Consider the following 72089-nt stretch of genomic DNA (forward strand, 5'->3'; position numbering starts at 1 on the left):
AAATTAAAAATTAAAGGTAACAGAAAATTATTTGATTAAGTGAATGGATGAATGGTAGCCTTACTGGATATCCTAGTAGATGGTGGACGAAACAGGTACATAGGACCCCCTACTGTGAACGTTGCCTCATATTGGACGATGTATTGAGAATTTATATTTTGGTTCTCATACCGGATAGAGTATGGGGACGGCTCGTTTCACTCTCATACTGGATGGGGTATTGAGGGATGGTATCTTTTAGCACTCATACCGGACAGGGTATGGAGACGACCCGTTAGTTGAAAATATTAAAAAATATTCATGCGTAGTAGGGACATCTTTATAGACCCCCCATGGATACCAACAGGCTGATAAAGAAGAAAGTTGTTGTTCCGACTGACTGAATATGAGATTATGATATTACTTATGTTATTGCCTCTATAGGTCAATTTTGAAAATCTCGCTGCGGTAAATGATTTTATTCATGATAAATGAATTTACTTAAATTAAGAGCTCCATTAGTTATTTTTATACTTTTTATTAACATTCATTTCTGTGTCGGTGAATAGTGTGATATTCTTACTGGAGTAGTGTTGCTCACTCTTTCATTAACCATTTCAGATCAAGAAGACCAAGATCCAGAACCCGATCTACAAGAGGGTTGCGAATAGGATGGCCAGTTATTTACTTTCCAATTATTTCTTTGATTTTTCGTTATTTCTTTTAAAATAGTCATTCACGCAGCCCTATTGGGTAATCTAAATTATTGTGTAAGGAATGTAAATTCTAATGCTATTATTTTGTTTTCGCACTTAATTTATAATTTATTTTCTTTCAAGTTCCGGGCCGTTATAGTTGGTATCAGGGCCGCGTTCCTCGGAACCATTCCTTACACAAAAACCTTAGGAAACCCCAAAGAATGAATTATTACTCAACCATTCCTTATGAAATGCATGTACAGATAGATGAGGAGATGAAGACACCCACTAAACCGAGTAGTCCGGGAGGGTTCACTTCGAGAGGATGTTGACTGATTGTTTGAAATACTGGAGAGACTCATCACTGCCCAGCGGGTCCGGGAAGAAATGAGGGAGCTATCTGACCCTCCCACGCTGCCACAGGTCGAGCCACCCCGTGCAATGGGAGGATCCTGAGCTACCCTGGTACCATCCAGCACCTCCACAGTACCATCCAGCACCTTCACAGTATGATCTGGTGCCCCAGTCACAGTACCACCCAGCACCACAATAGTATAGTCCAGTGCTCCAACCATATCATCCGGCACCCCCATAGTACAATTCGATGCCTCTATTGTATCATCTAATACCACCACAGGGCCATCCAGTCTATCCCCACCACAATTCAGTCCTTCTCTCACAGGACCCAGCTCCTCCCATGATAGGCCCAAGCTACATTGAGATGTATAAAATACTAAACTCATCTACTTTTGTGGAGAGAATTTCCTTTGAAGAGACCGAGTACTGGTTATCTGAGACAGGGAAGGCCTTCACGACTCTTGGGGTGATTCCCGAACAGAGAGTCATACTTGTCACCTACATATTGGTGGGAGAGGCAGGTCGTTGGTGGCAACTTAAGTAGGCCATCCTGCCCGTTCCAGTCACTTGGGAACAATTCTTGATGGCCTTTAATGCAGAGTAGCTTCAAAGCATCTCCGATATCTTAAAAAAATGGAGTTTGCACAACTGGTCCAAGGTGACATGATTGTATCATAATATACCTGAACATCCTAGAGTTGGGTCGGTATCCCCCTTAGAGTATGATGGATGAAGGCAGAAATGTAAGAAGGTTCGAGTGAGGCCTCTGTCCTGAGATCAGACAGCAGTTGTATAGATTCAAGCTCAGTACTTACTCGGTTGTTATGGCCAAAGCACAGTAGGTAGAGAAGAACATTCGCATTTTTCCTCCAATAGTAGGGAACTTCAGGCCCCTGATTTCACACCGCAGACTAGCACTTACTGCACCTACTCAGCAGAATAAGAGACCCAGGCCAATGACTAAGGCTCCTCCTCAAATTTGAACAACGGGACGCAGCAGGACTTATCAACATTTTGGCAAGAATCATGGGGACTAACCCTATTATCGCCTCAACAATACCTGCCACATATGTGGGAGTGCCCAGCATTATGCGAGGGAGTGCCCGAGGAATCAGAATCAGAATCAGACCAGACCTCCTATCTAGAACAGAGCTTATAACCTCACTCAGCAGGATACAGAGGCCAACCCAAACGTGATACAGGACAAACCCAAGCAAAAAATTTGTATTCAAGAGATTCTAGTAGTCTGAGACTTCTCCTATGTGTTCTTGGATGAACTACTCGGACTACTAGTGGATAGAGAAGTTGAATTCACCATAGACCTTCAACCAGGCACCCAGCCTATTTTAGTTGCCCCTTACTGCATGAGTCGTGTTGAGATAGAGGAGTTGAGAAAACAGATCACTGAATTGCAGGATAGTGGATTCATCAGACATAGTATGTCCCATTGGGGTGCCGGAGTCACATTTGTAAGGAATGAGGATGGGACGTTAAGATTATGTATTGATTATAAAGGAGTGAACATGGTAACGATCAAGAACAAATACCCCCTTCCCAAGATCGATGACCTTTTTGATCAGTTACAGGGTGTCAAAATTTTCTCCAAAATAGACTTGCGTTCATATCACCATCAGGTAAAGATCAAGGCAGAAGACATTTCCAAAACAGTCTTTCGAACCAGGTACGGACACTATGAATTCTTAGTCATGTCATTTTGACTAACCAACACACCAGCCATCTTCATAGATCTGATGAACAGGATTTTCAGATAATTCTTATATCAGTTCATCCTTGTATTTATCGATGATATCTTGATCTATTCAAAAAGTAGAAATGAGCATGCTCACCATCAGATTCAGGTTTTGCAAGTCCTTAAAAAAAATAAGTTGTATGCAAAGCTGAGCAAGTGTGGGTTCTGCCTCGAGCAAACTACATTCCTAAGGCACATCATATCAAGTTATGGAGTGTCAGTGAACCCCAAAAAGGTTGAGGCAGTGCTTGGTTGGGAGAAATTAACCTTGATCAAAGAGATTCGTAGTTTTCTGGGAATGACAAGTTATTATCATAAATTTGTAGAATGGTTTTCTAGTCTAGCTGCTCTTTTGACCTGGCTCATAAAGAAGAACTTTAAGTTCGAGTGGAACGAGCACTGTGAAATGAGTTTTTCAGAATTAAAGAAACGGTTGACTACCACATCTATGTTAGCCTTGCCAAGCGGGACATGTAGATATACAGTTTATAGTGATGGCTCCTACATGGGGTTGGGTTGTGTTCTGATGCAGCATGGAAAGGTCATAGCCTATGGGTCTAGATAGTTGAAGATTCATGAGAAAAACTACCCCACTCATGACTTAGAACTTGTCGCGATTATCCACGCCTTGAAGACTTGGCACCATTACTTGTATGGGGAGACCTTTCAGATCTATATCGACCATAAAAGCTTGAAACACAAATTCATTCAAAGGATCTCAACATGCATCAAATAAGATGGATATAATTACTCAAGGATTACGATTGCAACATCTTGTATCACCTGGGTAAGGGTAATGTGGTAGCCGATGCACTCAGTAGAAAAAGTGTAGATATATTAGCTCACTTAATGATTTCAAAATGCAGGGTAATAGGGGCCACACAACAGGTACAACTTCAGGACCTGAAGAAAGTCACATGTTTGGCCTATTTAACTATTCAACCTGAGTTGATTTAGAGAATAAAGGAAGCCCAATCCGCCAATTCTACTCTAGCAGCCCTCAAGAAGGATGCAGAACAGGGAGTTAATTCAGAATTTTGAGTCTCTACTGATAGGTTGCTTAGATTTCAGGACAGAGTGTATGTTTTATGTGACAGTGAGCTGAAAAGAGACATTATGACAGAGGCTCATAGCTCAAAGTTTGTCATGTATACCAAAAGCACTAAGATGTATCAAAGTATGCGATCCCAATTTTGGTAGAACGGGATAAAAAGAGATGTGGCCGACTTTGTTTCTAAGTTTTTTATATGTTAGCAAGTCAAGGTAGAGCATCAACACTCAGGCAGGTTACTTCAGTCATTACCAATTTCGGAGTGGAAGTGGGAACATATTACAATAGATTTTGTGACATGACTGCCTAGGGCACGCTAGAAACATGATATCATTTAGGTAATTGTTGACCAGCTCACCAAGTCTTCCTATTTCTTGGCCATCAGAATGACCGACCCCTCGGACAAGCTAGAAATAATGTATATCCGGGAGATAATTAAGTTACATAGAGTGCTAGTGACAGTAGTATCCGATAGTGACCCCAGGTTTACTTCTCGGTTTTGGTCTAGTTTTCAGCAAGTCATGGGAACAAAACTGTTCCTTAGTAGCATTCCACCCTCAGACCAATGGATAATCAGAAATGACAATCTGCACACTTGAGGATATGCTTCAATTTTATGTTCTTGAGGGCCATTGGGATTATCATTTACCCCTAATAGAGTTTGTCTACAATAACAGTTATCAAGCAAGTATTGGCATGACTCCGTACGAGGCGTTGTATGGCTGCCCATGCAGATCGTCAATCTGTTGAGAAGAGGTGGGTGATAGAAGATTGTTTGGTCTAGATCTTGTGGAGGAGACTACAGTCAAAATAGTTAAGATCAGAAAGAACATTCAAATGGCTCAGAGCAGACAAAAGAGTTATGCGGATATCTAGAGGAGGAATTTAGAATTTCAGAAAGTTGATCGGGTGTTCTTTAAGGTCACTTTACTAAAGGGAATCAGTAGGTTTGGCAAGAGAGAGAAACTAAATCCCCGGTTTATTGGGCCATTTGAGATCTTAGACAGAATTGGCACCGCCGCCTACAGATTGACATTGCCTTCAGAACTTTCCAAGTTCCATAATGTGTTTCATGTATCCATGCTACACAAATATAACCCCGACCCCTCTCACGTCTTGGTCCACGAGCCTCTTTCACTTTAGGAGGATCTGTCATACAAGGAGATACCGGTCAGTATTGTGGACCGAAATAGTAGAGTACTCTGCAACTGAAAAATTTCCTTCATTAACGTTCTATGGTAGAATCACACACAGGGAGAGACCACATGGGAGCTAGAATCAGATTTCAGGGCCCAGTATCCCCAACTGTTTGAGTGAGAGAGAGACAAATTTGAGGGACAAAATTTCTTTTAGGGAGGAGAGTTGTAATACCCTTAATTAATTTTAAAAAAATTTAAAATTAATGTATGAAAATATATTTTTTAATTTATGAATTTTTATTTGATGTAAAAATTAGAAAAAAATAGGTGGAAAATGAATTAACAACAATTTTGAAAAAAAATGGTGAAAATTTGGAGTCTGATGGTGTTTCTGAAAGAAAAATCAGAAATTGGGGGTCAAAACATAATTTAAAAAAATATGACACGTAGGACACCCAGTCAGTAGTCTCGACGAACCAGAGCGTGCCACGTGGCGAGGCACGCTGGTGCGATGCCACGGGGAAGGTCACTCTGGCAATCAGCGTGACAGCGATTGGACGGTCCGAATTTGTTCCCGTGAGTGTGGACGGTCTGGATCCGGTCTCCCTTTAAAACGCGATCGTACGATTCATATCAAATCACGATAAACTATCAAGATTCACTTCCCATTTAAACACGATTAGACAGTCCAGATCAAATCGTGATGAATGACCCATATTCACTTTCTATTTAAACGCAATCGGATGATACAGATCAAACGCGATGGACGGACCAAATTAAAAGGAGACAGATATAAATACCCTACTTCACACCAAACCCTAACCCTAACCGTCAGAGCCCCCTGCCAGAGAAGAAGAACCAGTCGCTAGGAAGGGAGCCGACCACCTCCCGACGCCGTGCCTAAGGCACCTTCGATCGCCAAAAGAGGTAAAAAAAAATTCTTTGGCTCGAAATTCGATTTTGAACACTCTAATAGCCAAATCGGACCAAAAAGACTGGCGGATGAGGCGAAAACTATGGGTAAAGCCTGACGGCGCCGCTGCAAAAAAAATCAAAAACTGCCTTCGATGAGGCCCTTTTCGATTTCTGTTTCGTGCAATTTTTTCATCATTATAATCATCATTCCTTTTTCTACAAGTTGATCGAAGCAAAACACCCAACTGTGAATGTGAGCTAGTGGAGCTGCCGCACTAGAAACCCCGCTGCTGGTAAGCCTTTGTTTTTTGATTTTTTTGGCCAACCGATGTCTCTTAACGTGTTTTCTCGCAGGGATGAGTACAAAACCAGCCAATATTGGCTGAAACTGGCCAAAAACGGTTAGCCCGAGGCAAACCGCTGCCGTAAGTGGCGATGCCGTTGCCGGAGCACAGCGGTGCCGCCGTGCCGGAATCTCGAAATGGCCAAAAAAGGTTTCGAACACCGATTTTAGATTTTTTTGATATTTTTAGGTATTTGGAGCGTGTTTTAATCCCTAAAGGAAAATTCATGGAACTAGGGGACCGCTAGCAGGCGCAATTAAAAGCTTAGCGTTTCGGATATCAATTAAAGTGAGAATCTCTCACCCTATTCCTTGTTATGGAATTGAAGTCTAATTATAAATAATACAGTATTTTGCGTGATCTAGAAATATCGATAACTAAAGGTTACTAATGGAGTCTAAACCGGTTATTTATTATTTTTTGTTATGTTTTAATAAATTGATTGATTTTATAGTTTCAAATGCATGATAATGCACTGGAATTGGTATGAAAACTCGATTGTGTTTCCTTGATGCATGTATTGCTTGTTTTACGTAATTTATAGTTAATTGAAAAACTGAAAATTAAAAATAAACAAAAAATTATTTGATTAAGTGAATGGATGAATCGTAGCCTTACTAGATATCTTAAGAGATGGTGGACGGACCGGGTATATAGGGAACCATATCGTGAATGTTGCCTCATACCGGACGGAGTATGGGGACGGCCCGTTAGTTGAAAATATTGAAAAAAAATTCACACGTAGTAGGAACATCCATATGAACCCTCATTGATACCAATAGGTTGATAAAGGAGAAAGTTGTTGTTCCAACTGATTGAATATAAGATTATGATATTGTTTATGTTATTGCCTCTGTATGTCGGTTTTGAAAATCTCATTACGGTAAATATGTGGTAAATAATTTTATTCATGATAAACGAATTTACTTAAATTAAGAGCTCCATTAGTTGTTTTTATGATTTTTATCAACCTTTATTTTTGTGTCGGTGAGTAGTGTGACATTTTTACTGGGGTAGTGCAGTTCACTCTTTCATTAATCATTTCAGACCAAGATCCAGAGACTGATCCACAAGAGAGTTGCGAATATGATGTCCAGTTGTTTACTTTCCAGTTTTTTTTTAAAATGGTCATTCTCGTAACCCTTTTCGGTAATCTGAATTATTGTGTAAGGAATGTAAACTATAACACTATTATTTCTCTTCTACACTTAATTTATAATTTACTTCCTTTCAAGTTCCGGGCCGTTACACACATAGTGCTGAGAATTTCACATCATAAGATACAAAAATTGTAAAAAATAAAAAATAACAAACTTATGTAATAAAAATGTGACTCATATTAATTCAATAGTTATATTAGCAAAAGTTTTATATTATCCTTCAATAGAATTTATCACCATTACAAGCTATTATTGGCTATCTAAGAAATCAATAAAGGACCTAGATTAGAAGAACTTTAATGTCTTTTCCATAATTAGAATAACCATTTATACCATCATCAATAAAAAATTTAGATGCAAATAATCATTATTGGAGAAAAATAAGCCCTTCATGAGTGGAATATTTGAAGTAGCGAAGAACATACTTTAAAATTTCTAATATGAATATCAATAGGAGAGTTTCTATACTGGTTAGAGCTTGTTGATAACAAAGACAATTTTTTGATGTGTTAAGTGTTTAATATTACAATATACTAATAAGTTATTATATTGCTATCAAAATTCTTCCTAAGAAGTGGAAAGGAAGATAGACTTGACACAAAATTTACAATATGCTTTAAAAAGATATTAGCATTATACGTTTGGTTAGTTGCATGGGGCATCCAAGAAGATACTTGCCCATTTGAGTTTACAAGGTAGGCGGTTGCCGTCTAGAGTGTTCCATGTCTTATGCAACTGAAATTTTATATTTAATATGATATAAATTAAATTATTAAATTTAATATATCTTAATTGATAATGTTATGTTGTTATATTAGATAATTACTTGGGGAAAGAGTCGAAAATTGTCCTTATTTTACAGTTAAGGCTATGTTTTTTTTTTTGGTGAATTTATTTATAAAATTCACAATTACTTCTTACAAAACCATGAAAATTCTCCCTCAAATTATATAAAATAATTTTCATATATAATTGATGTAAATGATGCATTTTAAATTTTGTCAAAAATAGTTTACATTTAATGTAATTTGCACCTCCTAGGACACGGATAGATTTAAATATATTTTGAATTTGCTTCCAATATAACCTAATATTTAATAAGATTTTGAGTTATTTAATATCTATATTTGCATGAGATTTAATTTTAAAACAAGGTGTGGTTTATAATAAATGAATTATTCAACTAAATATTTTTTGTTTTTTTGTTTCACGAGTATAACATTAATATTATTATATATAATTAAATATGTGTAAGGCATAAAATAGTGATAAATTTAAGACTATATAATTAAATTAATAAAATTAAAATATTATTATATAATAATTCAATATCACATTAAACAGATGTAATTATTAAGATTAAAGATTCAAACAAATCATTATCAAGAAATTAAATTTAAATTTTGTGGGTGTTAATAGTTAAAACTGTAAAATCAATACTTATTTAATGAAAGTGAAAGTGAAAGTGAAAGTGGAGGGAGGGTGTTTTCTGATATTTCAAAGCTTTCACATTTTCCTTTCCTTACATAAGATTTGTGTCAATGATTTGGAGCTCAAGACCTTATCAAAAGAAACGTATATTATTTTTTTTTTTTTAAGTATATAATTAAAATAAGTTGTTAAATCAAGGAGGTGGAGAGATGATTAGTCTCATCAAACTTGGAAGATTAAGAAATTAAAACCCTAATTTAAGGGATGGGGACCCTTTAAGATTCGGAATTGCCATTACAAAAGAGTGGCAATCATTGAAGATTAATGCTTTAGTATTCAATTAAACCATTCATATACATATTATTTATTTAATTTGATAGTGGAGGAGGCCATCCATCTCAAAATACTGGTATTAGTCAAATGGAGTTTGCTATGTAAACACCAAAATAATCATAATTTAGACACAAAATCCAAGAATTGATACGATTATATATGTATGCAACTCTTGACTAACTTTTCTTTTTTCTTCACAATCAGACACGGGGCCTAGTGACTAAGCATGCAATTAATTAATCAATTTTATTTTATTAGGAATTCAGACAAATTAAATTTAAATATTCAACCATTAGAGTCTATAGAATTTACTGCCAGTCCCTTATCTATATAATTAGTAATGGGTCTACATTACCTTAAACCAGACATCACTTGTAAATAATGTACGGACAATACAATATTTTCTGATGGTCAAAGTAAAAAGTCAAATATAATTTTAAACTGACATGGTAATTAATATGGTAAAAGTTTTTCTTCTTTCAAGGTAGAGATGCCAAAGACCAAGAAATATTTTTATTAGTATTATTATGGAGCAAACAAAGATTATTAGTCAATACAACTTTAAACATATATATATATATATACATACACATACATATAGTAACGTAGAACAAGAAGTCTAAAGTAACAAAATAGAACAGTAAAAAAGAGACACAGTTATTATATATATATATATATATTAAATTAAAAACAAACTAACCGAAGCTTTAGTTAATATATAAGTACTATTACTATTTATTATAATAATGTTGAACTGAAATTTGGCAGGGTTAGGATCTGAGCTCCATGTACTGCATCGAGTTTCTGCCTGGCAGAATCTACGGTTATATATACATATGTGTATATATATATAGTCAATAACTTAGTTTTTTTTTTTTTGTTCGAGAAGAATACCTTGCTTCTTTGCCATGTGCTGTCAAACAAATTTTAATTACGCCACAAAAAAGGCTCCTTAATTAATTAAGGTATATGCCTTATCTTTGACCAATCCAACACATACACATTTTAAATTTAACCTAAAGTTTTTGTAATTATTATTAATCTTCCTATACATCGTCTAATTAAGTTTACATTAATATTATAATATATGTATCATCAACTATTTGAATAAATGTTTTCACCGAGTTATATATTTTCAGAAATTGTTGATAAATGTGCAACACAAAGTCGTCTACTTAACTAAATTAGTAACTAATTTTAAGATATAACAAAAACGTATATAATTTTATATTCGGAAATTACTATTTAATACGTACAGATATATATATATATATATATATTAATATGCCTTGATTAATAATAAAAAAAATGAAAAACCTCTAAAAAATAAAAATGTATATATAATAATTATGTATTATATATTATATATTTATGTATGAACATTAGATTATCACAATTTTACCATATCATATCATATTTAATTCAGTTGTTATTTAGATTAAAGAGTTTGAATTTTATTTTTATATTTATAAAACTATAATGTAAATGTATATTAATAATATTCTGATATATAATCTAATTAAGCTTATACATATATATATATATATATATATATTAATAGCAAATGCAGTGTCGTCAATTATCTCCCCCCTCCCCCCCCATCATAATAGCTGTAAACTCGATAAGGGAAGGCCTACAATTTGAATTGGCCATTTCGTTCACTAATCATTAAATTCATCTGCCCCACTTTTTTCTTTTTAACTTTTTTCTTTTGTGGACTTGAATATTTTGCTATCATTCTCTTTAACAAAATAATTATTAAAAATAAAAAAATAAAAAAATCCTATTTTTCAATATTATCTCTCTTACTATTAACTTTTTTTTTTTATTCTCCTTTAAACATATAAAAATAATCATGCATGGTTATTCTTAATTCATATATACATATATATATATATATTGCTCTGTAAATATTGATATGTGAAAAAAAGAATTCAAGTGAATATGATGTCACGTACGATAGATATATAGATAGATAGGTCCGCCTTCCTTAATGGGGCACGGGGCATACACAAGTGCTCCAAAAAGCTGATTTTCGTGACTTTCTTTTGCTTTAATTATACATATATAATATAATATATACATATATGTACTTTTTATTTTATTTTATTTTTAATTTTTTAAAGGTTTAAGTTTATAAAGTTCCTGCCCACCTTTCCCTCGAACTAATTAAGACAGATTACAGCAATAAACGTGCCTTAACACATCACATACTCTCTCTCCCTAACTAACTAATTAACTTTAAGCTTTATATATAATACGCTGATTAGTGATTGGTAACCTAAAATGTAAAATGATCCTGCACTAAATCATGTGATTAATCACTGAATCCATGATTGGAAAGTGACATCAATGTTTATTAACCAGTAAATATATGCACTCTTGTTAGTCGGGGATAGTCAATTAATATTTCTGAGTTTAAATTGTATTCTATATTATTATTAAGATATTATTTTATAATTAGTGTATTTTTCTTTTAAGTATATAATTTTAAATCAATATATGCATTAATAAGAAATGTAATATTAATGTTCGTAAATAACACCTGACATTTGGTTCTCCACCTCTACAAAATTGGAGGTTGGAGATTCAAAAATAACATGTATATATATATATATATATACATAGTATTATACTCAAACAATATAATAATAAATATATATATCATCTTAAATACTAATTTACTCCCTATTCCATCTTAAAATATTCAAATTAGTCTATCCACCTTCTTTGTTAGTTTAATACTTGTACTTTCAAAAAAAATTTATTTTAATCTCAGACCGTTAATAATGTTAATGAAGGCATCACGTGGACCCAAGTTAGACACATAACACATTCAAGTTGGGTTGTCGTCCACATTAGATTTTTCACGTGTCCAATGATGTGGCCTTTTAATTCTTGCAACATAAATTGGTCCAGTAAAAAAAATCAAATAAGGTCCACCAATAAAAAATCTAAATCCCCAAATTTCTAAATTTTTAAATTTACGTCGTGATTGTTCCTCCTTGCACTCTTAATGGACTCTTGTTCATGATCTTACTCACTAGTGCTTCTCCCTCATCACGCTCTCGCGCGTTACTTTTTGTCCCTCGTCTCGCTCTTATTAACTAGTGGTTGTTTTTCCTCTCACTCACTTTGGTATCTTTTTCTCAAGCGAACTATAATAAGCAAATAAACAAATTTTCATAGGAGTATGGGAAGAATTTTGGTGGGCTCTATTAAGGTTTTTTTGAAAGGGATTTTGGTCGGTGTTCCCTATCTCTTTATGGTAGTTATCGTTTCCTTTCTAGAAAAAGACAAAAGAAAGGCATGCATCTCATTTGTTATCAAAAAAATAACCAGTGTCCTAGAAGGACAACCATTTGCGATCATGGCAAAGCTTGAATCGTACAAGAAGATAACGATGGAGCACATGAATAGAAAGAAATTATTGCTAAATAGACAATTAATGTTGTGGTTTGAGATTTTGGAGAGGAAGAAGACAAGGAAGAGAAAGAAAATGGAGAGAGAAGGTCAATCAGTCTTATTTGTTCCAATCATACCATTCAGATTGGTTTATCTAAGGGTTTCTTTTCTTTTCCACATCATTCACTACGTGGAAAACCAACTAACGATTGAATTGTGCACATGTGTCAACTTAATTTCATGTGTGAAACACAATGCATTGTTTGAAGAAAACTAATAGAGAAAGACTAATGTGAATAGTTTTTAGAAGTAGAGAGACAAAAATAACACAAGAAAGTACATAACCTAATTTGAATATTTTGAAATGTCAAATGGTAAAATTAGTATTTTGGCCTTTTAATATATATAATAGATAGATAATAGACAATATATAATATATAACTAATAAGTTATCATTATTAATTTATTATTGTTGTCAATATCTTATATGATTACTGTTATTAATATTGTTAAATATTAATATTGATATAACAAGCATATGATTTAGTCTCTAAAGTTTGGTCAATAATACAATCTAGTTCCAAATAAAATTTTTATTACAAATTAGTTCTTGAACTTTTTGCAACATTTTAAATCGCCAACACAATCGGTCTCCAACAAAAAGATAAAGACCTATTTAAGGCTTTTTTGAGGGGAAAAAACTTAAGATTGATTTGAAAATTAGGGGAAAAAAGCAATCTTGATCTTTATTATCATCACAAAAGCAATCTCAACACGATAATTGTCTTCGACCTCTAAATCTTGCGCTGTTGACTTGGAAATGGATTGCAAGACTGTGATAAATGTCGTTATTTTCAAGTTTAAGAAAGTTATTACTCTTCTTTAATTAACCCAAAATAGCAGCACGTATTTCAAATGAGTGTTTATAACATCTACAAATATTAACACCATTATCTATAACATAGCTAGTAGAATTAAGCTCTTGAAACCAAAGTATATTAACTAATGCCAATTAACGTGAGTCAAATATGAATATTATTACCCGAGAATCGGAAATGAATTAGAAAAAGAGTGGTGGTAAATAAGGAATGTGTAGATGATGCAGGAGGAAATGGGAATGATCATTTTGACTCCTGAAATCTCAACCAACGTATGCAATTAGAAGACTTAACCACGTCATTTTTCCTTCATACTTGAATCTACCCCCATCCATATGACATGCAAAAAAAGGATAAAAGAAAAAAAAATAAAAGAAGAAGGAAAGATGTCACAGTTTACTCAATATGTCGATCCTCACTCCTTGACTCAATAAAATTTCTGAAAGCTCCTTATCTTTGAAGAATTTGAAGAACATTCAAGAAAATTAGCCAAGCTAATTTTGAGAAAGCAAAAATTTTAACTTTATTGAATAAACTAAATTGTAATTTACAAGTTAAAGTGAAGCTTTTTATAGAATTTCACTAGATAAATTTTACTTAGTTGTAAACACTTATATTTAATTAAAATTCTAATAAAAATCTATCCTTAAGATATAAGACTTTAATAAAATAATAACTCATCTTAATCTTAATCCTAAGATAATAATTAATTAATCATGTGCACAAAACTTAACATTAAAATATTAATAAAAATATTGATAAAATAATACTAGATAAATCTTCTCTTTATCTCCATATTTTTCATGTGATTTAATCTACATGTAGACTTCAAGTTAACAAAGAATTCCTCTTAAATTTTTTTTTTATAAAATTTAAATGTGAAAGTAGGATTAAGGAAGTCTCTCTTTCGGATTAAACTTGCTTTAGATTTGAGTAGAAATCTTTACGGGAATCAGATTAGAAATAGAAGAATAAGTGTAAGTGAAAGTTCAAGTTGGGCTCAAAAGCATATTGTCCAACCAAGCAAGTAGGCTTGTTGTTGCGTGCGTGTGGCACGTGTTAAAGGCCTCCTCACATACACACAACTTGTGCACCTATGCGGCAACAGTTGTCTACATATACACATCCCTGTGTGCAGGAGCTGTTTCCTTGCACGCCCTACGTGCAACACGTTCCCGCATGTGCGGGTCTTCCCAAGGCACAACATGGGATGGCCTTCTTCTTTTAGGCACAATCTCCTTGGGTTATGGCCCACTTTGATCATATGGCCCTAAAGCCATCTCGGGTTGGGCCAAAATTAGGTCTTTCTTCTTACCTTCTAATTTCTCTAAGCCCATTAAGTATCACTTGGGCCTTAAGCCTTCTTGTTTGAACAAACTTTGCCCATTCCTTGGAATATTTCCATTTTAAAAAGTAGTCAAAGATATAGTTACTTTCCTATTTAAGATATTTCAATTTGGAAAACTATAATTTACTTTCTCATTTGAATCGATCCAATTTAGGAAATAAAGGGATTTTGGACTTGCTTGCCTGTTTGGGATGGGACCTATAGAAATTATGCATTTGCTCACTATCCACTATTTGGATGCAAACTCGCGAGTAATCATCCTGCAGGAATCCTGATTAACCCGGGATTTCTCATTGAAACAAGATTGCATCTTTGAAACTAAGTTTGAGCCTCTAGGGCACATCAGTAGATAATGTGGTTGACATGAGCGTTAAAAAAGAAAAATCATGTGGTCATACAAATGTTAAGCCAAATCTTTTTATTTATATTCGTATAAGTTGAAGAAAGCACAATTGGCGAAGATGAGGTTGGGGCCATCAAGAGTTAGGTAAAGATATGGGCCTTTATGATGTTTAGATTGAAGATAGAGATTATTTATCTGTGCCTTGATTAGTGTTTGTGGTCAAGTAAGAAACCATACATATAAATCGAGGGGGTGGTGATTTTCTTGTTTGTTTATATTGAGAGCAGAGATAAATGAATTCTTGTACAAATGAGAAACACAAGGTGGGAAAGACAATTTTTTTACCCTAATTTTCAAATTAGTCTTAAGTGTTCTTTTCCTTCAAGAAGCCTTAAAGCCTATCTTTGATTCTTTTTTTGTTTAAAAAATAAACAATATTAATGATTAAAACAATATAAAATGTTCGATGACTAATTTATAAAAAAACAAATTCATTTTAGACTAAGTTATAATATTAACCAAAATTTTAAGTGCTAAACTATTAGTACTTTTTTATATTAATTTACTACTAATATAACTATTAGTATTAAAATTATTATTACTAAAACTTTATTTTATTGAACATTTGAGGCAAAAATCTAAAAGAAAAATGGTATAAATAGATATGATTTTTAATGTATAAGAGAGAGAGAGAGAGAGAGAGAGAGAGAGAGAAATAATCAAGAGAAAGTTTTGCACAATAAGTTTCAACACGAGAGATAAAAATGAAAATGACACTTTAACAAAGAGAAAGAAACATAATCTTAATTTTCTCTAACATAAATAAAATGAAATTGTAGCTATTTGTTACAGTGTAGTAAAAAAGTTGAGATTGTTGAAATTCTTATCAATAACACTTTCAAATATGTATTATTTTATGGGTTTTAGAGACTTACTTGTTTTGTCTTTTTAAAAAATTACATTAAAATTTTTGGGGATAAAAACAAAATAGCCATTATTATTACTATATGAAACTTTTTTTTTCTTTTGCTTTTGGTCCAAAAGCCTCTTATTTGTTACGGGAAAACATACATATGGTCGATGAATCATGTTTTCATTACTTTAGTACCAAAAATTAGGCTACCAAAAGTTATCGCAAATTTTCAACATATTAGTTTGTGTAGTATTGTAATTATGATACTTATTATTAAATGTATTATTAGGCATCATAAACCTCTTTTTATGATATTATCCACCATTATAAATTCCATTTAAGAGATGCTAGTCGTACACAATCTTGTTATTGCCTTAAAACTTTTTTATCAACTTAAAAACCACTTTGATTTTAGGCAATAGTTTTTCTAGTACAAAATTAGATATTAGAAAGGCTTATTATAGGGTGGGATAATGCTTTCATGAGAACTATGATTGTAGATATAGTTTACATATATATTATGTGTCTTTAATAATTAAAAGTGTTCATTGGTTCGAACCTTAATTGGACTTACTCAAATTGAGCACTGATTAAGGGTAAAAGTCAAGATTGAACACTTTATCTATACAAATATTTATGATATGGTTTGTCAAACATAAATTAATTGGAATTTTTAAATTTTCTAATTAGAAATTATTAAAATAAAAATTATTTTTTATTTTTTATATTTTCGGTCTAAATAAGTTCATTTTGGTCAATACAGAGATTTAATTGAAATAAACTAATTTTTTTTGTTCCTTGGTGTCCGGACCGAGGACTAGGCAAAATATTATTTATTTTAATCTAGTTCTTATCATTTATTTGGTGTGAACTGGAATTTGAATTTTCCTATTACAAATTTTGTGTCATTTTAAGTGCATATACTACTTTGATAAATGAGGAGCTTTTTCAAAAATTTGTCCCCAATAAAAGTATTCATAGGGAGACCCTCTATTGCTTTATTTATTTATTTATATGTGGAGAATTTTTCAACTATACTAAGAATTAAATAATATGATTGCAGAACCATGGTATAAAACCTTGTCGTATTGCAGTAGTGTTTTCTTATTTACTTTATAAAAATGATAGTATCATTTTTAGAAAAATAAGGATTGAAGAGGTGATTTCTATATGATTTAATTTCGTGAAGTATGAGGAATCTTTGGGATAGTCAATAAATCTTCAAAAACAACTAGTGAATTTTTAACTAGTATGGCTATTGAGGGTAAGTTTGGTATATACTCATGAAAAACACTTAAGTATTTTTGGTATTGATTGGGGATGTGCAAAAATAACTTTTAATATTTTGGCAGATAGAGTGGCAAAAGTAGTACAAAGGTAGAAATTAATGAGAATTGCAAAAGCAACGAAGGAGTTATTAGTGAATTTTATTGCCCAACCAATCGCTCATATATTATCAATATCTTCTTGTCCTCATAATTTTGTACTTAAATTAAAAGGTTGATTTAAAGTACTAATTGAGGGAAAAACATAAAGAATTTGGAATTTACTAGTTAGTTTAATCTAAATATTTCCAAGTTAAAGACAGAAAATTTTTGTATTTAAAGATACTCATAGCTTTATCTTCCTTATTAATACTTAGAATGGCTTGGAGGTCACATAATATTCTAATTTCTTTCCTTTTCATTCTTTTTAGACTGAGTATTTTCAAAATAGAGATTTTTTATTAGCTTAAATAAGGCGTAAACTAATTTACTAAATTGAAGGAGTATTTTTTCGATAGAGATCTTATTTACTATGGTCTTAAATGGAGACTATGTGATGGCCAATGCCATCCTCATTTGAAACAATAACTGGTAGCCCTCTTAATTGATTTTGGTTTTTAAAATCTCTAATTATTTATTCAAACTTAGTATTGGATTCAATTTTTTCAGTCCTCTTACTTGGAATTAGTAGTTAATAAATAAATTTTTCATTCATTTTGAGGCACACAAAAATTGACTATTTCTTTAAAGAAATAATTATTTCTTCACAGACTAGTGTAAGCTTATACTCGAGATGGTGAGGTTACTTTAGGTTTATTTTCTTGTTTGGCTTAGTAGGAGTATAGGGATCATGAGTTCATAATCTTCCTATTTCACCATTTTAATGATTTCAATTTTTGTTCTTTCATGATTAGTTTGGGTTCTAGTTTTTTAAAAGGTATGGGTTATGAAGATTTTTCGGAGAATTTGGTGGCAATAAATTACAATTTTGATAATATGCATATAAATAAGATTTGAGAATTTTAGTTAATAAAAAATTATTATCTTATTTGTGCCCCCTAGTGGTGGGAGTTTATAATTAATCATATATATATATACATATATGTAAATCTTGGTTTGGTTGATGTCTAGAAATGATTGTCATGCCAAGATAATGTGAAGCAAGTTCCACCATCTATAAGAATGGAGTTAGAAGGATTTATGACATTGATTCACATTATTATGGAGGGAGATTGTCAACTAGTATTTAAATTTAGTTTTTTGGCTTCGAATTTTTCAATAAAAATCATGTTAAATTTTTTTCTTATGTTTGGATCACCATATTTTTTAATAAGCTTAGTTAAAATAGGTCATCGATGTACATAATGATATTATTCGATTAAGGGGACACACCCATATTTTAATGTCTTTCCTAGAAGAAGCATGTTAAGTTTATTTTGTTAAATTACCATAGAAACCACATATACCTTTGCATTGAATAGCAGCACTTAAGTGAAAAATTTTAATTATTTTTTATATTATACATACGCATAAAAATAATTATTTTAAAGTGATGATATTTGTTTAAGAAATAAACAATGCTTAATTGGCCAATATATACATTTTAAAAAATTGGATCCAATCATGCACATAATTTGAACTCCCCTTCATCAATGACAAACATTTAATCCTCTCTCTCTCTCTAAATATAACTTTAATAATTGATTGATTTGATTCTTTACCACATTATTAAACCCCTCAGTACTAAATCAGATTTCATTGCCAACTCTCCATCTTTTTTCATTCCCATTTTTGCCCTTGAGGTTTTAACCTCTCAAACTCAAGCCTGAATCATAAATCTGTCCTCCCTTTTTTCTTAGCCTACAAAAAATCTGACAAACAAACAAACCATTCATTCATATCCGAGCTTTCTAGTTCTAGCCCACTCTACTCCCTGCACGCCATAAATTTCGTCTGTATATCTCCTCGGTCAACCAAGTCAACCATTCGCTATCACTACCAGACCCACAATCTCTACAGTCCATACTCAACAACCTCACTTACCAAAATGCTCGAGACATTCAAGTACCTTATCGGCTCCGCCGGCGCTAGCGGCTTCGGCTCCAAGTCCACCGCCGAACAAGTCACCGCTTCCTGCTCCGATCTGCGCTTTTTAACTGCCATCATCACAGGTAATATTCAGCCGTATCCGTAAAACGCCCAATCTTCTGATATACAAAGGTTTCTCAGTTGTTACTGACATTGTGCTTCGCTTGTGAATTTCTCATCATCAGGTGCCACGTCGGGGATCGGAGCAGAGACGGCTCGGGTGCTTGCCAAGCGAGGCGTGACACTGGTGCTCCCGGCTCGGAATCTCAAAGCCGCTGAAGAAGCTAAGGCGCGTATCGTGTCCGAGTTTCCCGATTCGAAGATCATCGTCATGAGCCTCGATCTTAGTTCTCTCACCTCCGTTCGTAGCTTCGTCGCCGAATTTGAATCTCTCGATTTGCCTCTCAATCTTCTCATGTAAATCCGATAATAATATATTTCATTTTTGTTTTTAAATTTCTTTTGGCAGCTAACAAACTGTTGGAAAGGGGAAAAAAAAACAGAATGTTTAACCATTTCTCTTCTATTGTTTGAATTTGCGGTTTATTCGCAACCGACTTACGGTTATTTGAGTACACATAATGATTTCTTGATTTTCTATTTCATTTTTTTTAAAAAAAAAAAAACAGAAACAACGCAGGAAAGTTCGCACACGAACATGCAATATCTGAAGACGGAATCGAGATGAGTTTCGCTACGAATTATCTAGGTAATTATTAAGAAATCGTGTTAAACCTTGTTTCCTCTGGTAAGTGAATCTGAAATTCTGGTTATGTTTAGGTCATTTTCTGTTAACGAAGCTGTTGTTGAAGAATATGATCAAAACGGCGGAAGATACCGGCGTTCAAGGGCGAATCGTGAACGTTTCGTCGAGCATTCACGGGTGGTTTTCCGGCGATATGATTCGATTTCTGGAACAGATATCCCGAAGCAAACGGTAAATGAATGATGATAAACAGCTTTACGGGAAAAAGTGAATGAATCAAAATCCATTTACGAAATAAATGTTATAACTGTACCAGTACTAATACCATACGTGGGTTTGACCTTTCATTGGATTTCTTCATTTATTTATATATTTTTATTTCTTGTCTGCAGTTATTACGACTCAACACGTGCGTACGCTCTCTCGAAGCTCGCAAACGTTTTGCATACCAAAGAACTCGCTTCCAGACTCAGGGTCAGTCAGTCAATGACTCAGTCCGGTTGTTTTTATGTTGCTTTTCAATCTAAAGACAAAAGAAAGAAGAAAACAAGGAAAATCTTTTTTATTTTTTGGGATTCGTTCGTTAGAATTTTAATCATTTTATTTATTTAAAATTAGTTTTCTTTACTCATGCAGCAAATGGGTGCTAACGTCACTGTGAATTGTGTTCACCCCGGTATAGTTCGAACCCGGCTCACCCGAGAACGCGAAGGCTTCATCACAGGTTATCAAATTTATAAATTAAATCAAATCAAAAGAAGTAAAACCCAAGTTTAGTTTCGTTATTGGATTAAAGAATGTCACACCCATTTGATCAAAAAATGTTTCAACATGCAGATCTGGTTTTCTTCTTAGCTTCCAAGCTCTTGAAAACAATTCCTCAGGTACATAAAACGTCCAACTCATGAGTACTCTCTGTTTGGTTATCCAGAAACTCATGCAATTAGGAAGAAGAAAACGTAACGATTAGTATATGATATATATATATATATACATGTTTTAATTATTAGGCTGCGGCTACAACTTGTTACGTTGCAACTCATCCGAGATTGTTAAACGCATCGGGCAAGTACTTTGCGGATTGCAATGAAACATGGACGTCAAAATTGGGGTCCAACTCCATCGAAGCTGCAAGGTTATGGGCTGCATCTGAAAGCTTGGTTTCAGGAGACTGTAAGTCAGTTTTCAAAATCAAGGAAAACAATGATCATACTTAGAGAGGTAATTAGAGTATGGAGAGAAAGTTTGAAGGGTTAATTTGAGTTAGGTTGATGATATATGGAGAAGAGTCAGACGTCCAGGAACATACAATAATATTTCTATAATGTACAGAAATATTTTAAAGTACTAGTACTAGTACTAGTTAAATTAATGTTATAATATAAGTTGAACGTATAGAGATACTTGATGTATCCAAGGATATATAAACATATAATATATTATAAAGTGAAATGTCTTAGCCTGTTATATATGTGTATATATATAATTAAGGAGAATACATAGGATGATGCGCCGAGCTTAGTGTTATTATATATTTGTTAAGGTTAAGACTTGAGGGGTTTTACTTGATTGGATGGAAAGTGTTCTGAATTATAATATATATGACTTATATATACATATATATATATATATATAGAGAGAGAGAGAGAGAGAGAGAGAGTGTGAGTGTAGGGTTTTGTTTAAAGGAAAAAAGAAAGTGAGGCGAATATAATTAAGAATATGGTGTTGTGGTGGTTGATTTTTGCAGAGTATCTTTGAGGTAAACTAAGGAGAATATGGGGCCTATTAAATTGTGCCAATTGACAGATGTACTTCTCTCCTGTGTGATGCCAATTTCATCATAGTTTTCTTAATAATTTTCCTTGATACACAACTAATATTTGAATTAAACATATTGTTCTCGTTTTTAAGATTTATTTTGAGTTAGCTATTGATATAAAAAAAAAAAAGGGTGTTATTTTATGTCCGTCTAATGCGTAAAACTTTGTGCCGTATTAACATTTTTTTAAAATTATAATAAGGTATTTTTTGCCCGTGTTATGTTTTGTTGACATTTCTAATATGATATTTATACTTGTTTTCTACTGAATTTAAAGAACTATGTAATAAATTATTTGACCGTAGTATAGTAATAAAATATAAATAAAATAAATGTATAAAATTAACTAATATAGAATTATAAGACGCGACAGAATAACACAATACGATGATACATAATAGTTTTTTCGGTTATGTTTTCATTTTCAGTTTTAAATAAGTTACATATTAAAACTAAAAAAAAAAAGAGAAAAATTAAAAAAATTAACAATTTTATTATTTTAAATTTCCATTTTTTCACTGTATAAATCGTAAACTTAATATGTTAAAATTCATTTTCAAAATAATAAAACTCACAGATTATAAACCTCTCCAAACAAACTTAATCTTTTACAAGTCCAACCAAGCAGCCCCAGCTCAATCCATCACCTAAAAGCCCAAGAAACACACTGGATTTTGGAATCTTGTTATATAAACTCCTCCAATTAAGCCTAAATTACTATAATACCCCACAATAAGTTTATTTTCCATTAAAAAAATATCCAGTAATCATGTTAAATTTTATATGTATTTATATAATCATCTCTCTCTCTCTCTCTCTCTATATATATATATATATATATGATGAAAATAATGCATATGCGTTAAAATAATAAAATTCACGTTAGATGATTGGATTGTTTTTATAAAAAAAATGGCAACTTGTCATTTAACATTAAAACAAGTTAAGAACATCAGTAGGGATACACTCTCATACATAAAAATGAAAATGAAAGTAGGAGGCCCTAGTAATCAAGTGTGTCACTTTATTATCTTGCCTTCTAACCCATTGTATAGACACATTCAATCTTGACTTTAACAACGTTCTGCAATCATCCATAATGTATCCGAACTCAGAGTGGTCTTCATCAGTAGACCAGCAAGCCATCTGTTTCCACCATTCTCGATCCCTGTACATTTTTCAGTATGAATTATAGAGCTCTTTGGCAGCCTAGCAATTTCGCAAGATAAAGTGAGCTGCACCTTGGAATTTACCCCGTGAAGATGCTCATAACAGTCCCATATGGATTCCTGATTATCGCTCCATACTATGCCTCCTTAGTTGATGAGGACACAGTACCATCAATATTGCATTTCCATATTTCCATTCTCAGGTCTGGTCTCCTAGATAGATTAGTAGTTCGAATAATGTCTTGAACCATCCCTTCTGCTGGACTTCTTTGGCCTTCTTCTATTCAGATATGAATCTCTGCATAAAGTATATAGATGTCTAGTGTGCGAACATTTTATCCTTCCACAAAAGATCATTCTTTTCAAACCAAATCCCCCACAGGCAACAGAAGATCTCCACTGACTCTTCCTTATGTAAGCTTTTGTAAATCTCTGCTACCCATCTGACACAAGCTTGGTCCACAGCTCGCAGATAGTTAACTCCTAGTGGTCCCAACAACCTACGACCCTGTCACATTTGAAGAACATGTGGTGTAAAGACTCACTCTGATCACTTCTTGGGCAACATGATGTAATAGACATCTCTCTTTCCTGCAATCGGACTATGATGGCAAAGTATTAGTTAGTAAATGCCAGATAAATTGTTTGACTTTTGGGGGGACTTCTACATTCCATACTTCTACATCCCATAAGCTAATTTTATTGTCTATTATCCCTGCTCTGATGTGGCCTAAATGGGCTTGTCCTCTCTATGACGCAAACTTATGGAATGCTGAGGATAAGGTCCGCTTCTTATTCAACAAACAACCCTCTCACAATGTCTGTGTTCCATCATCCCTGATCCTCAATCAACGCATCACCCATGTTTATATTTTCCCAGCCCATGTGGGCAGAAGCTTCGAACCATCAAGTCCCTTTCCCTAGGCAGTCATAGGTCATTCCAGACTCGCACATTTTGCCTTGTGCCGATAACCCATCTTAAACCAGGCAACACCAGATCTTTGGCTGCAAAAATGCTTCTCTAACAAAAGCTAAGATAAGTGCCCAATCTTGATGTGATAATGTCCTTGTTGGGAAAGTAGTTTGCTTTGAACACTCTTGACACTAATGTATCCGAAAAAGTTAGCATTTTCCATAACTGTTTGCCCAATATAACAATGCTAAAATCGTACAGACATCAAAATTCCATCCCACCCAACTCCTTCTTTCATAAATTTTTACAAGACATGCAACACATACTTCTGTTATCTCTTTTTGAACCCCACCAAAAATTATTCATCCTCTGTAACTTAGCATATAGAGATATGAGAATATGGAAAACACTCATGCAAAATGTGGGTAACGGCTGGGCTACTGATTTTAACAAAATCTCTCTTCCCGCCTGTGATAGGTTTCTTTGGTTCCAGCCATTTAGTTTCCTAAAAGGAGACTCCCTTAAGAAGCCAAATATCTACCTCTTGCTTCTATCAGTAAGAGACATAGCCTAAGATAACGACCATGATCAATCGGGTTGGATATCCCCATTATATTTTAAAGACAATTCTTTAGTTCGATCGGAGTATTACCACTAAAGAAAGTTCCTGACTTTAGAAAATTAATTATTTGACATGAAGCAACCTCATAGCTATGGAGAAGTTGTTTCATTGTAGAACACTCATCAACGTTTACCTGAAAGAAAAAGAAAGAGTCGTCGGCAAATAAGAGATGTGTTATAGCAAGACTACTCCAGTAAATGCGCACCCCATGAATTGCACCCGTGGTTTATGCCCGTTGAAATAAGAAGATAAGCCCTTCGCACATAGAATGTATAGTGATAATGGATCGCCCTGCCTCAATCCTCTTTGGGGCATAATGGGTCTAATCTTTTTTCCGTTAAGATTTACCATGTAAGTAATCGATTGAACATACTTCAACATCAGTTGCAGCCATTTCCTATCAAAGTCGAGTTTAGTAAGTGTGGCAGTAAGAAATTCCCACCACATTCTGTCATAAGCTTTATTAATATCTATCTTGATGGCCATCTCAGCTATCATCTGCCTACTTACACTCTTCATTTTGCGAATGGTTTCGAAGGCCAATAAAATATTATCTATCAAACTCTGCCCTAGAATAAAGACGGATTGTTCCTCAATGATGAGACTTGGTAAAATCTCTCTACGTCTATTTGCAAGTGTTTTAAAATAAATTTTATAGATGACATTGCATAGTGAGATGGGTCGAAGATCTTTAACAGTTTTTGGGCATGCCTTCTTCAATATAAACACAATTGTAGTTCTGTTAACTTGATCTGGAAATTCATTATTTTTAAACCAATTTTGGCAATGCTGCACAACATCTTGCCCAACGGTATTCTGAAATTTTTGGTAAAAGATAGGTTTCATCCCATCGAGTCATAGGGCTTTATCAGGATGCATTTGTAATGTTTCTTGCTTGATCTCCTATACACTCAGTGGTTGTAAACAACTTTTCGTTGTCCATTCTAGATACTTTGGAGGATACTATATCGACAACATGGTTCCAATCTCCCTCGGATGTAGAAAAAACTCTTAAAAATACTCAAGCACATGTTTCTGCATGGTGGGTTCGTCCCTGATCCAATCACAATTCATGTCCCGAAGAGCAACAATAGAGTTTTGACATTGACGTTTGGATGCTTGTCGATGAAAAAATTTAGAATTTCTATCATCATGTGTTAACCAAAATGATTTAGCTCATTGCCTCTGATAGTAGTCCTCTTGTTCCAATAATTGAATGTATTCATCATTTATATTGTTTAACCGATAAGTATTAAGATGTGGTATACTTATTTGTTCACAAACAAGTTGCTCATACAAATTTCATTTTCAGTTAGAAATATTGACAATCAGAGATTGTCACCAAGCTTATAAGTTCATGCCACAAGTAGTGAGTTTCTGCATAATACCAAAAGTGGGACTCTATCCCCATTCCTTTCTCTTCACCTCTTTAATTGTCAGGTCTAACAATCATGCATTTTCATATTTAAATTTTCTTATAGATTGGCTACTTGAGTTGAAGCCATAAAACAATAAAATCGGGGAGTGATCTGAAACATAGGCGTACAAGTTGCCTCCTTCATGACTGCTGCGGCATACCATAGTAGTATGTCAGCATCTATTCATCCCCGGTATCTTATTGTATTTTCGCATCCATGTGGTTGCATGAAAATGATAGGTTCATTAGTTTGCAAGCATTCGACCAAAACATCCCTAATCCGCCACCTCTTCTAACTCTGTCCACCCTAAACATATTTTCAAAACCCAACCTAACTTTGATTCTTTCCAGTATACTCTTATTAACTAGTGTTTTTATGAATAAAATCACATTTGACTTAAATTTCTTCACGAGCTTGTGAAGTAAAATAATTGCGTGAGGGTTGCCAAGCCCCCGATAGTTCCAGCACAAGACCCTTATGGCTTCTAGTGAGCCTATTGGACATGTCTCATTGATCTCTTATTTTGGTGTTTGGTTTGTGGGCTTATTTCCTATCTCTTTGGAGTGCAAAGATCAAGTACTTGCAGTCTCCTTAGATGATAATGATTACTTATGACACCACATGTATAGATATTTAAACTTTAACAATTTGAAATCTTTATTTAATCAAGCTTTAGTGGAAAATAACAACTTTCACATATCATAGGCAAATCATCCACTAAAGCTTGATTAAATAAAGAATTCAAGTTGTTAAAGTTTAAATACCCATACATGTGGTGTCATAACTAATCATTATCATCTAAGGAGACTACAAGTACTTGATCTTTGCACTCCAAAGAGAGAGGAAATATGTTATTATCAGTTGTAAGCATCTTGAACAGTAAATGTTTTTTAGTTTTATCAGAAAAAATAGTGCATGTCATATCCTTAAAAACAACTAACCCTTCTCTTAAAAATTGTGCCACACTTAACAAGTTTGAATCTAAATCAGATACATAAAAACCATCGTGCTTATCGGTCTGTTAGCTTGTTCATCATTTCTCCCTATACTCTATCTCTGCCTTTTTTTTTTTTTCCTTTTTATGGGATCATATCCACCTCTTCTGTGTCAACGACATTGGACCAATCTGTTTATGATTCATAACATCTAAAGTGTTTCAGCCCAAAGATTAACATGATCCATGTAATCATCTGATTTCCTACTCGACTTTATTATATTCGAATTTGTATGACCCGGCATATCAAAGAAATTTAAACTTGTAGTTGAATGTGAACCCTGCGAGCGATCCACCTCGTATCCCTTGATCCCTGCCGCTTCTGTTGCAAACATTCCCCCTTGATCATCACATAGTCATCGACTTGTTGGTTGGGGATTTCGATGAGACTAAGCTTTGAGTGAATTATTCCACTCTGGTCTTATCATTGACCCTACCGAAAGAATGAGTAACTTATAGTAATGTTCAGAGTGCCCCAATTTATCACACAAATAATAGAATACTGACAATTTTTTATATTTAAAAGTGGCATAAACTGACTCCCCGTTTCTCAAGTTCAACATTTTTCGACGGAATAGAGGCCACCTGGCTTCAATAGCCACCCTAATTCAGATAAAGCTTTGATTACTGTTATTAGGTTATCTGAGGTCCTAATCCACAAAACCTCCTAAAAACTCTCAAAATTATTGTGCCATGCCTTTCGAGAAACAATCCATCGGGAGGGAATGTACTTGCACCCAAAACACACTAGTATAAATCTCGACCTTCCTAGGACCTTTTTTCGTACCATAGACGATGGGTCACAAGCATGTATTTGTTGAATGTCCACGGTCCCCCGTCAATGATTCTCTGGATATCAACCTCGTAAAAGAATCGAAAGAGATACTTATCATCCTCAGTTCCTTGATGTTGACACCACCTAAAGGATGCCATAAATTTGTAAGGGTGTTCCTCATGGGCTCAAACTTGACGACTGCTTCCATCAAGAACCGGCCGACTAGACAAAACACATAGGATTCTTGCTCTTTCGATGTCGCATCTGTAACATCCCATCCTCCCTTTTCCTCGTTAGCAATTGTGAGTGTGACCAGTCCATCCTCGGCCTTCATCATGGTTGCAGTGGATTAGAATAGCAAATTAGATTACAGTTATAATGTGCCAACCAACAGACATAAAAAAGAAGAAGAAGACAAAGAAGAAATGTGCCAATCAATAGACATTGAATGCCCTCAAATTAGTTATTTGACTAAGAAATATATTGAGGAATGAGATTGGATTTCTTATTAATTATTTTAAACTTATATATAATATTTTTTATTTCTTAATATATTTTTTACAATTATTATATTAAATAAATTATTAAATAAGTTATATTTAAATTTATTAAATATTTATGTAAGTACCTAGATAATAGATATATATTTTACTTAATTTTCAGTATAAAATATATTACCAACAAATTGTTTTTTAACATTAATATTAATTATTTACCTAATATTAGAAATTAATTTTGTCCATTTTCTCTGTTAAAGATTTTTATATAATTATTTATTATTTTAATAAATTTAGATATATGTATATAAATATATTTTTTAAAATGTCAAGTGATTTTGTCAAAAGCCCCTGAAAAACCCTTTCGCCGGAGTAGGATCTCTTTCACTTCCTAACGGAAAAATGCAAACAGCCTCAAAAATCTTCACTGCTGAAACTCTCCGCTCTGCCGCCAAGCAATCCGAACGATGTCTCGTCGTCCCCGTCCGCCTTCGCCGCGCAATCAAGAAGTATCTCCAGGGTCTCTCTCTTGCTCATCATATTTACATGCGGAATCTATATGTACATGTGTTGTGGACATATCTTTAATGCATCCTCTGATTTTGTTCCTTCTCCTTGTTTCCCTCGACAGAGCAAGAGGAGCCGCATATGAAGAGGAAAGTACTGCACTTGTCAGAATCCTTCAGCGAAATCAAGAGTGTTAATCTTCAGCTACTCGAGTCCACATCGAAGGGGCTCATTGAGGATCCATTGAAGTCCATGGAGCGGTCTCAGAGATGGAAAATCAAGAGTTCTTATGGGGACATCGGTCTCAAGTACAGAGACGATGAGGCCATTGCTTATGTTGCTTCCCGTATGCCTGCTGTCTACTCTGCCTGCCATAGAATTTTTAGCGAGGTACCTGAAGTTATAAAATTTTACATGGTATTTTTTGTAGTTTACCTATTTCATGCTGCTGGGTTCTTATATTTTTAGCTTTCATTTATGGAGATTGTGTTTTAGTTATCATATTCATTTGGCTATTATGGTTTGCTGTAGATGGCCGGACCATATATGGTTCATCAACTAGGATCACGAGCTTTATGGGAAAATGTTAGTTTTTCATGGATGCATATCATGCAAATTCTCGATGTAGTCGTATAAGAATCAGGATGTGCTCTAGAAAGTTACATGCTTTCTGACTTACCTGAGGGGAATGGTTTTATTCTGTGCTTTTCTAATGTTCATCGAAGTTTTAGTTATTATGTTTTGTTGGACCTTTGTATTTTTCTCTGGAAGGATAAATGGCTTTCCTCTAGTGAAAGAGAATATTGACAGTATTAGAGTAGTAGTGGAGAAAAATTTTATTTTTTCTTTGTGAAGATTTTGTTTATGTTTTAAGTTCCTTTTAAATTAAGTTTCCAATTAGAGTTCCTTAATTATGGTTAAACTAACATTCTGAATTAATGCAGAATAAATATTTAATATGATGTTGGACAAACTAGAAACTGATTTGCCTAAAAAATCTAGATATCTGACCTCAGCATTCTTAAGCATAAACCTTAAAGCTATAATTGCATCAGACAACAAAAGGATTGAGAAAATTCTTAAAGAAAATTTTCACTGAATTAGTTCTCTCAAAAGTGAGATTATACGAGTGTTTACAGTGTTTCTCAATTAACATGTTTGTGACTATTGTTCATTGTGGAAATCAAGCTTAAAAAGCTTGTTGTTAACAATAAGTGTGTTGTTTATATTTGGTTTCAACTTCAAAAATGGAAACTTTCAATCTCGCAACTCAACCACATAAACGATGATGGAATGGAGCATGAGTAGATGACACAACTATTTTGGTACTGCAGCAGTGCCTTTTTTTTCAATGTGGTTTCTGTTTTGTGTATGTATCCAATATGATGTTGCTATAAAAATGAACCATATTCTTCTTGGTTCCCTCTGGATGGGAATGCACATCATAATGGAAAGGAAATACCTACTCCTTTTCTTTTGGAAAAAGAAATATTGTTTTACAACCAATGAATACAACTGATATGAAGGGTTATGTAGGGAATGGGAAGAAGTATGCTCGGAAATGAGTGCATAAATCTAAAGAACATGCTAGAGAATAGAAAAAGTAGCTTCATATTATGGCAAACAAGAAATTGGAAGGGACAAGCAGATATGGCTATGCTCATTTCAAGGGAGGAGCAGGACATGTGTTCGTTCATTCAGAAAAAGTTCCTATCGTAGCATGCACCGAGTTCCTGGTCTTCACAAGAAAATCTATGCCATCAACTCAACAGGGTTGAGTTTTTCCCACATGGGGTAGTAAACGTAGCTTCATATTATGGCAAAACAGAAATTGGAATGGAACAGGCAGAGATCACTGTGCTCATTTCGAGAGAGGAACATGGAGCGTGTTCATTTAGACAAAGTTCCTTAAGTAGCATAGAGAACCTTGAAAAAATTAGAGTAGTATCATTCTTTATGTTAGTTTAGTTTTAGAATTGATAGGATTTTATTTATGTTCAAATACCTTTACGTTTCCTATTCGAACGCAGTAATTATAGTTAGGTTTATATTCCAAACTGAAGCACTTAAACTATTTTGGAAATCACTTTTACTAACTCCACTTAGTAAAAGCGTGAAAATTTCTCGCGATTTTGGTTGTGGGTTTCAATTCTTAAGTATGAAGCTTGAGAATTCTTAGGAATAATATCTTATAAGCTCTAGACATGTTATTTTAGATCACCCCAAATTTTTTAAATAGGCAAATTAGCCTTTATCTAGTAGCATATTGGTACTTGCCTTGGACGTTTCAGTTATCTGTCCGTGATCTTGGAAATATGTTTTCTGCTTTTTGGCTTTTCTTAGATTCGTAGAAGGCTACCAGATTTCTCTCCTGCAAATGTGTTGGATTTTGGTGCTGGTACTGGTTCTGCTTTCTGGTGAGAGATACCTTCTAATATCTAATTTATTTGATTGTGGTGAATAATTTTCTAATCTAAATGCACGTTATAGGGCACTGCGAGAAGTTTGGCCTCAGTCTGTGCAGAAAATAAACTTAGTGGAGCCATCCCAATCTATGCAGCGTGCAGGCCGTAGCCTCATACAAGGTAACCTCTGAACTTTCAAATTGATTTCCTTGCTATACCTGTATTGCAGAGAGAAAATGCTTATTGTAAGTGTAATAATTTCAGATGGCAAGTTATCAACTCTTACCCATCCTTGGGCTTTTATGAGTTTAGCATTGGAAATCTAGATGGTTATGGTTTTCCTGACTTAGAAGCTTCAGAGATTTTAAGTTTCATTTAAGGTTAAAATGATTGTTATCAATTGCAATACATGGTTTTTCGTACCAAAACTATTGTTGGTTTATGGAGCTTAATTATACTAACTTTCTGTGGCAAAAGCAAAATAAATATTGTGATGTAGGACAAATGTAGTTGATTTGTCCAATTAGGGATTTGAGAACAAAAACCTAGACATCATGCCTAAGATTTTTTAGACATCACATATAAGAAGTTATAAACATCAAATTTAAGGGTTCAATTGAATCTCAAAACCAAAAAATTGAGAAACTTTCAAAAATATTATTGAATAATTAAATGCTCTAATAAGTGAAATTATAAGTTATCTGTAATAGTAAGTGCTATTAACAACATGTGGAAGAAATTTCTTATTTTAATTTTACTTGTTCTTGCACTGCTCTCTCTCTGCTCTCCCTCGTCTTGAAACTCTCAACTCTACAAGTTCACTTCCTTTTTCCCAATCACCTTTCCCCCTCCTTTCTTTCACTTGCTAAACCAAAGGAACTTCTATAGTCGATTGGCTCAAGAACCACAATGTCGAAGGATCACAACAAAATTTTTTCAAGATTAACAGAAAATCCTTAGACGTCGTTAGGAATGGAAGGCATCTTGACGACTTAAGAATATGTGAAAATGGACATGGTTTTAGCACTTCGATCTCACTTGACAAAGCAGAAGTTAAGTGGCTCGTTGTCTCTCTAAGTGACTTTTACTGGTATAAAAGGGGCACTATTTGGGGAAAGAAATTTGTTGGCCGCACGCGCATCATTTACCGAACCTTATGTTGGAACTAGAATAGTCGCTTTCTAGTCCCGTTTGAACAGAAGGGCAAAGTTTATAAGCGAATCTTTATCCTAGATGGATTCCAAGCTGGAGGTTGGTGGCGACTGATGAAATATTTGTTTGAGTTAGCAGGTGTTCATTTAATCTACCCTAAGAAAAGAGCTAACCCCCCAAAGTCGAACCCTTCGGTTGACCTCCATTGCAACTTGGCTTTACCTCCAGGATTGACGATGGTTATTTGTTGTTCACATTGCAAACAATGCCTCTGTATCGAAGTGAGGGCAGATAATCGGAAATCTTACGTTGAGATGCTCCAGTTGGGGCAAACACTAATCTCCTGGGTGGAGAAGAAACGAACTGACCCCCCTGAAATCCATTGGAATTTGGATTTCAAATTCCTCCCTTAACGAGTGAGCAATAGAAGGATCCAAAAAGCCCAAACCCAATCAAGTTGAACAAATGGAAGCCCAGATACTCTAGAGAAGAGAAAGGCAAATGGATCGGGCTTGATGAATCGAGTAAATTGATAAAGAAAAAGAAAAACCCAAATGTGAAGTGGGTGTGGAGGCCCAAAATGAAGAAAAAATCTTCTCTGGCCAAACTCCTACTGGCCTGGTTTGAAGATATCCCTGGCCATTCTGGAGTTTCTAAGGATAATGAGGAATCACTTGACTCTCCTATTCTTTCTTACGAGATGGGTGTTAGGGGTTCTCCACCCTCTCCTACATAGAACTCCTCTACTGATGCTGAGCCTTTCTCAGACAAGAAGGCTAGGATTTGAGTAGCATTAGGGATGAAGTGGAGACTCTTGTCCTTGTCAAATATGAAGAGGAGAATTCTCCACAAGGTATGTCCAATCTCTGTATCTCTTTTGGTATGGAATTAGTGCTCCTCCCGGAGCTTTTTTTTTTGATGAATCCTCGAGTTGCTTTACTAACTTGGACCAAAATTTTGTCACTTCTGTTGGGTTATCTTGTGAAGAGCAACTATACTCTTTGCGGGTCATATAGAACATTCAACAATTGGGTCCTTCTTTGGGGGTAACTTTTGAAGGGTTAAAAGAGATTACTTTCTATATGTTTTCTGAACTTGAGAAGAGAGTCAAGATGAAGGTGGATGCCTCTCCTGGAAAACCAAAGAAAAAATCAAGAGACAGTGGGCACAAGGAACTGAAGAGGCTTCATTCATCAATTAACTATGATGCTCGTGGAAAGAAGACTAACGTGTTGCGGGGTGAATTGATGGTCTTAAAATAAGAGGGAATACTCTCTCTTGGAACGTGCGGGGTTTGAATGACGATAGGAAATGACTTATCATCAAAGGTTGTTTAAGTAGGTGGAAGCCAACGGTGGTGTGCCTACAAGAGAGCAAATTGAGTATAATCAATGACACAACCATCAAAAGTGTGTGGAAAATTAAAGATGTTGGGTGGCTTCATCTTCTTGCTGCGGGTTTGGCTGGGGGCATTGTTATTTTGTGGAATAAAGACTCAATTGAATGTATCAGCACTTTGATTAGTAAGACTACTGTCTCCTGCAAGTTTGTTATTAGATTGCAGAGATTAGAATGGTATTTTGCTGGTGTGTATTGTCAGGCTAGCAAAAAGGAGCATATGGCTCTGTGGAAGGAATTAGACAACTATCAGGACATATAGGGCAATATGGGGGTGGTGGGTGGTGATTTCAATATGGTTTTGAAGAGGAAGGAATGTTCTAACAATCAATTCTCTACATCTATCTCGAAGGAGTTTAATGACAACTTAGAACTTCTCAATCTGACTGATTTTCCTTTAATGGGTGGTTCCTGGACTTGGAGCAATCAACGGGCAACCCCTTTGTTTTCCAGAATTGATCGTTTTCTCATCAATTCGTTCCTCCTCCTCAAGCTACCGGGTTTATGTCAAAGGGTACTCTCCAGACCTATTTTCAATCACTTTCCTATTTTGTTAGTTGATAATGAGATTGCTTGGGGTCTAATTCCTTTCCATTTTGATAATAAGTTGTTAAAACTTGAAAGCTTCAAGGAAATGGTCTGGAGGGTCTAGAACAATCGGCCAGCTTCAAGATAGCACATAAACTCAAAACACTCAAAAGTGCTATCAAGAAATGGATGAAAGAGGTTGGTCTTAAGAATGAGGGAGACATTAGTAGTATCATGGAGGAGCTTGCAAATCTGGAAAATCTTGAGGGTTCCTTGGGTCTTGACCAGGAGGACAAAAATAGAGTATCTTAGTTGAAGACCGATATGACCTATAAACTTCACATGGAGTCCATCTATTGGAAACATAAATCTAGAAAAAAATGGTTAAAGGAAGGGGAAAAACTACAAAATTCTTTCATTGCCTGCCTAATCATCAAAGGAGATCGAACTATGTTGAGAATCTGTGTTTGGATGGAAAGATTGTTTTTGGTAATGATGCCATGAGAGAGCTTGCTAAAGCTTTTTACCAAAAGCCATACACTGAGGACTTTCCCTCCCCGCCTAAAGCTAGATAATAATCTGCCCTTTAATACTCTTGACAATGCCAGCAAGGAGTCATTGGAAGTGAAATTTATTGAAAATGAGATTTTAATAGCTCTAAAAAGCTGCAATGATGATAAAGCACTCGGGTCAGATGGGTTCGATTTCAAATTTTTACTGAACTTCTGGTCATTGCTCAAAGAAGATGTGGTCAATCTTTTTAAAGAATTTCATTGGGATGAGCTTTTTGTTAAATCATTAAATTCTATTTTCATCATTCTCATTCCCAAAAAGGAAGGGGGCTCAAAGTTTCACTGATTTCCATCCCATCAACCCTGTAAGCGGCATGTACAAATTAATCTCTAAAGTGCTTTCCAGAAGACTGTCTAATATGCTTAAGTTGATCATTGGGGAGAACCAGTTTGTCAAATGTAAGTAGATTTCTGATGCATTTTGTCAGGAATCCATTTAGGGTGAAATAAAAGAAAGGGTAAGTTAGGAAATTCATACAAAAAGACAAAACAATAAGAAAATTAGGGTTAGAGTTTGTTAATCCAGATTAGCTTATCAATTCCGTAGTCGACACCTCAACCATCCTTATCTCATCTTGCGGCAGACGCCATGCTCACCACACCGCGCAATTCTGACAATTTGATTCCACCAATAAGAACGTTTCTTTTATTGCATTTAGGCTTATAAATGGCCATCTTCCATCATGTGTAAACATAATGGAAATTAATTAATAAAAATCCTCTGTTTTCCCTCTCTTCAATATCCTTCATCTTCTTCTCTGTTCTTCTTCTTCTTCTTCTTCCCTATTTTCTCTTCAGATTAGACCCATGTTTAAGGTGTTTGACAAGGTGGTATCAGAGCCCAAATCGGCGGAATCCTACACCGGGGTAACACCCCGCACTCGGTCCAAAGGAAAGGCAGCGGCGGTCGAGCTGGAGAAACCCGAAATGACCGAAGTCTCCGTGAAGGACGTCGATCAAAAACTCACCTCCTTCGTGGAAGAAATGTACGAGATGAAGACGAATTTCAACATCAGTTCGAGTGCCTGATAGAGCTGATATGCGGCCAAGCGTTGCACTAGGAGAAACCCAAAGAAGGCTCGGTGCATTTGATGGTTGAAACCCATAAGGTAGATGATCCGCTTCTCTTTCCGAGCAGCGCAAACGGGCTGGGGGCTTCGACACCCTCGGAAGACCAGCCGAAGACTACGGATCCGCGTGGAGAGGGAGGTCTGTTTCCTATCCTGAGTGGTGGCCATCTTTTTTCTGCTCCCCCGTACACCACGCACGGCACAGAAGGGTTTTAACCCTTATTTAGGCCTGGTTCACTGGATCGAACCGGACTAGTGGAGGAAGTGGATTGGCCTGATCCGACCCGACCCGACCCGGTTTGAATCGAACCGGGTCTGTTCCCGCCCGAACCAGCCCAAACCGAACCGACCTAATGTATCTTATGCCAGAAGCGGTTCTGCCCAATTTCTTTTGCTTCCCAAGGTGGAGATTACACTTTTCGAAGGAATAAACCACCGTGGGTGGATTGGAAGGTGTGAGAAATATTTTATTATTTATAATATTCTTGACGAGCAGAAAGTAGCAATTGCATCATTGTACTTAGGAGAAATTGCCGATATATGGTACCGTGGATGACAAGCTAAAATTAATGTCATAAATTGGGAATATTTTTTTGAAAGAACTCTGTCGTAGACTTGGGAGACCATCGTGAAAGGATTTCATAGAGGAATTGTCAAACTATCCCAAACAAGTACTCTTCTCGACTATTTAGAAAAATTTGAACACTTACACTCTCTTATGGACGCAGATAATCCAACACTTTCATATAGATTTTTTATATCCACCTTTATTAGTGATCTCAGGCCACAAGTACAACCCATTTTAAAACTTCTCAAGTCGCAAACGTTTAATCAAGCATTCGAACAAGCCTTACTACAGGAACAATCTGTTATATAACTGTCCTGAAGTTCATATCATATTGATAAAGTTGTTAAATTCGCGGAAGTATCTGAAATAAGAAACAATGATCAACCGCTTTGAAAAGATATGGAACCTAGAAGAGCAACAATTACTTGCTACAAGTGTAGAGACCGGTATTTTCTAGGACACCGTTGTGCAAATTAATTCGTAATGGCCATGGAGGAAATTGTCATGGAAGGGTCTTTGGAAGAAAGGCTTTTCCCAAATCAACCTTGAGGATAAGGTTGATACTCAAAGAGAGGGTATTGTCAGGAATCCATTTAGGGTGAAATAAAAGGAAGTGTAAGTTAGGAAATTCATACAAAAAGACAAAATAATAAAACAATTAGGGTTAGGGTTTGTCAATCCTGATCAGCTCATCAATCCCACAGTCGATGCCTTAGCCATCCTCATCTCGTCCCGCTGTGGATGCCATACTCACCACACCGCTCAATTCCGACAAGTTGATTCTGCCAATAAGAATGTTTACTTTATTGCATTTAGACCTACAAATGGCCATCTTCCATCGTTTGTAAACGGAATGGAAATTAATCAATAAAAATCCTCAATTTCCTCTCTTCAATATCCTTCATTTTCTTCTCTATTCTTCTTCTTCTTCCTTATTTTCTCTTCAGATCAGACCCGTGTCTAAGGTGTTTGACACATTTATGATTGCTAATGAATTGGTGGATGAGTTGGTTACTTGTAAGAGAAAGGGGACCATGTGTAAACTAGATATGGAAAAAGGTTTTGATCATGTTAGCTGGAAGTTCGTTGGTTACATGGTGCAACATTTTGGTTTCGGGTGCAAATGGAGGAAATGAATCAACACTTTGCATTTCTACCACTAGCTTTGTGGTTCTTGTGAATAGTGGCCCCTCCTTTTTCTTCCATCCATCTAGGGGCCTCTGCCACGGAGACCCACTATCCCATCTTCTCTTTATAATGGTGATGGAAGCACTCAGTAAATTATTTTTGAGAGCTACAGATCTGAACTTCATCAAAGCTATCTCTTTGGGGAGTGGTAATAAGCATGTTGAAGTCTCACACATTTTTTCGTGGATGATTCTTTGATCTTCTGTAAGCCTAAAACTGAATATCTTTTAAACCTAAGGTGCATTCTCCTCTGTTTTCTGGCAGTGTCTGGGCTTAAGATAAATCTTGCTAAATCTGAAATGGTTGGCTTTGATGTGGGGAATGAAATGAATACTCTTGTTCAGATTATGGGCTACCAGGAAAAATGTTTTCCTATCACTTATCTGGGCTACCCACTGGGCCTGAAAGCTAAAGAAAAAAGAGGCTGGGAACCAATCATTCGCCTGTATGATCGAAGGCTTGCTAGTTGGAAGAGGGGATTTCTCTCAAAGAGGGGAAGACTAATTTAATGAAGAGTACACTTTCTAATCTCTCTATTTATTACCTCTCTGTGCTCACCATTCCGGTTCGGCTGCAAACAGATAGAGTCTTTCCAAAACAGATTTCTTTTGAGAAATAAATTCTCAGTTATAGATATGTTGCCCTGGAGTAATGTGTAAGCTTAGTCATGAAGTTTGTCAAAATACTCGGGGTCAATACTTTTCACAAAGAATAGTTTTCATCTCAGCCCATACTTCAACTATTGGTTGTCTCATTCTTGTTATATTTTCATCAATAGTGTACCGCTATATTTTTGTAAGTCCAACCAACTTCATCTTGACAAATCAAACTCTTTGTACATCTGACATGTCATACTAGTTAAAGTATTCTTTTATTGCATTAAAGTATCCCTTCCATCAGAATCAAGGGTTTTGACGTTTACCTTATTTGTAATGCCTTTCAGCAGTATCTTCAACATGCCTTTTAGCAGGATGGACTGTTTGAGTAACATGCAGATTTGGAATTGGTGGATCTACTTGCGATGTGCGGAAGTGTCTCAGTTCTTCCAGGATTGCCTCAGTAGAGTTTTACATTGCTTCAAATATGGTGTTAGTGGTTGCCTCGTGTTTCAAATTTAGTAGTTAATTCAGTGTTAATCACCTCAGTTAAAGCTTAATTTATTTTTAGAAAAGTTTGGTTGAATCGGATATTCATCAAAGAAGACAAAACAGAACACATTGCCCAAGGTCTACTTTTGCTTGGCTGCGAGTGGGCTTCACGCACCAGCTTCTGGTTGCCGGATGACATTGATCTTTGGTCAGGAGTCTTAAATGGAGGTGGCAGTTGATTTTGCAAATTCACATACATCATAAATCAGTGACTTTGAATAGCAATTTTCAAACATGCTAGGACAATCTTTTTTGAGAACAAAAAGGATCAATGTTTTAAGTTCTCATGCAATTGGAGATCTTGTTAGTTACTGGATACAGTCATGCCTACTATTACTCTAGTTTTAGAAGGAATCAAGAGCTATTATTCTCCAGTAACATGTAGATTCCTTCTTGTAGTCTACCATAGCCAATCAGTTCCCTGTTTTCAGCTAATGCAAAGACAATAAATAGGATAAAATTCATCTTGCAATCAAGATTGTTGGTGATTGCACTTATACACAGTTTTTAGGAAAATTAACAATAATAAGGACAAAAGAAACTGTAATGGAGGGCTTACAAGTACTGGAACCTTTATCGATAATATGTAATAAGGCTTGTCTCCGGTACAAACTTTACCATTTCCCGAGCATGGTGGATAGGTTTCAAAGGTGTATAATGAGCCTATTTTAAGGTCTGAAGTTCTTGAATCTGTGATCAACATGTCATTTTGTTCTTTAATATTAATGATAAATGTCATATCTGAAGTAAAGTATTTTGTCACCATGGATGAGTGACAGTTGAGCAATGACAAAAGAAGCCTTAGCGTTTGTATATCTTCATTGCCAAAACTCCCAGCATTGGAGGCTTTTCCCATAATTGGTGTTTTAGTGGCTTTGGATTTGGACTGTGTTTAATTACTCTGCTTACCTCCATAACCCTTGTTTGATTAAGCTTCCAACCAATTCATATGGTTTGATTTGCCAAAATAATTATATTAAGATGATTTTGTTTGAGATGCCTTGTTTTCTAGTCTTAGGTTGGTCGAAGATGATGCCAGAGACCAATCTGCCTTGTCTACCTAGTTAAATGGATCATAGAACTCCCTTGACTTTCACTTTGCTAAAATGAAGGAAAATTCATAGTTAAGGTCACTTCGAAGGTGAAGGTTTTCATGTGGACAACAATTTTGGATCAGCTTAACACTAATGAGCTGCAGTAAATTCATAGGTGTAACCGAACTTTGTCTCCTAACATGTTTGTTATGTGCCATAAGGGTAGGGATACACATTTTCATCTTTTTTTTTACATTGTGAAGTGGCATGGAAATTATGGGCCAGGTTTTTTGACACTTTTAACCTAATATGGGTTACTCCTCGTTCTTTGAATTGTTTCATCAGCATAAATTTGGGTGGCTTTGGGTTAAGGTTAAGGCCAGACCATTGTGGCACGGAGTGCTGTTTGTTGGTTTATGGACTATTTGGATTGAAAGAAATTGGTGGATATCTGAAGACCGTTCTTTGCAGGACAACCTCATCTGGGAGAGGATGACATTTCTAGCTTCCCTTTGGGCCAAGACTCATGGAAAATACTCTGACATCTCCCTCACTGACCCTCATAGGAGCTGGGATGCATAGTCACATGATTTGTTCTCTATTTGGTGCTTTCTTTTTGCATTTTTTGATTTTCTTTTATTTCAGCTGGATATCTTATCTGCGGTCCTTTTTGTAATGTTTCCTCCCTTATCTTAATATGATTTCTTTTTCTATAAAGAAAAAAGGTAATAAATCTCTGCCTAAAACTTGGACTCAAGCGTGATTATATTCTACATTTAAGCAGTCAAGGAAGTCATAAGCTCATTCCTCCTCAACTAATTTTTGAAATTTGGAGGCATCTTCTTTACAGGTTTCGTAAAAATTCTGATTGTAGTCTAGTGCCCATCACAACCACATAGTTAAATAAAATAATGAACAATAGTCATCTCACTTTGCTTGGTTGCATTGTTTTGCAGCTCGATATCTGTACATCATTGCCAACTTGGGAGTATATGTTTGGGATGCATTGCTCCAGATCTTGTGAAAAGCGTCAATTAGCCAGTACCCATGAGAAATTTGTGGTTGCATTGAATTGATAAGCTACGACATAACGAGTGAGTTTCCCACTGGTTGAGCATACGATCTATATCAGTTAGCTTGAGTTTATCCCATAATGTACCCTTACAAACCACGGGCTTGGATAGATAGTAAGCAAGAACAAAGTAAAGTAAATGCTTGCCTCAAGCTTTACTGGGCTGATCTGTGATGAGAAGTTGACTCCCAAAGTACCAAAAATATTATTACCCATTTTTGTAGTTGTCTTAGCAACCTCGTCCTTTGCCATTTTCTTTGCTGTTTATAAGCCAATTTTTTTTGCTTCTAGAGTGTCAATATCACTTTGTTCACGAAAGAATGCATGACGGTTAATGTCACGAAGAGGCTACACATCACAAGTGCAACTTCACTTCTACCTGCAAGTGTTCCAATTTTCCTTGTCCACCATGGAATACACAATGTACGAGAGCTTTAGGTGTTTCCTTCGTTCCTGACCATAATTAACTTGTCAGCTCTTTCTTTCCACAAACAAAGTCCTGTTACTTTATGTCTCTAAGGCAGATTGACATCCAACACTGTGTACAATACTCTAGTTTCTGAGTGGAAGTTGCTTCTCTCTCTGTAACCCTAGCAATACTGCACCGAGAAATATAGCCTAAGTTGAAGTCAGTTGCACATCATCCTAGGGAAGAAGGAAGAACTGAAGCTTTCAAAAGTTGGCTTCAGGTGCAGGAAACCCAAGGGACTGTTTGGACGATCAGATTTGATAGTAGGCAGCAGTCAGTGGGCATAAAGCTCTTATACCATGTTGTAAATGATAGTTGAGTAAAAGAGAGAGAATATTTTCTTTATATTCCTATATAGATGTTTCCAACATAAATAAACGAGGATTACATTCATGGAGAGTTAGCCATAAGTTCTACCATATTAAGAATGAAATAATTATGGGATTTACACAGTAATGTAAAAGATATCTGCAGTATAAAAGGAAACTAGAATATGCTGGAGATAATAATGGTAGCATTATGGTAGTTGTCATTATGTTAGAATCAACATTATGCTAGAAGGCAAGTTACTTAAATTGTTGAGTGGATTATTGAATAAAGAAGATTTCGAACAATACTCCATTTTTAGGCCTTTACAGTTTACTTTTCCTACAAATCTTCTATAACATCATAGATTTTTGAATCTTGTTTATGAAATTTTTTTGTATGCAAGAAAGGTATAGTCACTCAAATTTCTGACTATATTGTTGTTTTAGATTTGAAGGATTTGCCCCTTATTCATGGCTACAGCAGTATTCAAGCTCTATCTAAACATATCAGTAAATCTGAGAGGAAGCATGACCTTGTGATTGCTGTAAGTTGCATGCTTGTGGGATTCTTGTAATTTTTCCATTTTATTTTTGTTTGTGTTTTTTTTTTTCATCTCTGATATGAGTGTACATACTGGTTATTCAGTTTGGTAAAATGTCTTTTTTAAACTGCTGGATTTAGAAGATTTCAGTATATGAGGCATTTCTGGTGTTATTAATTAATGATAAACATGTTTCCATGGGCTGAAGTCATATGTGCTGGGAGAGGTACCATCACTGAACGACCGGGTTACTGTAGTTCGCCAACTTTGGGATCTGACACGGGATGTGCTGGTATGTTTCAGGCTTTGCTGATCTTTTCTTTCTTTTGAATTGTAAATACAAAGTAGCATCTGTGTTTCGGTTGCAATACTATAATTCTAATTCATGGTCATCAAAGTCAGCATTTCTTTTGAGATTCCGCCTCCTGTATCATCTTTTGTATTAATGTGTTAATATGCAGTGAGCTAGAGAAATACTACTGACTGTACATTATTGGTTTATGTTGTTCATTTAATTTTAACTTGATCTTGACATAAGGATGGGTAACGATTTCTGACCAAATCTCAAATTCAATGTTTAGGATCACATTTTTAAACTTGGGCCTCTTTGCTTTCTGATGTAATCTTTACTCTTGAGTTTGCTAAAAATTTCAACTCTGGGACAGGTTCTAGTTGAACCAGGGACACCACATGGATCTAATATAATCTCTCAGATGCGATCTCACATTTTGTGGATGGAAAACAGGGTAAATATGTATCTATTAATTGTTCTTTGGGGTTACATATTGAATTAAGGTTCCTGTCTAATTTCATGAAAGCATATTTTGGTTAAGATTTGTGATTATGCCTCTTCCCCTTATGCAATAGTATCTTCCTGGCTTCTTAGAAATTTCGTAAATTGGAGAAGGCTTGTAAAGACTTAGTGGACCTCAGAAGTGGTGCATTTATTGTTGCTCCTGTAAGTATAACTTCCTGAATTTACTTGTCTGCTATTTAGCATGTCCCTTTTTTATATCCTTCTTCAATGAAACTGCATTTTTGAAGTGTGAATTTAATTGTCATTCTCTTGATGCAGTGTCCTCATGATGGGCGGTGTCCTTTGGAGAAATCTGGAAAATACTGTCATTTTGTTCAGCGTCTACAGAGGACATCATCACAGCGGGCATACAAGGTTCTTTCTTAGTCAATCTTTGTATTGTCACCATGAAATATTTATCTTTAATATGCTGCTTTGTTGAGCATATATCATCCAATTGTCTCTCACGGGGTTAATTCTCCTGTCTTCCTTCCCATCCCCCTCCCCCCTCCTTGTGCACGTCTTTAGGTGTTGAAAAATGATTTAGCTTCAGTAATAATTACTGCATAATGATTTTGGCACTTTCAAGATGCATGAATATTAAAGGTCAGTACATTGGTATGTGCATACATGCTTTCATGAATGGCTAACTACCATGGACATAGGTGGATTAAAGAGGGGGATAGAAACACTAAATTTTTCCATAGTATGGCTAACTACTGTAGAAGATGGAGATTGATGATACGGTCAAATGAAATGAGAGTTTGAGACAAAGGGTTAGAGAATTCTTCTGCAATATGTATAATGACGAATTTGACTGGATACATAAATTAGATGGTATCAACTTCAGCATTTTGGACAAGATGAGTCAAGAGGCACTAGAAAGTGAATTCACTTAAGAAAAGATATACGAGGGTCTCATGCAATGTAGAAAGGACAAAGCTTCTGATCCTGATGGTTTCATTAGAGTTTTTTTTATAGAATTTCTGGTATTTGGTGAAAGAGGACATAGTGGAGCTATTCAAAGAAATGCACAAGGCAAGATCTTTTACGAAAGCTCTCAACTCTACTTTCCTGGTTTTAATAGCCAAGGTGGAGGGAGTAGTGAATGTTAAGGAATTTTTGCCAATAAGCTTAGTGGGATGTGCATACAAATTTATTGCGAAGGTGGTAGTCAGGAGAATGGTAGAAATGTTGGGTAAAGTGGTTAGGGGGTGTCAAAATGCATTTGTAGAAGGTCGGCAAATTGTGGATGTGGTTATGATGGCTAGTGAGGTTGTGGATGATTTGCATTCCAGGAGAAGAGATGGGGTCTTATGCAAACTCAACGTGGAAAAGGCATATGATCACATTAATTGGGGTTTTATGATTATATGTTGACAAGAATGGGATTTGGAGTTAAATAGCGGGAGTTGATCAATGCTTGCATCACTGTGACATTCTTCATGATCATGGTGAATGGAGAATCATCGTCCTTTTGCAAGGCATCTGGAGGTATCAGACAATGGGATCCTCTATCACCTCTTCTCTTTATTGTTGTTGTGGAAGTCTGGAACAAGTTGTTATTAAGGTTCAAGGAATTGGATTTGTTTAGAGATATCTAGGTGGGAGAGTGAGAGACGGCTGAAGAGATATCACATTTATTTTTTACGGATAATACTTTGGTGTTTTGTCAACTGGATGAATTGCTCAACCTAAAATATGTTTTGCTTTGTTTTTAAGTTGTTTCTAGCCTTAACATTTACCTTACAAAATCTAATATGGTAAGATTGGAAAATTGGAGTAATACTAACTGATGAGCAAAAGTTTTAGGTTGTAAAGTGACGAAACCACCGATTAAATACTTGGGCATCCCAATGGGTGCTCTAACTATAAGATGTGAAGAAGTGAGATCCTATCGTTGTAAGATTTGAGATGAGATTGTCAGGATGAAAGAGAAGTTTGCTTTCCAAAGGTGAACAGACACTCATAAAAAGTATGTTGTCCGATATTCCTGTTTATTACATGTCACTTTTAACAATGCTAACGAGTGTAGCTAAGAAATTAGAAGCTATTCAATGCAGATTCCTTTATGTGCTCGGCAGAGAGGAGATACCATTTGGTGGTATGAGATGTGATCAAGAGACTATTGAATAAGAGGGAATAGGGTTGAGATCTACAGTTGAGATGAATAAGGCGCTTTAGTGGAAGTCAATGTGATGATTTATGATAAAGAGATATTCTTTGAAGGAGGGTTATAGAGGCTAAGTTTGGTACCATGAATAGAAGATAATACTCCAGAATATTGGCTAGATCGCATGGTAAGGAGACGTGGAAAAAAATTTATATGGTGAAGGACAAATTTCAGGAATGCGTAAATTGGAGAAATAGAGATGGGGATAGAATTGGTTTCTAGTTGGATTGTTGGCCTGAAGTAGGGGCGTTGAGAGATAGGTCCCCACATATTTTTGTCATTGCTTGATATAAGGATATTTTGTTAAAAAGGCTTTTAAACATGGTGAGGGACACAAGGAGTGGCATGTGGAGGTCTTGTGGAACCTCAACAATTGAGAAATCAAGGAATATAAAGCTCTTTTGATTACATTGTAGTCGATTTGCTGAATGAGGATTATGACCAATTGGGTTGTTGGCATTATGGGGTGTAAAGCAACTAACCTACCTATTATGTATTTGGGTATCCCATTGGGTTCCAAACATAAAGATTCTTGTATGTGGGAACTAGTGATTAGTTCTATAGAGAACCGACTTGCCGGGTGGAAAAGAAACTTTCTTTTGAAAAGGGGTAGGTTCACTCTTATAAAAAACACTCTCACCAGTCTACCCATCTATTATTTATCCACTCTCACTATGTCGGTGAAGGTTGCAAGGAGAATAGAATCTATTCAATGCTGCTTCCTTGGGGGGGGTTTGATAATGAGAAGAGGAGATTTCACTTAAATGGGAAGAGGTGAAGAAACCGGTTAGTTCGGGTGAGCTAGGTATCAAGTCTCTTGTTGAGATTAATATGACTCTCTAAGGGAAATGGTTGTGGCGCTTTCCATGGAAGAGGATGGATTGTGGAGGAAAATAATTGTTGCTAGATGAGGGGATGCAAATGGTGAGCTCATTTTTGGTAAACCACTTCGACCTCACAGTTATGGATTGTGGAGAAAAGTTTTGATGTGTTGTGCTAGATTTAAGGATTGTATTCAATGGTGTGTTGGCAAAGGTGACCGAATTAAATTTTGGGAGGATGTGTGGGTGGAGAATACCAGCTTATGAGCAACTTTCCTAATATCTATGCGATTGCCCGTCCAAACAATATCAAGCTAGAAGAGGCCTATAAGATTATTAATGCCAATATTAGTTGGATGGTCAATGTCAGCAGAAATTTTAATGATTGAGAGGTGAATGAATATGAATCTCTTTTAAACACCTTGGAAGCACTGCGGATCAACACTTGTTCTGACAGAATTGAGTGGAAACTGGGTGAAAGGAATGAGTTTTCTATTAAAACGTATTATTCTCACATTTTGGGGGCTGACCGGAGCAGGAGTGTTCTCTTCCCGGCCTCTCAAATCTTGAAAAATTCTGCTCCTCCTAGAATGACTTTTTTGGCATGGGAAGCTTGTAGAGAAAGCATTTTAACTACTGATAATTTGATGAGAAGGGTATGATTATGGTAAATAGGTGTTATTTATGCATGGTAGATGGGGAATCATGCAACCACATTTTGCTTCGGTGTCTTATTGCTCATAGCATTTGGTGTGTGATTTATGGATTATTATGCATAAATTGGGTTAGGGTTGGCTTGGTTAGGGATGAGGTGTGGGCTTGGAATGGGTTACGTTAAAAAAAAGATTGTGTAAAGATTATTCTTTTAATTGTTGTTTAGGTCTTATGGAAGGAAAGAAATAGTAGGGCCTTTGATAGCAAAGAGGTAGAGAATAATATGCTTAAAGATAGATGGTTACATTATTTTGAATATATCTTGTTAAGTCATGATATTGTTAGGATGGAAGATTTTGAGCATATCATTGACATTTAACACAATTGTGAATGTTTTGTATACGGGTGGTGTTTCCTTTGGCATTTTGTTAATAATATCTTTTTTACTCTTTTTATTTAAAAAAAAAAAGGAGGATTATGACCAATTGGTTTGGACACTTATCACTATTGGGAACTTCACTATTAGGCCTTTCTACAGATATTTGGCCTAGAAAGAGCCAATTGAGAGCAAATTTCCATACAGACAGATCTGGAAGATGAAGGCCCTTCCTAAGGTAGCTTTCTTCACCTGGGAAGCTGGTCGTGGGTATTTTGACCATCGATAAGCTGAAAAGAAGAGAGAAGATCATGGTAAACTGTGCTGCTTGTGCAAGAGACCACCAAATGCTTGCTATAGACCACCAAACCCTTGCCCTAGCTTGCCATGGGTATTAGACTAGTGATGTTGGGTTCATAAATAGCAACAGACCACCAAGCCCTTGCTATAGATGCAGTGACCCCTACTTTCCATGCCACCAATGTAAAACCAAACAACTACTGGTAATGGGGATAATGTAGAAGAAGAAAATGCAATGGATGATTACCAAACTTAAACCTTAAGGACAAGGTTTTTCTTGGAAGGAGGGAGAATACTAAGAACTAGCCCAAATGGAGGGGAGAATAAGAGTTATTTGAATTATTTGTTTGCTTTCTTTTTTGTTTGCTGTTATGATTTTCAGCATTAGAAAATATTTTCTGTTATAGAGAATAGTACCGGACATGGTGATGACACCTGTAAAAATTAGGAACCTGCTAAAAGAACATCAGCCTATATATATGATAGGTTGTAACCTGCAGATGATATAAGAAAGAATATTATTATCAGCTATTCCCTTCCTTTTATTCTCTTGTCTCCTTATTTCTCTTCTTCTTCTTCAACTTCTCCCCTAAGTTATGTCTCTTTCTGATTTTCCCTCTCAAACCAACTGCACATGTCTGACGTTCCTAACAGAACTCTTCAATAATTTACTTCTGGCACCAAATATTAGCAGTAGGTTTTGTAGAGAATCTCCTTGTTTGACTCAATTTGCACATTGATTCTTCGAGTCATCCGGAGATTTTCTCCATTGAGACAAACAATAAAATAAATTAGCATATTACTTTATCTCCCAATTATTAGGATTTCTTACCAGATCGACTGTCCCTCTTCCCCTACTATTTGAATTGGAGGATGATCCTGCAATTGTTGCCTCTTTCTTGCGAGCCAAAGAATAAACTGCAGGGAAACAATGCTTTAGTTTACCACCCTCCGTTACTCGTCCAACCAAGAGTTTACATTTGGCCATGATCCACTCCTTTAAGCTATTGCTCCTTCAACTCCTCTTTGCCCATACCAATTTTCCTCCATAAGCCAATTGCATGAGGCCTTCTTGAAGTCCTTGGATACCATCCTAAACTATCACTGACTTAGCTTTGATCAACCTTTGCCATAGTCTCTCTCTCCTTCATGAATTTTCATCACTACTTTCCTTGGAAGGGTTTATTCAGCTCAATCGTTGACTTTATACCAAGATCGCCCTACGATGTGGTTCTTTGGCTTTTTTTGGATTAACTAGATGAAAGCTCATCTTTTCACTTGGATCACCCAGTAGGAATATGCATTGAATAGCTTCTAACTTTTTGCCATACTCACTGGAATACTCAAGATCGATGGAAGTTTAGTTTCCGTCCTGCTAGTCTTGCTCTGAATTTGCTGGTAATAGAGTTCCAAATGAAGACATCTTTGGAATTTAGCACCCAAGGATAAACCCAAGTACCTCATAGGGAGGTCAGCCACTTTACAACCAAAATACCCACCCAAGCTCTTTGAATCTCTCGTCTCCTATCTGAACCAACTCAGATTTTGACATGTTTATTCTAAGCTCATAAACAACTTGGAACCAGATAAGCGTACACCTAATATTCAGTAAGCATTGCGGCTCAGGCTCACAAACAGTAGTGCATCATCTGTAAAAGACAGATGAATAACCTCATCCAAGTCACCATGTTCTCCCATCACTAGACCCTTGAAGAGCTGGTTGTCTCTAGCTATTTTGGTCAATCTGTTTAATGCTTCCATTACAATAATAAAGAGAAGAGAGTCTCTGCTCAGTCTTCTCGCCAGAACGTTTGCCCCCAGTTTGCAATACTACCCACAAGGCTAATGAGTCTAGATTCCTTTATCTTTAATGCCCTAGCAACTTTAGGAATGAGAACCAAAAAGGTAGAGTTGAAGTTAGACGCAAAGGAAACATATTCTTGGAATTCTTCAAACAGTAAAATAGTCTTCTTTCATCAAGTTCCAATTTATTGGATGAAGCCTATGTTGAAACCATTAGGATTCGGTACCTTGACCCTTTTGCAATTCCTTAAGGCTTCCAAACTATCTTCCTTGGAAAAAGAGGTCCCCCACTCTCTCATGATCCTCCAAAATATTGAATTCAAACTGTTCAGAGTTGGGCGCCAAGATGCTTCTTATGAACACAGCTGCATGTAATTGCCTCTAACCTCCTCCCTCAGATCCTTGTTCCCTTTGATAAATCCTCTCCACATAGTTGCATCTTCTATGACAACTGACAATGTTATGAAAAAAATTGGTGTTTCTATCATCTTCTTTGATTCACAATGTCCTTGCTTTTTGCCTCCATTTGATCTCTTTATTTAAGTTGTTCACTAACTCCAGGTGTTTTCATGTTTCTTAGCTAATTCTTATATTATTTTCATTTTGGTCCTCCAACAATTTGAGGATCTGTATGCTATCGTATGTATTCTTGCAACTCTTGGAGTGGCTCCAAAATCTGTTCACTTTGATGATTAACAGTTTACTTCTTGTGAAAGATGGAACTTTTTTGGAAGTAATCGAAGCTATTTTAAGTACTATAAAGACAGAAGTTTTGTTAATCTTTTCCAATAAGTTTAAATTAAAAAAATATTAATATTAATAAAATTTTTGAAAAAATAAAAATTAAACATAATAAAATCCATAAAACCATAAGATTAACTCCCGAAGGAAATAATACCCACAAAACATTGGGGGCCACTAATCTGAAAACAAGTCAAAGGAATACAACTGTGGAGGTAATATTGATGTGGAAAAGACCATTTAGACTCAACACCAAAAATCAATAGATAAAATGTAAATGCAATTAGTCTCAGTACCAGCTTTCCCTACCCCTCATCTATGGAGGTAATCTCCAAGTGCTTTTCTATTTCTCTTTGAGAAAAAGAAAATTTCAATTTAATAATCCCACAATGTTTCCTCCCCTTCCTTCCTCATGGCTCTTGAAAAACCAGAAGTAGTTCCCCAACAAAACTGTAATCTCCCCTTTAGACCCTCTCATCCTCAAGTCCTAGCTGCCCTCATCAGCCTTCCTGCGCTAGATGGCATTCGTCAAACTTCTTATGTCCTGGAAATCAGTCAAAGCTTTCTAACTCTTCATGCTGATGGACTGTGAAAGAAATGGGCCAAGTGCAATGCTACTAAAATTTTTAGGGCTGGGCCTCTTGCAATCTCAAATGGATTTATATATGGGTTTGGACCACTTGAACATTTGCTGGGATGTTGGAGCATGGATCTTCACAGCGAGCACAGTAAATGATATCTCAAAGTTTATTGTAAATAAACCATAGTTTGTTGGAATGTTAGTATATTCGTATTATATAGCTTTAACTTGCTCAAGATTTGATTATGTTTTAAACCAGTTCTTTTATTCATTTATTTTTCACTTTTTTAACTAATTAATTTTTATCTCTTTTGGTTTTTTTGTAACTTATAATTTAAAATTTTGATTATTTTCAATTTAAATTTTTTTTTTTTTTTTTTTAATAGAAAATTGGACTTCTGATGATTTCCATCTAAACTGAAAATCTTAACTCCTTGTTGTTTTTTTTTTTAAATAAATAGTTTGTTTGTTCTGTTACTATATCTTTTGTTATTTTAGGTAGGTGGTTGACATGTAGCATATTTTAACTTTAGTGTGGGATTTTGTTAATAAGTTGAATTAAGTTGACTCTTATGTTTATTATACTGAGATAAAGGTTTTTTATCTCATGAAGGTTGTAATTATGTTCAAATCTCAAGGACTCACATGTGAGTTGCCATTATATGTAAATGGTTGTTTTAGAGTTTTTGTCTGAGTCCTGTAGTGCTTTTACTTATATCGGCCAATTTTATTAATTTTTCGGAGTTAGATTTGACCTGATGCTTATAGGTAAAAGAAAAGACATCTTTTTTATTTTTCAGATGTTTGTATGTAGAAGTTAAAATCTGATTAAGACTCAGTATATTTTCCTTATGATGTCATTGTAAAACTGCCAACTCTGGTAATTAGCATTTTCTTCATGGTTGTTTTGCAGCGGTCTAAGGGTGAGTCTCTGCGTGGATTTGAAGATGAGAAGTTCAGCTTTGTTGCTTTTAGACGAGGGCAACGGCCTCGGTTAGTATTATTTTCTTATTAAGGTTTTTATTATTTAGAATTTTTAATTTGGGTTGCCTTGGAAAAGCTGTTCTTAGGATAGAGAGTATTATTGTCAACAAAAGATGAAGTTAAAATCTTCATCTCCTTTTGTGAATAAGAAGTCGTTTAAATATTTGATTTAGTATGTAAAACATTGTTCACTCCTTGTATTCCATTAGTAATTTGTCAAACTCATTTAAATGACTAGGACCCCAGTTTTTTCTCCTTTTGATATGTATTAAGATTAATTAGTGATTAAATTAGATTAGATAAAATTAGTATATTAATTGTAACCGTTTTTTTTTTTATCTTTTCTCTTTGCCATTGTACAATAAGCTGCATATAGTTTTTGTTGTCCATGAATACTATCAGAAAAATCAGAGTAATTTTTCTCCATTGTTCTCTTTCTTCTCCTTTCTAACATGGTATCAGAGCACCTTTTTTTAATCAAACAATTTTTAGCTCAGTGATTGAGCTTCAAACTTTAAATCTTCAATGGCTAGAGAATAACCAGATGATTCCCAAAACCTCTTCTTTCTTCACAGTGCCGACCATCCTGGGTTGGTCTTGGTATCCAACCTCCTCAATGGCAACAAGTACAACACATGGGAGAGAGCAATCAGAATAGCATTGAACGCCAAAAATAAATTGGGTTTCATAGACAGAACCTACGATCAACTGAGCAACACCGATTCCACTGCCGGAGTTTGGTCGCGTTGCAATAACATGGTAACTTCTTGGTTGTTGAATGCTGTAACAATGGAGATAGCTGATAATTTGTTATACCATGAAAATGCACAATCTATCTGAACAGATTTGCGGCTCCGTTATCAGTAAAGCAATGCTCCACGCATCTACCAGCTGAAACAGAGCATGAATAACTTTGTTCAAGGGTCACTCAGCGTCAACGCCTATTATACGCGGGTGAAAACAATCTGGGACGAGCTCAAAACTTACCAACCAGCTCCAACCTGTCATTGTGGAAACATGAAGGCATGGAATGATTATCAGGAGCAGGAGTTTGTGATGATTTTTTTGATAGGTTTGAATCCTTCCTACGCTGTTGTTAGGGCTCAAATCCTGATGATGGAATGTTCGCCATCCATTTTAAAGGCTTTCTCGCTGGTGGTGCAAGAAGAACGGCACCATGCGATCGGCTTCGACGCGTGCGCAGAGGTGGCTGCGGGGTCTGGTTCTTTCGTTGCCCTAACCCAAGGTCGAAGACGACCCACCTGTTCACATTGTGGGCTCGGGGGCCACACTGTGGACAGGTGTTACTGCTTACATGGGTACCCATAGGGCCTCAAGCCCAAGCCCAAGCCCGCAATTCATCTTAGTCTCGGCCCACTCCTGGAACCAAATCACTTAATCCATCAGGCTCTGAGTCCAGGCCCGTTTTCTCTTCTGCCCACCAGGTCTTGGCCCACGAACAGGCTTCTCCAGAGCACAATTCTTCTTCTTCCTCGGGCACGCACCCGACTGTGCGATAGGTGCAAAAATTCATCTCCATCGTTGCCTGCTTACCGACACTTGATTCTGCTGCCTCGGTCGATGCTAGGAGCACATCGCAAATTCAAAACATTATTGCCCACCTAAGCACACGGCTTCACCAACCGCACTCCAACATCTCGTCGGACAGCTTCTCTCCTCCCACCAATAACGCCACTTCTGGCCTTCACGCGGTAGGTATATCATCCATACCCTTCTGCCTTTTCAGTTTCACACACACACTTACCTCTAAATGCTGGATTATTGACTCTGGAGCCACACATCACATATGTTGCACACCCACCCTTTTCACCTCCCTTAAGCATGTTGAACCCATCCCAGTCACTTTACCAAATGTTAGTTTGGTGCTAATCACTCAACTTGGAAATGTATTCCTCACCGACACCCTAACCCTACATGATGTTTTATTTATCCCTCATTTTTCCTTTAACCTTGTCAGTGTAAGCATGTTGACTACCACCCACAACTGTACGGTTAATTTTTCTCTTCATTCTTGTGTCATCCAAGACCACACTCGAGACTTGTCGATTGGGAAGGGTAGACGCATTGGCAACCTTTACTACTTAATTACTAGACATCTTCATTTTCTCGCTGTTAATTCTATTTCTATTAATTCTAAAAGTAGCCTATAACACTTTAGAATGGGTCATGCTTCCTATGTAAAACTTCAATACATTAATAAAGATTTACAGATTTTGAATATTTCTCATTGCAAAATTTGTCATTTGGCTAAACAACGTAAATTGCCTTTTGTTTCTCACAACAAATTATCTGATCGTCTATTTGATTTAATCCACATTGACATTTGGGGTTCTTTTTCTACACCTACTATCGAGAGATACAAATACTTTCTTACCATTATTGATGATTGCACTCGCACTACTTGGGTGTATCTTCTTCGTCAAAAGTCGGATGTTCTTACCATTTTTCCTGACTTTTATACTCTCATCCTTACACAATATAAAACTCCTATTAAATCTGTGAGATTTGACAATGCGCATGAGTTGAATTTTCATTCATTTTTTACGTCAAAAAACATTGTTTCTTATCATTCCTGTGTTGAGACTCTCCAACAAAACTCTGTTGTCGAGCGCAAACATCAACACATTTTAAATCTGGTACGTGCCTTACTATTTTAGTCCCATGTCCCTATTATCTATTGGGGCGACTGCGTCTTGACTGCTGTTTACCTGATCAACCGTACACCTTTTCCCTTGTTATCTAATAAAACTCCATTTGAACTATTAACTCACAAAAAACCATCTTATGATTATTTGCGTACCTTTGGTTGTCTATGCTATTGCTCCACTTTCGATAGTCATCGCAATAAATTTTCACCTCGTTCTAGGGCTTGTGTCTTCCTCAGTTTCCCTTTGGGTTGCAAAGGATATTAACTTCTTGACATTGAGAGCAATCAAATCATCATCTCTCGAAATGTCATTTTTTATGAACATATATTTCCATTTCTTTCATCCCACTCACCTAGTCCCATTCACAATGACTTTTTTCATGACTGTGTTTTACCTCTTCCTCTCCATACACCTACACACTCGCCAACTTCTCTTGATTCACTTACCCACTCACAACATGACTCTTCCCAAACCCTACCGTCTCGACCTCTGCGTGTCACACGACCACCTCCTTATTTGTCTGACTATCACTGCTACCATACAGATACACATGCACTTTACCCCATTTCCTCATTCCTTACTTATACAAAGCTTACACCTCAATATCACAACTTTATTTTTGGCATTTCCTCCCACACTGAGCCTACCAGAGGCTGTCCAGTTTGATGTTTGGATGACCGCTATGAATGTGGAGCTACGTGCTTTGGAGAACAATAATACTTGGTCTGTTGTTTTCCTTCCACCTAGGAAGAAACCTGTTGATTGTAAGTGGGTTTATAAAGTTAAATATCAAGCCGATGGGACCGTAGAGAGATACAAAGCCCGTCTGGTTGCTAAGGGCTACACACAACAATTTGGCATTGATTTTATTAACACTTTCTCTCATGTTGCAAAATTGGTTACTGTAAAATTTTGCTTTCACTGGCTGCTATTCATGGTTGAAGTCTGACTCAGTTAGACGTCACCAATGCTTTCCTTCATGGTGACCTTCACGAATAAGTTTATATGAATATTCCTCCAGGCTATTCTCCTCGAGAGGGGGAGACTCTTCCACATCAACCTGTTTGTCGGCTACACAAGTCAATCTATGGGTTGAGACAGGCTTCCCGACAGTGGTTTCACAAGTTCTCACAAGTATTACTTCAAGAAGGTTTCCATCAGTCACAATGTGACCACTCCTTGTTTGTCAAGCATCAGAGTAATGTTTTTCTAGCATTGTTGGTATATGTTGATGATATTGTTATTGCTGGTAATGATAATCATGCCGTCGAAGAACTCAAGGTTGCACTCAAACAAAAATTTAAAATGAAAGATTTGGGAACTCTCCGATATTTTCTTGGACTTGAACTTGCAAGAAATGACACAGGAATCACCTTATGCCAAAGAAAATATGCTTTGGATCTGTTAACTGAAATTGGGTACCTTGATTGTAAGCCCTCATCTACTCCCATGGAATCCAATCTTAAGATATCCCAAGATGATGGAGAACCTCTGTGTGATATCACAAGTTATCGGCGACTGATTGGAAAACTGTTGTACTTAACCATCACTCGTCTTGATATATGCTCTTCTGTCAATAGACTGAGTCAGTTCTTAGCTGCTCCCAGGACCAGTCACCTTCAGACTGCTTTACGGATTCTACAGTACATCAAGAGAACACCTGGACAGGGTCTCTTCTTTCCTTCATCATCTACCATTCAGATTAAGGCTTTTTCTGATGCTGATTGGGGCACATGTCTTGACACTAGAAGATCTCTAATTGGTAAATTGTGTTTTTCTTGGATCTTCATTAGTCTCATGGAAATCAAAGAAACAGCAAGTTGTATCTCGGTCATCTGCAGAAGCCGAGTATCGTTCCATGGTCAATACTACATGTGAAATAGTGTGGATTCTAAATTTGTTGCGAGATTTAAAGGCGCAACATTAAGGTCCTGCATTGCTTTACTGTGATAATCAGGCAGTTCTACACATTGTTTCGAATCCTGTATATCATGAGAGAACAAAACATATTGAATTTGACTGTCATTTTGTCCGAGAAAGAATTCAAGATGGTACCTTGAAGACAATGCATATATCCATTCGGAATCAACTGACAAATTTAATGATAAAAGCTCTTCATCTCACATAGTTCGACAATTTATTGAACAAGATGGATAAAATAAATTTGTACTCTCCATCTTGAGGGAGAGTATTAAGATTAATTAGTGATTAGATTAGATAAAATTAGTATGTTAATTGTAACTGTTTTTTTTTGTCTTTTCTCTTTGCCATTGTACAATAAGCTGCATATAGTTTTTGTTGTCCATGAATACTATAAGAGTAATTTTTCTCCATTGTTCTCTTTCTTCTCCTTTCCAACAATATGCCCCTCACTCCTTCCCTTATTTTTCCGTTCAACCGCATCATGTTCAGAATGATGTATGTGATCTTCAGAATGATGTTTGTGATCTTTGACAGGGAACCTTGGCCTCTTGATGGGATGACATTCGAGACTTTGAAGGAGCAGCATGCAAAAAGAAGTCCTGAAGATCTTGAAATCGACTATGGTACAACTCAGTGGTCCATATGTTTAGATATGATGCATGTACTGACATTATTTTCTACTAAAAAATTTCTGAACCATGGTAATTAATTTATAAGTAGCTTTTGATCTTCACAGAGGACCTAATGAAGTTACAGACAGTTGATGCACCATATGAAGAAGTGGATCCAGCTATATATGACTCTGAGGTTACTGAAACTGACACTCTTGATGACACTGATAAAGATGATGAATTGAAGGAAGAAGAAGCAGAAGGAGAAACAGTTCGTGCAGATCTTGGTGGAGGGTGGGGAAGAATAATCTATCCACCTATGAGGAGAGGCAGGCATGTTGCGATGGATGTTTGTTGGTCAACAAAACGGGATGGATCAGAAGGGTCATTTGATCGTGTGGTTGTGACACAAAGTAAGAATCCGGACTTACATCATCAGGCCAAAAGATCATTCTGGGGTGATTTATGGCCATGTTGAAGCAAAACGCGACATAAAATGTTGCTTACAGTCGGCTCTTGTAAATGCCAGTGTTTTTGTATTCTTGATTCTTTAACCAGCCTTTGACTTGTGGGATCAAACCAGCCGACATAAATTCTTGTAAATTAACAATTTTAATGTTAATGATAATTAGATTCCTCTAATGATGATTTATAATAATATGAATTATCAAATCTGTGTTCTGATACTAGAAGTATATTGTTATAATTTAAATAATCAATAACTTAATTCTTTTTGAAAAAAATTAATAACTTAATTAAGAAGTGAAAATCATCAGCATGCTAGCCATCAATCTTTAGTCTGAAAATGAGGTCATCTTCATCGGAGTGATATTCCTCACTTGATATATGTATCCATGTCAAGTGAGGGAACCTTTTCCCGTATTTAAGCCAACGCTTCAAAATACTTGGCAAGTACAAATTTAAACAAAGAAAGTCTATGTAATGTGTATACATTCTGTATGTATGTACATATGAACCAGCTTTTTGGCCAGAGACCTCAATTGCCTTCAGCATGAGTGTTAATATAGAGCAATGCGCCTTCTCTAGCAGATCATAAGCCCCTGTGAAAACCCACCTTGGAACAACACGGTGCTCTTCCCATTTTTACCTATTGGAAAATATGCAATGAGATAAACAGAGAGAATACACTCATTTAAAGCTAAGGATAATTAATCTAGATATATATATATATATATATTATTGAACATTAATATAAAAATTATTTTATTTATTAATTTGAATCTAAATAAAATTTATTTTTAATTAAATTTAAAATGTTTATTTTTTAAAATTTATATTATTAGTGAGAATTTATCTTTTAGAAGATTTGATTTATATTTATTTTTAAGATAATAGTAAATTATTTTTTAAAAATTTAAATTTAATATAAATCTATTTAAAAATATTTGAAGTTGTTAATTTTATAAGAGAATGAAGTAAATAAAAATTTAAGATTTTTTTACTTAGAAAAATCTCAACATGTGGTATCAAAACGTTTACTGTTTATGAGTATGTGAAAATATAATATAGAGAAAAGAACAATAAGAAAAAGAAGAAAAGAAAAACCATGGAGAGAGTCTTCATTGCAAAGATGTCAAAAAAGTCTTCATTAACATAAAAAATGAAAAATTTTCACCATATGAAGTATGCACAAAAAAAAAAATAATTATAATAAAAAAAGTTATTGACATAAAGGTAAATCACAATATTTTTATAATAAAAAATTTAAACAAAAAAAAAAAAATGCAGGTTGAAGAATGAGCAAACAAATATGGTTGAAGAAGAAGAATAAGAAACTCTTCTTTAAAATTTAGAGAGAAGTGCTTTAAAGAATTTTGATAAGAAGCGTATCAATAATTGAATATTGATAAGAAGTGTATCAATAATCGGATGGTGGTGAAAAATACATCAACAATTAAATAGAAATGCTTCAAAATATTAATATCAAACAAGAAATATTGAAGAGAAATATTTCAACAAAATAAATTTGGTGATTATAATTTCTACATTAAGAGAGAATATTGAAGATTAATGTAGAAATTATAAATTATTTTATTTATTAGTTTGAATTCAAATAGAATTTATTTTTACTTAAATTTAGAATAAAATTATATTATTAGTGAAGTTTATTATTTAGTATATTTAATTTATATTTATCTCTTAAATAATGATAAATTATTTTTAAAAAATTTAAATTTAATACAAATTTACATGATTAAGGTTAATTGTCTAGCAGGAGATCATAGATAGATCTCTATATATATAAGATTTATTAACAACATCCAGTGCTTATAGACTCTTTTAAGGACAATTTAATCAAAGATATTAAATGCTAAATGTGGGTTGTTAGTTGCATTTTAATCAATTATAATAATTAAATTAATGGTAAAAAGACTAATTATCTTTTGACTGATTAGTTGATACTTCTATTTCTTTTTATAATAGTGTAATTTTCAGTCTAATTATACATTTTGTATGTCTTATTAGGAGTTTATAATATTATTAATTATATTGTTATTAGTGCACAAATATCGGTTAATTAAATTTTTATTAAAAAAAAATTAAAATTAGGAATGAGAAGAAGAGAATTACATTTTTCATCCCCAACATTTTTCAATTTCTATTCTCAACAAGATTCCCTGGTTGGAATTTTTCTTTACTTATGTCCCCATGGGAAGCAAGCCAGCATTATAGATGAGCACATGGGAAATGTAACATTCCGGACTCAAGCATCATTACCCAACAACCTCACAGACTTAAACTACTGTCTTTCAAAAAGTTAAACTCAAGTTATTGATAGTGTACGACTTGAGTTCTTCAATAAAATTTATTAAACAACTGACATTTTAGTTTCAGATGATAATATCTTTTTAAAATTAGTTTCAACAGATAAAGTATTTTAAAAAAAGACCAACAAATAATGCTTAAATAAAATATTCTAAAATTTTAACTAATATTTTTAAATTTTTCAGTTATAACAGTCAAAATATTGTGCATTAAAAGTAAAAAAAAAAAAAATTGTTTTTTTTCTTTTGTATAAATAATTGGTCTTGAATGAAGGATTATATTCTTGAATTTTCTCTCAAATATTTCTCTTTTATTTGCTGTTAATCGTTCTGTTTTTAACTAACATATCTCAACAATTACATACTTTTACTATATGGAAGTAGATTATGACAACTCTACCATTCAAATCCTTAATGTTCTTATTAAAATAAAAAATTACAAATCACGCATTCACGAATCACAATTTAAAGACTCACAAGATTCAAGATTGTACCAAATGGAGTTAGAATGAGTACTTGCTCTGTTACCATTAAATTATAACACCCTAAATCCAAAATTTGACACAATATAGTACCACATATTAATAATTAAAATTTATAAATATGTAAAATATGAAACAAATTTTAACTGAGCAGCGGAATAAATATTAAAATAATTAATTAGTAAATAAATCATCCAAATTATTTCAAGCCTCAAACTAAAAAATGAAATCTTCCAAATTATCATTATATGGAACTCCTCAATCATTTTCTAGCATTAAGTTACCCATATGTAAATGTTTCTTTAGAATTTGTAAAGAAAGAAAAATAGGATGAGCTCATAGTTTAGTAAATAATCCAAACCTAAATAAGCAGATTTGACTAGATATGGAAAAGTAAAATTTGTATAAATAAAGAAAATAAGGTAATCACTTTCTAAAAACTTATTTACTTAATCATGAACCATGTTGTATATGTATATCATTTTATATATTCCAAACCAGCAAAATTGTATTTCTCCTTTAAGTAGTAAAATCACAACTCATCAAGGTTTAACAATCACAAAATTTTGTTCAACCTTCGTTTACCAAGACCAACATCCAATTGACAATTTATAATTATCTTCATCCATTCGTCATAAAGTCATAGTTTAAAATTAAACTTAGTAAAAATTTAATCTTTACTTAGTAAAAATTTAATCTTCGCCAATAATTAATTTTGATATTAAAGTGTGATGACCTGCAATCCTATCGAAGAACTACGATCGTTAGATATCTACTACGTAATAACTGGGTTATAAAAAATAAAAATAATAGTAATAATATATATATATATATATATATATATATATATAGATATAGATAGAAGAGGGGGAGGAGTGAGAAGGGACGGTTCAGATTAAGGGATGAAAATGGACGGTTGGGATGATTTAGTATATTGAGTATAAATAGGATGAAGAGAAGAAAAAAAAGAAAAAAAAAGAAAAGGAGGGGGACAAGAGATAAGAGGAGGCAGTCGGTCGAGGATTCGAGAGAGAGCCAGAGAAGGAGGAGACGAGAAGAGAGGAGAAGAGTCAGTCGGTCGAGCACTTGAGAGAAAGCCAGAGAAGAAGGAGACAAGAAGAGAGGAGAAGAGTCAGTCGGTCGAGCACTTGAGAGAGAGCCAGAGAAGGAGGAGACGATTAAGGTAATCGAGTGAGTTCTGGCTGTGTTGAGGACGATGGAGACAGAAAGTATTGTAAATTCGAATTTTAAATACTGAAATGGAAATTTGTAGTTAAATTCTTACTTGGAAATGCATACTTGTGTATTGAACCCTAGATGAGAGAGAGTGGATCAACAGAGAGATAGGGAGCTGTAGAATGAGAAATGGCTCGTCTATGAGAGTCAGTCGGGAAGTGAATAGGGAGTGGGAAGTCTGGTAGGTGAAAGTGTGAGAGTATCTTGCAGGAGGTATGAATGGGAATGCAAAGGAAAAAAATGTACAACTCTATATCGGTATATATATATATACCAGAATGTCACCAGCAGGAGAGGAAGTTCAAATAATGTAAGAATTGTGCAAGGAAATGTAGAAACGTGTAGGGAATACATTACAGTCGCCAGAAAGAGGGGAAACTTAGAGGCCTCTGAGGCTAGGTTAGGAGTGGATTAGTGAAAGAGATCGTGACTAAGGAAGCGGTCTGAAAGGGATGGGGGGAGATGAGAGAGAGAGATACTAGTGAGAAGGAGTGGTCTGAGAGGTATAATTGGGTGAGATGAGAGAGGGAGAGATACAGATGAGAAAAAGATGAAAATAGTGAGTGAGGGCGTGGTGAAAACATACATTAACAGTGTGTGTGTGTGTGTGTGTGCATTGTGGGATAAGAGTAATGAGTATGTGTATGAATTCTGTTGGTTGAACATTTGTGTGGATAGTGAAATGAACTAGTTTATGTGCTTATTGAATATGTGTGCCTGTATGAACTATTCCGTGTGTTTGCTGAATATACATGCATACATGTATGATGATTGACTATGATTGTGGAAATTATATAACTTTATTTGTAGTATTTTCGTGGTTAGATATACTGATATTGGCTATTGATGGTTGTTGGTTCGGGGGATGAGTGGGGTCGCCGATGTTGGTGACAGTTAAACGGTTACCGGAAGGGTAACAGTGTGAGTGTGTGGCCAGTTTGTGGTCGAGAATTGGTGGAGTTTGGGATGAGTTGAGTCACCGATATTGGTGATGGAAGGAATGAGTAACGGTGTGAGTGGGTGGCTAGTTGGGGTCGAGTAGTGACAAAAAGGGGTCGCCGATATTGGTGATGGCTGGAGGGTTTTATTTGGGAGTAATAGTGTGGGTGTGTGGCCGCGTTAGAGTCGAGTGGACAGGTACATTGGGTAATGTTAGGGTGGTCTATTGTGGTGACTTCACATGGTAAGAAGTGGTAAAGGTTGACGATTTTCTTCGAGGAGATGTAATTACAAGAAGGGATAAGTGAGTAAAAGGAGAAGAGTGTGGGTAGGAAGGATGGCGTGACTAATGGAAGTGGGGACCTAGGAGAGTGGGCATTTAACTGGATTTCTACGCTATGTTTATGATTTGAATTTATTTTACTTAGTTTGTGTATACTCATTACCTATCATTTATAGATGATGTAGCACCAGAAATTGGATCAGAGCTGCGTTTTTTTTATCTTAGTGTGTAGAAGAGACGGAACAAAGAGTATGGATACTGAAATAGAATACTCATATAATTAGTAGAAAGTAACTCCTTTTGAAATGAGAAATTGTAAAATTGTAATCTAAAGTATTGATGAATATAAAATGAAGTAACCTTAATAATTTTGAATGATTTGATTTGAACATTTTCTATGTGTTATGGCCAATTGGTAATACGATGATACATGTTATGTCACCTATGCTAACATAGTCGTCATAACGCCGTTGAAGCTAAAATTGGGGTGTTATAGTTGGTATCAGAGCAAACAAGGGGAAACTCTAATGTTTGTTGTTATCCTTCAAGTAGACTACGGAAAATGACAAAGAAGGGTGAGACCGACCCTGTCAGGAATCCGCCCCGATTTTGCAAGACCCATCGGTGGCCCCATAACGAGTACCTGCATTCCACCAAGTGACCCTCTTTGTGTTTCAAGAGCCGCTCCCATACCAAGCAGTGCCTCCCCTCTCACAACCAAGATCCTTTGTCGTTCCGCCAGCACCACAAGCAGGACAAACAGGGGCATATCAGGAGGATTTTAACCGGTTATGCAGAGTGGTTGAGAGCCTAGCAACGATGATTTAGGAGAGAGAACTATGATCAGAGTCAGCATTTGTTCCACAACAGGGTGTTCACCAAGGTGGAGTAGATACGAGCAACATTGAAAAATACCGAATGCTTAATCCCCGGCCTTCAATGGGGGATCTGATCCATTAATAGCAGAGGATTGGATAAAAGAGACATAAAAATTATTTGAGGTGATAACAGTGACAACTGAACAGAGGGTACAATTGACCACCTTCATGCTAAGGGGGACAGTAGAGCGTTGGTGAAATTTGAAGAAGGGAGCCCTAATTCCCCCGATCACTTGGAAGGTATTCCTGGAAGCTTTCAATGCAGAATACTTTTTGAATTTTCTTAGACAACGAAAAGAGACTGAATTCACAAAACTTAGGCATGAGAGATTGTCAGTAGCCGAATATGCCGAGAGCTACATAGATTTGGGTATGTTTGCGCCCGAAGTTATAATGAATGAATCGAGGAAACCTAGGAGGTTTGAGAAAGGATTGAGGCTAGAGCTGTATCACCACGTAGCTATGTTTGCATTACCTACTTATCAGATGGTATTGGAAAAGGCGCAATTGGTAGAGACACTGTATAAAGAACACATTGAGAATAACAGAGAATTTTCTAGTTATAGACGGCCACAAGCCCCATTTGACTAAATAGAGAAGATGCAGAGAACAGTATAAGATCTAACACCAAGTCACCAGATACCTTCGAATAATACAGGTTGTGCGAGGTGCGGTAAGAACCATGGAAATCGCCCGTGCATGGGTGGTAGTTGGGGAAGCTACCAGTGTGTCAGTACTCAGCACTTCGTACGTGATTGCCCCTTGCCCAGGGAGCCTAATATGTAACGGCCCCGGAAATTAAAAGAAAATGTATATAAAAATTTTAAGTGCAGAAGCGAATAAAATAGATTATGGTTAACATCCCTTACACAAAAACCAAAACGTATTAAAGATAAAAAAAAATAAGTTAACTAAAGGAAATAGTAGAAATGAATGCTATAAGGAAAACTATAAAATCTTTTAAGCTTCTACTCACTGTCTTCCTGTAGAACGGTCTCAGGAACCAAGTCCTCCTGATCTGAAATGGTTTAAGTAAGGAATGAGCTACACTAGCCCAGTAAAGACATCACACTATCTCACTGTCACAGAAGTAAAGGCTAGTAAAAAGCAAAAACAACCAATGGAGTACAATTTGTAACAAATTCATTTATCAATAATAATACCCTTTACTGTCCACTTACCTTGGTGAGATTCACGAAAATAACTTATGAAAACAATAACATCATAAATATCATGAAATCATACGCACTCTGTAACATAACACGTGTCATACTTTTATATTTCAATCATTAGGCAATAAATTTTCTCTTTTATCAGCCTACCAGTATCCATGGGGATCCATAGGTGTCCCCGCTACACGTGAACCATTCACCTTAACAACTTAATTCCAGGGTTGTCCCCATACTCCGTCCGGTATGGGCGCCAAAACAATAAACCCCAATACCCCGTTCGGTATGAGGGTGAAACGGGTCGTCCCCATACCTCGTCCAATATGTGCGCCAAAACATTTAAAGTCTCCATACCCCGTCCGGTATGAGACAACATTCCCGGCAGGGTTTCCTATGGATCCGGTCCATTCACCATCTCCCAGGATATCTAGTGAGGCTGTCAAGTTACCCAATTATCAATTCAATCCCATTCCTATTTATCCTTAGTCTTCGTTACCCATTCAAACATACTATTTAAGCAAGTAACGTGCATACACAAGGCAAGTATATATTAAATTCACAAAATCAAGCAGCAGTGAAGCAAACAGTGATTCATGCATTCAAAATCATAGAATAAATAAACCACATACCGTAACATATTTAAAACTGTAAAATAAATAAAACAAGAATTGACCAAAAGGTATATCAGATTCGGACTTCATTAGCAACCTTAATTAATTATACATATATATTAATTCATAAAATACCGTTTTATCATTTATTAAACTTTAATTCCGTGATAAAAAATAGGGTGAGAGATCCTTACTTGATTCGAAGTCTAAAATCAGTTTTTCACTGCGCCTAGGGGTAGTCCCTAGATTCCTTAAATTTTTTTCTGGGAATTGAAACGCACTTACGTACCTGCACATGTCCCTAAATAACTCAAAATCAGACCCAGGGACTACTCAGCCAATTTCAGAAATTTCGGCACGGCGTCTCCGCCATGTTCCGACGAAGGCGATCCACCTCGGGTTGGCCGTTTCTGGTCGTTTTCGGCTGAATTCAGCCAAACTTGCATTGGTTCCTGTGATAAAACACCCCTAGGGCCCTTGGTGGGTCGAAAAAACACTGAAAACCAAAACTTACTGGCGGCGGGGCTCTCTGGTGCGGCGGCTCCTCCGGCTCAAGTTGCACTTTGGTGTTTTGCTCCAGTCAACCTGTAGAGGAAGGAACGGTGGTCACAATGGTGTAAAAATTATATCGAACAGGAATCGAGAAGGACCTCATCGGAGGTAAAAATCGAGAAAACCCGCGACGGCATCGTTGGGCTTCGGCGGTGTTTTCTGGCCAATTGGCCAGTGTTTTAGCTCTGATTTGGCCACAGGTGGGTTTAGAATCAAAATATGAGTCAAGGAGAGAATTTTTACCTCGTTGGGCGGCCGGAAGGTGCTCCAGTGCGGCGGCGGGTGGCGGCGGTCGGTCGTCCGGTGGCTAGGCTGTCTTCTCCAGCGAGGGCTCTGGCGGCTAGGGTTAGGGTTTGAGTGTGGATTAGATTATTTATAACCTTCCGCTTTTAATCTGAGCCGTCCATCGCTATTTAATCTGGATCATCCGATCGCGATTAAATAGGAAATGAATCTGGGCCGTTCATCGCGATGCAATCTGGGCCGTCCGTGCGCGCGGGAACGGATCTCAGCCGTTCGATCGCGCGCACGTGGATCGCCCATGTGGCTCCCTTCCGCGTGGCCTCCCACGCCAGCGTCTCTGCCACGCGGCGTGTCTTGGTTGGCCGGGACTGCTGACTGGGCTGCTGACGTGGCGCAAGTTTTTTAAATTACGTTTTGACCCCCGGTTTTTAAATTTTCTTTCAAAAATACCCCCAGAACCTAAATTTTCACTCATTTTCCCCCAAATTGCTTTCAATTAAATCTCTAAAATAATTTTACCCCATTTTTATTATATTTATTATTATTATTTCTATTTAATATAAATTAAAGTAATTTAAAATAAATTAAATTCGATTAACACTTAATTATATTTATTTAGAATTAATTAAAAATAATTCAGTAAAATAATAATAATAAATAAAATTTTTGGGTGTTACATAGTAGGCCGATGGTTCATGGTCAGGTATTTGCTATAACGGCCCAGGAGGAAGCTGCAACTCCAGAAGTGCTATAAGGTACACTTTACATTTCAGGTTTTCTTGCTAGAGTCTTATTTGACCCTATGACCACGCATTCATTTATATCACCTATGTTTGCATCTAAGATAGAAGCCAAACCAACGATACTAGATCGTGTGCTTATAGTATCCACACCAACCAGTGGCGCTTTATGTACTGATGTAATGTTTAAGTCCTGTGGAATAGAAATAACAGGGAGGATACTAAAAGTAGATTTAATTTTGCTGGACATCAAAGATTTTGATATAATATTATATATGGATTGGCTTACTGCACAGAATGCTCATGTAGACTATTTCTATAAGAGAGTGGTATTTAGAATCCCTAACGAAGAGTCTTTTGCTATATAGAGAAAATAAATAAATAAATAAATTTTATTTTGAGGCATTGTACAGAGTAGTCTTGAATTGATAAATATATGAGTTAAAGATCTTATATATGCGTTTGATAGGGAACAAGAGTAAGAGACTCACACTCCAAGAGATACTGGTAGTGAAAGATTTTCTGGATGTATTCTCGGACGACCTCCCGAGATTACCACCAGATAGAGATGTCGAGTTGACCATAGAACTGCAACCCGGCATGCAACCAATTTCCAAAGCACCATATCGAATGGCGAGATCAGAATTACTAGAACTAAATAAGCAGTTACCGAAGTTATTGGATGAGAAATTCATCCAACCGAGTATATTACCATGGGGGCCCCGGTGTTATGTGTTAAAGAAAAAAGACGGGATTATGAGAATGTGTATTGACTATCGGGATTTGAACCAATTAATGATAAAGAATAAGTATTCCCTTATGAGGATAGACGAGTTGTTTGATCAATTGCAGGGAGCAAAAGTATTTTTAAAAATAGATTTACGTTCTGAGTATCATTAGTTGAGGATTAGAGCATAAGACATTGCAAAGACGACATTCCGTACGAGGTATGGACATTATGAATTTCTGGTGATGCCTTTTGGACCAACGCATGCACCTGCAGTGTTCATGGATCTGATGAATTGAGTGTTCAGACTCGTTTTGGACCGTTATGTGATCATCTTTATAGACGATATATTGATATACTCGAGAGATTATGTAGAACATGCTGAACATCTGGCAATGGTCCTAGGGATCCTTCGAAAAGCCAAGTTGTATGCAAAATTCAGTAAGTGTGAATTCTGGTTGGATCAAATAGCATTCTTGGGCCATATTGTGTCAAGAGATAGGGTATCTGTAGACCCAGCAAAGGTAGAGGTAGTGGTAAAGTGGGAAAGACCGAATATTATATCAAAAATTAGAAGTTTTTTGGGGCTAGCTGGGTATTATCGCCAGTTTGTCAAAGAATTTTTGAGTATTGCAGCACCCCTTACTAGATTGACCAAAAAGAATGTGAAGTTCGAGTGGGATGGTAAGTGTGGAAATAGTTTTCAGGAACTCAAATGAAGACTTACTACTACCCCGATATTGGTCATTTCGTCAGGTAAAGGAGGTTATGCAGTGTATAGTGACACATCTTGTCTCGACCTGGGTTGTGTGTTAATGCAGCAGGGGAGAGTGATAGCCTATGGGTCCCGATAATTAAAGATACATGAAAAGAACTATCCGACACATAACTTAGAATTGGCTGCAGTGATCTATGCCCTAAAGTTGTGGTGACACTACTTGTATGGGGGGGACTTTTGAAATTTATACAGATCACAAGAGTTTGCAATATCTATTCACCCAGCAAAAATTAAATATGCGATAGAGGAGATAGATGGACTTGTTGAAAGACTTTGATTGTAGGATCAAGTATTATCCCGATCGAGGAAATGTGATGGTAGATGCCCTCAGCCGGAAGAGTAATGGGGTGTTGGCACATTTGATGGTGTCTGAGTGGGATTCACGTAAAGCCATACAACAGTTAAAGAAGGCAATGGAAAGTATGTGGCTAGTTTGAGGGCTCAACCTACTTTGGTTCAGAAAATCACATAAGGACAGATGGTAGATACCGAGATACAGACAATCTAGAGGGTAGTAGAACAAGGGACAACAAAAGAATTTAGTGTACAGAGTGATGGGTTACTCAGATTTCGAATCAGAATGTGTATTCCCAATGATAGTGCAATACGGGAAGAAATAATTAGTGAAGCTCACAACACCAAACTTGTCATACATCCGGGGAGTACTAAGATATACAAGGATTTGCAGAAAGTTTCTGGTGGAGGGGTATGAAAAGAGATGTGGCTGAATATGGAAATTTTACTTAGGAAAAACAAGGACTCTTGGAAGGGAAGATTTTAGTTATGTGTTATTGATTTTATTACTAGAATAGTTTCCTATCTACTAAACATATGGTCATTAAATTTCTTAGGGTTTTGAATTGTTATTGTAGTCTTATACCGAACTGGGAGAAGAATTTTAGAACAATGAGGGTATTTGTTTTACCTAAAGGAATTCATAGAGAATTATTAAAAAAACTAGGATGACTATCTGGTTCCTCAAAAATCTAAGAATTGTTGTTAAAGTGTATTTAGTTAAGGAATTTTCTCTCATTCTACAATTTTTTTCCCTATTGAGACTTTTCCCACATGAGAGAATATATTTTTTTTATTGAGGGATTTTTCCCACATGGGGAACTTTCCCCACTTAGGGAGATTTCTCCCACTTAGGGAAACTTTTCTCCCACTTGGAGGATTTCCACTAGCTTGGGGGATTTTTCTTTATCCAGCTTGGGGGATATTTCTCCCACATGGGGAACATTTCCCACTTATGGAGTTTTCTCCTACTAGGGGTATAACAACCTGTCTTCCCCTTTGAGAAAGGAACATACTACACGTATAAGATTTGATATATGGTGCAACAAAATGCTAAAATTTAAAATTCAATCATTATCTTTTGTATAGAATCATAAATCATTAAGCTAACAAAATCTTTAATAGCATTTCTACACTAAATCTTAGATCTACTTTACAAAATAATTTCTCAAAAAAAATAAAAAGAATACTTTCGAGTCTTCATTCGACCTTGAATTTGCTATTGATTTTCCTATCTTGGAAATGATAAAAAAGAGTGAACCATCAAATTTTCAGTAAGAATATTTAAAACTCCAAACCAAAGACTGTAGATAATATACTGATTTCCCTTTTACCTTTATTCCAAACTTACTAAGTCCTTCACAACACCTTGATTTTATTTTTTTTATACTTATACCACAACTATTTCAATCTACTAATCACATGTTTTCACTTTTCATATACCTCACTTTTTATAAGTTACAGTTTCATAATTACTTTTGATTCACTCTTATATCTCATGACACGATATCGTAATCACATAATTATAAATTTTCACACATAAAATATCATTCCTTAAACACATATTCACACAGGGGATACCCTTCCTTAAACACCATTCACACACACTACAACCTTCCTTAAACACATTCACACACACTACAACCTTCCTTAAACACATATTCACATAACAGTAAATTCTCATCATTCACTAGACAACCAAAACACATGCGTAAATCCTTATTATTTCATCTGATAACATTTACTCACAATTGAATAAGAAAATGATAACTCACATTATCAACATAGACCAAGTCATAGTTACACATTTACGTGCCAAAATTACTATCATAATTACTGTCATAGTTACAATTCACATCATCTCTTAGTGACACAAACACTACATCTTCCTCTGTGTGTTACACTGATGATGTGAACATGGACATGGACCATAAAGAGAAGGCCCAATCCAAAGAAAGAGGAGGGAATGGGCAAAAAAGGAGATCTTATGGCCGACCCTAAATTTTCATGATACCAACGGAACCTAGTATCAACTAAAGTGATCAAGAACTCTACATGTAACATTAGTATTCAAAATCATAAAACCATCAATAAATCCTCCCCATTTGACCTACATTCAATACGTGAATGTCAACCAAGGTAATTAGGATAATGACTTGAATTGATTAAACGCCACAAGATAGAATCTTGATAAGTGAAATCAATTCAAGAGGGGTTGATAAAACATCAAAAGGATTTACCTTGATAAGTTAAATCAATTCCCACTCAACAAGAAGGTTGACAAAACCTAACTAGTTGAAAACTAAAACTCCATAATTTTATCATTCTCAAATTTGATCTCTTACAATGAAGACTTAATGGCCTATTTATAGGGTAGGACATATGAATAAAAGAATAATAAAAAAATCTTCTAATTTAAAATTGTAATTATGTAGAAAATTAATTAAAATTAAAGTCTAAATTCCTAATTAGGATAGATATGGTCTTCCCTCTTTATTAAAAGAGATTATGAGTGATTTAGGGAATTAATTAAAATTTTAATTACATAAAAAATTAATTAAAATTAAAATCTAATTTCTTAACTAGGATTGATATGGTCTTCCCTTTTTATTAGGAGAGATTATGGGTGATTTAGAAGGAAGATTTATAATAATTTAAGGCTGGCCTTGAAGGCTCCCTTGATAGCCACCCACAATTTCTCCTCCCTTTTATTGGTTGATTCTCTCTTTAAAGGAGTAGATTTTTGTTTCCCTTTCCTTGCTCACTCATCCTCTCCTTCTTTAAAGATGATTCGTCCTCGAATCAAACATTTCTTATGTCGGGGTTTCACCAATTCTGCCTTCTTTGAGAAAATATTATTGGTCAGGGCGTTGTATAAGGCCACTATAAAAATCTCTAAGGAATTGTTAGTAAGAAAATAACACTCTCTCATGTGTTGTACTCCTTGTGTTTTACTCAACCTCTTTTCTTCAAGTTGAATGTCAGAATTGAATTTTCTTGAATCAAGTTTTGTTTATGACACTTTAAGGAATTTTATGAAAAAAAAGTGGTCAAATAATTTTGAAAGTAACAGTTCAAACACACGGATGAAGATAGTGTGTGTTTTATATATGATATTAAGTAACTAGGGTGCAATTAGTTTCTTAGAGATATATTGGAACAAAAAGATAATGAAAGAAAAAAAAACTTAGAGTGCAAGAAAAACAATACAAGTATGATATTTTTTGTGTTTTTTTATGCGTAAGAAATTATGCAAGGTATATTTTTTTTAAAATATGAAAATAAAAAAATATGTAAGGATAAAAGATGCAAGATAATAAGATTTATCTTGAGCCTAAGCTTTGATACCAAATGATGCGGAATCCAATATCCCTAATACAAAGTGGCTTAGAACTCAACATCTTATAAATGAGGCTGGGTCTTGTAATGATGAGGAGGAAGTTAGGGTGGAGAGGAGAGAAGAAAGGAGGGATAGTAATATCAGCTCCATCAAGATGAGAATACCATTTTTTAAGGGTAGTAATGATGCTGAAGCATACTTGGAGTCGGAGAGGAAGGTAGAACTAGTCTTTGATTGCCATAACTACCATGAAGAAAAGAAGGTCAAACTAGCAGTAATATAGTTCACTGATTACGCCTTAGTGTGGTGGGATCAGCTACTCCTCACTA

The 72089-nt window shown here is 35.6% G+C and overlaps 2 protein-coding genes across 3 annotated transcripts; both read left to right on the forward strand.

The window, feature by feature from the left end:
• The first annotated feature begins 19105 nt into the window (after positions 1–19105).
• Positions 19106–21570, forward strand: LOC110820086 (short-chain dehydrogenase TIC 32 A, chloroplastic). The gene is made up of 8 exons (XM_022049468.2): positions 19106–19480; positions 19583–19814; positions 20027–20106; positions 20178–20334; positions 20496–20577; positions 20740–20827; positions 20941–20987; positions 21114–21570. Exons 1-8 carry the CDS (start codon positions 19357–19359, stop codon positions 21318–21320), a joined length of 1017 nt encoding a protein of 338 aa, XP_021905160.1. The 5' UTR covers positions 19106–19356; the 3' UTR covers positions 21321–21570.
• Positions 21571–28646: 7076 nt separating this feature from the next.
• LOC110825306 (copper ion binding / methyltransferase) lies at positions 28647–57344 on the forward strand. Of its 2 annotated transcripts, none has more exons than XM_088217923.1 (12): positions 28647–28830; positions 28942–29207; positions 31161–31234; positions 31308–31402; positions 42177–42274; positions 42480–42563; positions 42937–43017; positions 43158–43229; positions 43347–43442; positions 51429–51508; positions 56626–56714; positions 56828–57344. In XM_088217923.1, exons 1-12 carry the CDS (start codon positions 28713–28715, stop codon positions 57178–57180), a joined length of 1506 nt encoding a protein of 501 aa, XP_088074049.1. In that variant the 5' UTR covers positions 28647–28712; the 3' UTR covers positions 57181–57344. The 2 variants fall into 2 exon arrangements, with proteins under 2 accessions (XP_088074049.1, XP_088074050.1); XM_088217924.1 differs by having other exon boundaries at positions 56812–57002.
• The last annotated feature ends 14745 nt before the right edge of the window (positions 57345–72089 follow it).

This window comes from Carica papaya, chromosome 4 (assembly GCF_054855325.1).
Source record: "Carica papaya isolate Zhongbai chromosome 4, ASM5485532v1, whole genome shotgun sequence".
NCBI lineage: Eukaryota > Viridiplantae > Streptophyta > Magnoliopsida > Brassicales > Caricaceae > Carica > Carica papaya.

Bases quoted from the DNA above. Each gene is read 5' to 3' on its own strand.
- LOC110825306 (XM_088217923.1), top strand. From the start codon at position 28,713: ATGCAAACAGCCTCAAAAATCTTCACTGCTGAAACTCTCCGCTCTGCC. The intron at 31,403-42,176 runs GTAACCTCTGAA...TTGTTGTTTTAG, and splicing joins AGGCCGTAGCCTCATACAAG to ATTTGAAGGATTTGCCCCTT. The intron at 42,564-42,936 runs GTATGTTTCAGG...ACTCTGGGACAG, and splicing joins ATCTGACACGGGATGTGCTG to GTTCTAGTTGAACCAGGGAC.
- LOC110820086 (XM_022049468.2), top strand. From the start codon at position 19,357: ATGCTCGAGACATTCAAGTACCTTATCGGCTCCGCCGGCGCTAGCGGC. The intron at 20,107-20,177 runs GTAATTATTAAG...GGTTATGTTTAG, and splicing joins TTTCGCTACGAATTATCTAG to GTCATTTTCTGTTAACGAAG. The intron at 20,578-20,739 runs GTCAGTCAGTCA...TTACTCATGCAG, and splicing joins AACTCGCTTCCAGACTCAGG to CAAATGGGTGCTAACGTCAC.